Source organism: Myotis myotis, unplaced genomic scaffold (genome assembly GCF_014108235.1).
Source record: "Myotis myotis isolate mMyoMyo1 unplaced genomic scaffold, mMyoMyo1.p scaffold_m19_p_3, whole genome shotgun sequence".
Taxonomy (NCBI): Eukaryota; Metazoa; Chordata; class Mammalia; order Chiroptera; family Vespertilionidae; genus Myotis; species Myotis myotis.
The window spans coordinates 211,651,600-211,719,888 of NW_023416335.1; the positions used below are offsets into that span (position 1 = coordinate 211,651,600).

At 61.8% G+C, this 68,289-nt stretch overlaps 2 protein-coding genes and 1 pseudogene across 9 annotated transcripts in view; 2 read left to right on the forward strand and 1 right to left on the reverse strand.

The window, feature by feature from the left end:
• Positions 1 to 7,648: 7,648 nt before the first annotated feature.
• On the forward strand, positions 7,649 to 54,119 carry PRR5 (proline rich 5). 6 transcript variants are annotated; one of them, XM_036297982.1, is made up of 9 exons: positions 7,649 to 7,695; positions 29,868 to 29,987; positions 37,649 to 37,729; positions 39,641 to 39,689; positions 41,038 to 41,095; positions 45,455 to 45,546; positions 45,877 to 46,017; positions 51,621 to 51,756; positions 53,193 to 54,119. In XM_036297982.1, the coding sequence occupies exons 2-9, from the start codon at positions 29,878 to 29,880 to the stop codon at positions 53,642 to 53,644; spliced, it is 1,119 nt and encodes a 372-aa protein (XP_036153875.1). In that variant the 5' UTR covers positions 7,649 to 7,695; positions 29,868 to 29,877; the 3' UTR covers positions 53,645 to 54,119. The 6 variants fall into 6 exon arrangements, with proteins under 6 accessions (XP_036153875.1, XP_036153879.1, XP_036153873.1 ...); XM_036297986.1 differs by lacking the exon at positions 7,649 to 7,695 and adding an exon at positions 12,200 to 12,317; XM_036297980.1 differs by lacking the exon at positions 7,649 to 7,695 and having other exon boundaries at positions 29,568 to 29,987.
• Positions 54,120 to 59,855: 5,736 nt separating this feature from the next.
• LOC118650767 lies at positions 59,856 to 61,486 on the forward strand (annotated as a pseudogene).
• A 225-nt stretch (positions 61,487 to 61,711) lies between these two features.
• LOC118650109 (1-acylglycerol-3-phosphate O-acyltransferase PNPLA3-like) overlaps positions 61,712 to 68,289 on the reverse strand; it is a 34,111-nt gene continuing 27,533 nt past the window's right edge. For all 3 annotated transcript variants that reach the window (XM_036297977.1, XM_036297979.1, XM_036297978.1), the window contains exons 6-8: positions 67,486 to 67,701; positions 66,560 to 66,692; positions 61,712 to 61,838 (exon numbers count right to left, since the gene is read on the reverse strand). In XM_036297977.1, coding sequence (XP_036153870.1) covers positions 61,724 to 61,838; positions 66,560 to 66,692; positions 67,486 to 67,701 — 464 coding nt within the window. In that variant the 3' untranslated portion in view covers positions 61,712 to 61,723. The remainder of the gene's footprint in view (positions 61,839 to 66,559; positions 66,693 to 67,485; positions 67,702 to 68,289) is intronic.

Here is a 68,289-nt window from a genome sequence, read left to right on the forward strand (position 1 = left end):
AGGGGGAGGCTGCCAGCTTCCCAGTGTGGGCCCGGGGGGGAGGGGCTGGGGGAGCTGCCTGCCTGGGAAAGGCCTCACTCAGACCCCTTCATCCCCAAGTCAAATCCCAGGGGAGGGAGAGGGAGAGAGGGGCCTGGGAGGGGGCGCTCACTCCTGGTTGCAGGCTGGGCCCTGCGAGGTCACCGAGGTCACCGTACCAGGCAGCCCTGCTCTGGCCCCGCACCTGGGGCTGAGCCGTGACCCTCCCTCACGGGCAGGCACCAGGCCCAGAGTCCCTACCCGGAGGCTCTGTGTTCCAGGGCGCAGGCCTGTGGGATGAGCACTGGTCTGGGAGTCCCGAGAGGCCCCTCCTCCCTGGGGAGCTGCTGCTGACGGCCCAGGAGGGGGATCTCCATGTCCAGCTCCCCGGGGCGTTGTCACACCAAGTGGCGGCAATGGTTTCTGTACTCCAACCCCACACCCCCAGAGCTCCCGGGGGCCCCCATCTGCACCCCAGCCCCCACCTCAGAGCCTAGTGCGATGAGGCACGTGGAGAACGCTCCCTGACTTGTCCCAGACTCAGCCCTGCTGTGGCCAGCGGGCCCGGGGCCAGGCCAGCGCTGAAGACAGAGGGCCTGGTTTTCAGCTGGGACCGGACCTGAGCAGATAAAACTAGTGCAGGAGCCAGACCAACGGGTGGGGAGTCCGGAAGCCAGAGCCCCCCTCTCCAGCCCAGCCTGGTGCCCAGGTGTGTGCCCTGGTGTGTGCCCAGGTGTGTGCCCCGGTGTGTGCCCAGGTGTGTGCCCAGGTGTGTGCCCCGGTGTGTGTGCCCGGGTGTGTGCCCAGGGTGTGCCCCGGTGTGTGCCCGGGTGTGTGTCCCGGTGTGTGCCCGGGTGTGGGCCCGGGTGTGCGCCCGGGTGTGTGCCTGGGGGTGCGCCTGGGTGTGTGCCCGGGTGTGTGTGCCCGGGGGTGTGCCCAGGTGTGTGTGCCCGGGGGGGTGCCCGGGTGTGTGTGCCCGGGGGTGTGCCCGGGGGTGTGCCCCGGTGTGTGCCCCGGTGTGTGCCCGGGGGTGTGCCCGGGGGTGTGCCCGGGTGTGTGTGCCCGGGGGTGTGCCCGGGTGAGACATGCATTTGTCAAAACGCCTCTCGGGTGCTGACTTTACACCGCGCTCTGCCAGGCACGTCCGCCGTTTGCTGGACACTCAGCGAGCACCTCCTGTGGGCCACGCCCTGGGCTGCACCCGGGGACCCGGAGCTGAAGGCCAGGCCCCTGCTTTCGAGGGCGTCCCAGTCCAGGGAAGGGAAGGAGGAGGCGAGGGAGGCGCCTAAGCAGCTCCTGCTGTTGGTCACGGTCCAGGCCGGCCAGGCCCTGCTGTGACTACAGCTGCTTGCCCGGGTGCGGAGGGGCCGCCTGACGGAGCATCTGAGACAAGGTCAAGTCTGAGACGCTACAGCACAAAAGAGAAGCCGGTCCCCAGTGCAGATGCCATGTTATTATTACTCATGTTGTGATGTTGTTCCCTTCAAGTCACAAATGCTGCCAGCAGCTGCCTTCGTCCGCGGTCACAGGCCGGCGCTGCGAGTCCAGCCCCTGCGGCAGCTGGCGGGCAGGCGGTCCAGGTGGCGGCGGGGGAGGCGCGCTGGCCTCCAGGGGACAGAGTCGCCGGAGGGCTTCGCCCACGCCCGCCCCCAGGGCACTGTTTGCCTCCTTCAGCTGCAGCTCTGGGGTCCGGCGGGGCCTCCTCTTCCTCATGCGCCCTGAGCTTGCAGGATCGTCATGAATAGACTCCCGTGGAAGGCGCGGGTCCAGGCCAGCAGCCGGCTGGGCAGCAGGAGAGCAGCGTCCAGTCCTGGCCCGCTGTGCACGCTGGTGGCCTGTGGCTGTTCTCGCCCCGGCCACAGCGCTGCGGGCTCCAAACAACGCAGATCTTTCCTCTCCCGTCTGGAGGCCGCAGTCAGCAGCTGCGTTCTTTCTGAGGCTCCGGGAGAACCCTGCTCACACCTTTCCAACTCCCAGAGGCACCTGCCTCCCCCCCCGCCCCCCCGCCCCCCGCCATGGGCAGCGCCTCAGGCTCTCTGTCCCGGCTGTCACGCCGCCCTTTCTCTCTGCACCTCCTTCTTGCAAGGATCCGCGTGGCAATCGGGCCACCTGGGGACCCAGAATGGCTCCATCTGCAGGGCCTGCATCGCACCTGCCAGGCTCCTCTCCCCGTGAAGGTCATCTATTCATGGCTCCGGGAGGAGGGCGTGGGCACCTGGGAGGGTGCATTGCAAGCCTGGCCCACCGTGTGACCCAGGGCGGGTCGCTGCTCATTGCTGGCCGGTGTCCCTGTCTGCGTGGCCAGGTAGGTGTCTCCAAGAGCCCTCCCCGTGCAGAGAGCCCTCGGCGTGTGCAGGCCTCCACCCGGGGCTGCAAGGCCCCAGAGGCCCTCGGGGCCAACTAGGGTGTCTGGAGATCCCAGAAGGGCTCGTCTCCGTGGGGGCCGTGCGGGGAGGTAGAACCGCCCCTCAGAGGATGAAATTTCACACAGGGCTTTAGCTCTGCAGGGCCTTTTCTTATGGGTGAAATCTCACTCAATATCTGTAATGACTCCATTAACCAATGGATAATAAATGAAGGGAGACTTCTGGGGTCCAACCACAGCAGGTCCAGGGGTTCCCAAAGGTGTAGACAGAGTCGGTGAAGAAGGAATGACACGGAGACAGCGTTCAGTTGATCAGCAGCCTAGCCAGGATCTCTAGCCAAGTTCTGGTTAGGATCTCCAGCGAAGTTCTGGTTAGGATCTCCAGCCATGTTCTGTGTCCATGTTCTCTTGCTAGGTTCTCCAGCCAGGTTCTCCAGGTTCTCCAGCCAGGTTCTGTAGCCATGTCCCCTCGCTAGGTTCTCCAGCCAGGTTCTGTAGCCATGTTCTAGTCAGGTTCTCTTGCCATGTTCTATCCAGGTTCTGTAGCCAGGTTCTGTCTCTAGGTTCTTCAGACAGGTTCTCTCGCTAGGTTCTGTCTCTAGGTTCTGTGGCCAGTTTCTGTCTAGGATCTTTTGCCATGTTCTCTCCAGCAAAGTTCTTCTGTCTCTAGGTTCTGTGTCTAGGTTCTGTGTCTAGGTTCTGTGTGTAGGTTCTGTGTCCTGTTGTCTTGTTACATCTGTATTTATACCAGTTGATTCCAATCCTGTCAATCTCTATTCCAAAGGTTAGGGCGTTTCTTATCTCCATTCCACGGAGTAAAGATTATGTAGCTTAAGCATGATTGTTCGTAGTTAAAGTGATTAATTACCCGCCTGGCACTTAGTTAAGGGGTTTTATTCCCTCCCTAACTTCAGGGGAAAATTCCTACGTGGGGAAACAACCTTTCTCAGAGAGGTGACCTTGGTTAAAACACATAGTGCCAAGAAGGTGAGCAAACATATTAAGAACAGTATGCCATATATGCCAGGTCCCTTGAAACAGCAAGGATGGACCGGCTCCTGGCAGCAGACCTGTGAAACTGCAGGTGTGACATCCCACCTAAGCAAGGAGCTGAGGCTCAGAGGGTGCGTCTCAGGACCAGGGACTTGGCCGTGGGCTGCCAGCTGCAGGGCCCTGCCCCACGGGGGGCACTGGGCTCACTGGGAGGGCGAGGGGAGGAAATGGGAATGCAGGCAGCGGTGCCCAGGGGAGGGGCCTCACCTGAGAATGCGTGCGCGCACACAGGTCCCGCCAGGCCAGGGGACACTCAGCTCTCCCTGGGGGGCCGGAGGAGGCAGAGGGCATGCTGGGAGCAAGGCAGGAACGGTCTCCGGGGCTCCAGGGTCACTGCCTTCTGGATCATCCAGGCCCTGTTCATGCTGCCCCAACCCTGGGCCCTCGGAGAAGAGCTCACGGCCCCCCCGTAGAGCAGACATCCGGGCTTCCGATCAGAAGGGCCTGCGTTCAGGCACCGGCCCTGCCTCGCTGGCCACGTGGTCTTGGGCTTTTAAAAATGACTTTAATTTTCAGGGCAGTGTTCGGTGACAGGTACATTGAGCGAAGGTACAGAGATTGCCCACAGACCCTCCTCTCCCCACAGACCCACAGCCTCCCCCATGGCCAGCGCCCCGGCAGAGTCTGTTACCATTGATGAGCCTCCACCGACGCGTCCTGCCACCCGGAGTCCGTGGTTTACACTCGGTTCGCTCTGGGCGTGGTACCTTCTGTGGGTGGGGACAGATGTGAGATGACATGTACCCACCACTACAGTGCGATGAAGAACAGTGTTCCTGCCCTGAGATCCTCTATGTCCCACCTACTCCCCCTCCCTCCCCTAACCCCTGGCAGCCGCTCATCTTTTCACCGTCTCCAGTTTGGCCTTTTCCAGAGTGCGGTGCCGCTGGAAACACACACTGTGCAGCCTCTTCGGATGGGCTTCGCTCACGGAGCCACATGCAGCGACGTCTCCTCTGTGCCTTTTCGCGGTTTGATGACTAAAAACGTGCTGAACAGCTTTCCGTTGTCTGAACACACGGTTCATCCGCTCACCTCCTGACGGACACCTCGGCGGCCTGGGAGGTTTGTCGTGTATGAATGAAGATGCCAGAAGTACCCACGGGCAGGGTTTTGTGCGGAAACAAGTCTCCGCTCCTCTGGGTAAATGCCAGGGAGAGCGATCGCGGGATCGGACGGCAAAGAGGACGTTTCGTTTTGTAAGAAACCGCCAGGCTGGCTGGGCCTTTTGCCTTCCCACCAGCAACCAATGCGGTTCCTGCCGCTCCCCGTCCTCGCCAGCCTTCGGGGTCTCCAGGGTCCCGGGCGGTCACATCCCAATGGGAACACTGGGGCCCCTCACTGTCTTCATGTGCGTTCCCGAAGCCGTCAGAGGCGGAGCGTCTTCTCGCGGGACAACTGGCCACGTGTATGTCTGCTCTGAGGTGTCTATGACGGTCTTCGGCTCGGCACGTGTTATAACCTTTGTGAGCCTCAGCTCCCAATTCCATAAAGTGGCAAAGATAGACCCGTTTCCGTCTGGGTCCCAGCAGAAGGCAGAACCTGCCCCAAGTGGCCCAGATAAGAGGCTGGAGTTTCGAGAAGCTGCCACCCCTGGGGCGGAAGGGACAGGCAGAGAACATGGCGTTTCCAGTGGAAGCTGGTGGGAGCAGCAGCCCCAGGGGACACAGTGGGTGCCCGCTCTGCAGCCCGTGGGCAGGGAGGGAGACCCCACCCTCTGTGCTGTCCCTGATCGCCAGCAGCTGCCTTCCATCGGCCAGCCCCAACCGGGCACCAGGTGGGCACAGAGCCCGGCGGCACATGGATGGGGGGGGGGTGGCAGGGGGTGCTGCGGAGGAAAAGGGACCAGCACCACTCACTATGGGTCACTCACTCGCTCCTTCTTCCAACAAACATCTAGGGGGCGCCTGCCGGGTGCCAAACACTGTCCTACCCGCCAGGCACACTTGGGGTAAAGCAAAGACACAAGTCGCCCTCGCCGGCTTGCTCAGAGGATAGATTCAGCGTCCGCCTGCGGACTGAAGGATCCCGGTTCGATTCTGACCAAGGGCACATGCCCTGGTTGTGGGCTCGATCCCCAGTAAGGGGGGGGGGGGCATGCAAGAGGCAGCCAATCAATATTCTCTCATTATTGATGTTTCTCTCTCTCCCTCTCCCTTCCTCTCTGAAGTCAATAATATCTATCTATATAATAGAGGAATATGCAAATTAGCCAGGACGCCATAACATCACGACCAAACAGCAGGGACCTGAGGCTGCATGGTGCCTGGCTGGGGCAAGGGACCTCAGGCCGCGCCCCTCCACCCCTGGCACCAGGCCGGGGGACCTGAGGATGCGCCCCCAGCCCAGTGGGCTTGACAGAGGTGGGGCCGGCCAGGCCTGGGTCTCACCCGATGCGGGTGGGGCCGGCCAGGTCTGGGTCTCCTGCATTTTCGAAGCGCATACAGGTGGTGGGTGGGGACTTGACTCTGGGTCCTGTGGTGTGCCCCAGACTCTGACAGGAGGGAGATTTTCATATACATTTTACTAATTTTCTTTCATCTCTGACACTTCTATTATAGAGAAAGGGCAAATAGCAATATTAAAATATTTCCTCTAGCCCTAACCAGTTTGGCTCAGTGGATAGAGCGTCAGCCTGTAGACTGAAGGGTCCCAGGTTCGATTCTGGTCAAGGGCATGTACCTTGGTTGCAGGCACATCCCCAGTGGGGGGTGTGCAGGAGGCAGCTGATCAATGTTTCTCTCTCATCGATGTTTCTAACTCTCTATCCCTCTCCCTTTCTCTCTGTAAAAAATCAATAAAATATAAAATATATATATATATATTTCCTCTAATTAATTCCCTTTAAATATGCATGAATTTTGTGCACCGGGCCCCACTAGTGTGTGTGTGTGTGTGTGTGTGTGTGTGTGTGTGTGTGTAACACAAGTCCCCTCTTTCAGGAATTGATATCCTACTGGACAAACTAAAGAATGAAGAAATAAGCAGCTGTGGGATATACTGAAGGCCAAGTCCAAGTATAAAGAGGAAAAGAGAACAGGGCAAAGGGAGAGGGTGAGTCGGGGAGGGGGTTGTGGTGGTCCAGGGGACACACCCGGTGTGTTTTCCCCAGCGGGTCCCTCTGCCCGGATGCCCTCCCATCTCTGGGACACCGTGGCCTGCGGCTCAGGTGGACTTACCCGACCCAGGGCCCTGAAGGACATCGGCCCACCTCCTCTCCTGGACTCTGGTCACGGGAGGCTGCCGCCTGCCGGCCCCACTCTCACAGTTTCCGGGTCGGAGGGCTGACCTTCAAATACGCACAATGATGGGGGGGGGGGGTTAGTGTTGAATGTGGGCAAAAATACTTGCACAATCGCATTTCAAACCGTTCGGTCATTACCTGTGAGCACATGAGGACCAGTCACCATCACCGAGGCCACAGGCCTGGCCCCAGCAGCACCAGCTTCCTGGCTGCCACTGGCACCGACTGTTCCTCAGGAAATTCCTGGTTCAGGAGCCACCCCCACCCAATATGGGGTCACAAGGGAGACAGGGCGAGCCTTTTACAGAGGGTGAAAGCGCCCTGTTAGATGCCCAGGGTGGGGCTGGGGTGCTGGTTGTGGGGTGCTGGGCATTTCACGGGAAGGGGGGGGACTTCTCAAACTTCAGGGGCTTGGGAACCCCGGGCCTGGAGGGCTTGTTACACACAGATTCCTGGGCCCCACCCCCGATTCTGTGAGTCTGGGCAGGGGGAGCCCAGGAACTGGAATTCCTGACCAGTCCAGGCACCACCAGCGGAGCAGTGAGCCTCCGATGCTGGAACCTTGCTGGCCGCCTGGGCCCCCAGCCCCCGCCGGGACTCATGTCCCCTCCTGGCTCCCAGCGCCCCACAGGCCAGGCTTGGGGAGGGGGCGCTCAGAGGACCTTAGAGGACACCCCAGGGGTGCGTTGCTGACCTGAGAGCCGAAGTGGGCACCGCGGGAACCGGGGACGCCCTCCCTGGGCGGACACCACCGCAGCCTGCGCAGCGCACCGGGTAGGGGTGCAGGGGGCACTGGGCCCGCTCCCAGCTGCGGCGGGTCCTGCCCCGCGGGCCCCGGTCGGGGGCGTGTCCGAGGCGCCGCGGCCGCCACGCGGGTTTCCCCGCAGCCGGTCGGTGCCGCGGGCGGGCGGGCGGGCGGGCGGGCGGGGCGGGGCCTCCGCGGTCCCTCCCTCGGGCGGGCCGGGCTCCGCGCGGCGGCAGCGGCGGTGGCGGCGGCGGCGGCGCGGGGACCGAGGTGAGCGGCGGGGACGGGTCCCGAGGCCCCGCCGGGGGAGGGCCCGGGTGGGCGCGGGCGCCACGCGCGGCTGTGGAAGGCGGGGGCTCGGAGTGGCGCGTGTGCGCGCGCGCGTGTCGCGCCGGATGCGGGGACATGGGGCGGGGTGAGGGTCCCCCGGGTGGGGGTCTACCCTCTCCCACCTGGCCCCTCCCGAGCCCGTCCTCTCCCCCGTCTCCCCGCCCCGCCCCCTTTCTGACCTGCGTCTGAGTTTCTCGGGGTCCCCGTGGGTGGGTCTCCGCCTGTCCATCAGCCCTGGTCCAGCGCCTCATTTCCTGACCTTCCTGCCCCGCCCTGCGCGCCCCATCGCAGCCCCCCTGCCTCTCCATGGCCTCAGAGAGCAAACAGAGACGGGGAGGGAGGGAGACACCTCCCGGAGTCGCCCTGGCCGGCGCGGGCCCCACCCCTCCCGCCCCCTCCCGCCCGGCCTGGGCCTCCGCCACCTTCCCGCAGGAGCTGGCCCTGCAGCGCGAGGCGTGGGCTGGGGGCAGCAGGCCCATCTGAGGGCAGAGGCCCAGGGCTGGAGCCTGGGGGTCCGTGCGCTCAGAGCCGGGGACACCCCACATGCATGTGGGGAGATGGGTGGGTGGGGGTGTGGGCCCCTGGGAGGTGAGTCCTGCACCGGGCCCTGCTGGCTCAGATTCCTTCCAGTGGAGCCAGGTGGGGAGAGCCTGCTGGGCTGGGGGGTCGCTGGCCGGCCCAGGCCCAAGGGTGTGGTCAGCTCTGCGCCAGGCCACTTCCTGCCGGCAGCCTCCACGTCCCCGCGTGGCCTGGGCAGCAGGGAGAGCTGCGTGCAGCTGCCCTGGGACCGCGTGGGGCGGCCATGGCTGTCCAGGTGGTTAGTGACGCTCTGGTGAGAGCCTGGCCGTACCCAAAGCCCCGGGGATCCCAGAGGCCACTCCCTGGACTATGTGTGTGCGGAGGGGGGTGGGGGGGTGGGGAGGACAGGGGGCTCCCTCAGACCCGCGTGGGGCCCACCGAGAGCCCTCCCTGCAGGGCTGAGCGAGGGGCCCCGGGAGTGGGGTCGGGACCACGGGGCTGGCCCCTCATGTCAGGGCTTGACTGCGCCTCTTCCTGGCTCCTCTGGCCTCTGAGGGGGCGCCGGAGCCCTCACTTTACCGCCCACCCCCATTGCCCTGCGCAGTCAGGGGTGAGCCCGGGGGTGGCCTTGGACGGTGGGACAAGGTCATGTAGCTCCTTCTGGCTGGCAGGCAGCGGGGGCCCAGGAGGGCCTGATCCTAGGGGCCCCGGCCGGCTGGGTGCCCGGGCAAACAGGTCCCCACGGGCAGAGGACGCTAGGACCCCCCAAGGGTTTCCCTGCCAAGTGGCCTGGGGTTCCGGCCCTTTGTTTGAAGTGTGTGCGTGTTGGGGGCGGACGGGGATTGCGCTGTCGTCAGGCAGACCTGGGCCAGCATCCCAGGCCACCCCTGGCTGGCTGTGCGACCCTGGGCAGGTCACTCTGCTTCTCTGGGCCTCCGTTTCTCGTCCCAAACCTGGGAGTCACACGACCCACCCCTTCTGGGTAGTGGAGGCACCGTGCCCGCCGCCTCACCAGCCCGCCATGAACGTGGGTGCTCCGGCGGCGGGAGTGGTGGGCACTGCTGAGCCTCTGGCGTTTTAACTGCCTGGGATGGGGACAGTCTCGTAGACGGAATTTCCCACCAGCAGGGAGAGCAGTATTTGTTGGCTGATGGATTCTGTTGCTTCTAATGGGTGGCTTAAAAGGCCTGGTGATGGTCAAGCCGAACTGCCTGGTCAGAGCCGGGCGGCGCCGTGTGGGACCCGGCGGGGCTGCTGGGCCAGCTGTCTCGCTCAAGGCAGGCACAGGGCGACAGCGCCCGCATGTCCCAGGTGACCCCCGACAGCCGGGGAGCAGGAACACAGGAGAGGCCGGGCCAGGAGCCGGGGGAGAAAGCCGGCCCTGCCCAGGTGCCCCTGGTCCTGGGTGTTCGCAGACGTGACCGAAGTCCTCCCAGGACATCCGAGCCGGGAGCAGAGCTCTCCAGAGACCCAACAGGGGACAGGGGACGTCACTCGGCCACTCAGTCACAGGCCCTCACGCCTGGCACGTGGCAGGGGCCTCCCCAGTGAGGCCAAGAGCGCCACGCAGAAAGGGGGCACAGCCGCACTCTGGACAGGGAGCTGCCAGGGAGGCGGTGCCACCCGCCATCCTCGGGTCAGCCAGCAGGTCAGGACTCTGCTTTGGGGGCAGGAAGCTGGGGGCCCACAGGGGCTCGGGGCTGAGGAGGACGGCGTCTCCCGGTTAGAGTGGGAGCTCTGTGTTGTAAAGACTTGCTGAGTGAACAATGGGGTGGCTTCCCGGTGACAATATAACTCTCTTTTCTTCAAACCACGTCCCTCTTTTATGTCTCAACATCGAATCCAGGGGAGCCCCTGGTGGGAGGGGCTGTGAGGTCTGTGAGCGAAGTTCCAGGGACTCGGGGACCCCTGATCCCCGGCTGGAGCTCCTGTAGACTTGGCTCTGGCCTCGGACCCTCAGCTCTGGGGGGCCCGGAGGAGGAGCCGGCAGGGCCAGGATGGGGCTGCCAGTGCTGGGGACCCCAGAGTCAGGTCCCCTGTTTTAAATCGCGGCGGCACCCCGTAGCAGCTGTGTGGCCCGGGGCAAGCTGCCCACCCTCTCTGCGCACCAGGTCTCTCATTGGGAATAAAGCGTTTAGGTGGCCGTGCTGGGTTTGAGGTGCTGGGAGGCCCGCCGTGGGAGGTGGGGAGGGAGGCCCCGGTGCTGCTTCCCTGGCAGCCGTGTCCATCTAGTCCCTCCCAGAGACCCAGCCTGAGGCGAGAGAGGAGAGCGCTCAGCCCAGGAGGGCAGACAACAGGTGCCCCAGGAATCCCTGAGCCAGGCCAGTCCTGTTAGTAAGAAAATTTTTCATTTTAAAACCGACAAAGCCATGTTGTATAAAATCTGGGAAGTAGACCCCAATTCTACCTGTCACCTCACCCCCTAAACGTATCATTTTTGTGTCATTTCCAGTCTTCTTTTCAATAACTCTATCTTCACGTAGAACTATTCTTTCAAGATGCCGTAAAGTTCTGGACCCTGGTTTTTTCCACTTAATGTAGTTCTATGAGCATGCGCCCTGCCCCCAAGCCGTCCCCCCACGCTGACCTGTTCAGTGGCTGCGCGTCCTGCTCTGTGGGGTCTCCTTCGACTTGGGCCACGTGGACAGTGATGGGAAAACCCCAAGGTCACGCCCCAGAGGCCCAGGCTGGGTGGCCTCCAGCAGGGCCCCTCCCCTCTCTGAGTCTCAGGTCCCTGCTCTGCTCTGAATTGGGGGTAAGAACCCCACGTCACAGGGCTGCTGGAGGAGCAAGTGAGGGGATGTGACGGCACACATCTAGCATCTGACGGGGGCTCGAAACTTGGTAGCTGTGATCACTGCTGTTATTGCTGTTATTTAGGTCAATCTCCCCACTTACATTGTGGATCCCTGCAAGCGGGAGCCAGGCTCCGTGCATCCTGCGTCCCACCGCAGACGCGCTCAGCACTAGTTACTGATTTGATTCCTGCCGTTCCAGGCCCCCAGACAGAAGGAGTCTCGTGTGGGCCAGGCACTGGGACATTTGCACTACCTCTCCTTGTCCCCCATGAGTGGGGGGTCTCGGTTCCATACGAGAAACAGGCTCAGAGAGGGTGATGGTCTTGCCCAAGGTCACACAGTGGGAAGGGGAGAGACAGGAATACTTCCTGGAGGAGGTGGCAGTGGCACTGGGCCAGAGGAGGGCCTTGACTGGGCCGAGGGGCAGAGAGCTGGTGTTCTAGACAGGCGAAGAGGAAGATGGGAACTGTCCGTGGGGCAGGGCCGAGCGCAGCACCCAGCTCCCAGCTCCCAGCTCCCAGCACCCAGCTCCCAGCACCCAGCTCCCAGCTCCCAGCTCCCAGCACCCAGCTCCCAGCACCCAGCTCCCAGCTCCCAGCTCCCAGCACCCAGCTCCCAGCACCCAGCTCCCAGCTCCCAGCACCCAGCTCCCAGCTCCCAGCTCCCAGCTCCCAGCACCCAGCTCCCAGCTCCCAGCACCCAGCACCCAGCTCCCAGCACCCAGCACAGTGAGGCTGACGGGGCATTTGCTGCCCTGAGCGGAACTGAAGTCACAGCGGCACAGGAATGAGCTGGCTCTCTGGGTCCTGACCTCCCCACACCGCACCAGCCACTTCCTTCTGCCCGGGCAGGAAGGGGTGCTCTGTGGGCTCCCAGGCCCAGGCACCTTCCTGGGGACTGCTCTGTGAGCAGCGATAAAATATTTATCAGAAGCACCGGCAGCCCCCGCCCCAGGCCTGCAGCCCCGCCGTGTCCCGCTGAGTCCCGGGAGCCCAGGGAGCCACCTGCCTGCCCCCCTCGCCCCTCTGCCCTTTGGCCGAGCGGATGCCTCCTAATGTGTAAGCCATTCGGCTGCACGCAGGGCAGGGCATCCAGTGCCGGAGCTGAGGGTTTCAGAGCTCGCCCAGCGGGAGGACGCAGGCTCGGCCAAGGGCGCAGGCAGAGGAGGCCAGAGGGCCGGGACCCCCCTGCACCCACCCCCGCAGGGCCGCACCTCCTCCGTCCTCCCTCGCGGCACCCACCAAGGTAGGTCCCCTTGCACCTCCCTGGCGGCGGGACGCCGCGGCTCAGAGCAGGGTCAGTGCGTTGGGTCTCTCTGCCGCGTGTGGCCGAGCGGAGATCTGTCCCCCGTCTGTCTGACCCCTGCCCTGGCCCTGCCTGACTCCGTTCTTGCCCTGAGTCAGGGCCTGCGTGTGTCTCCTGAAGGCCGAGCTGTGACTTCAGGTTTGTGGTTTTGATTTCCAGAGTAACAGCAACAAGAAAAACAGTAGCAGATGGCGTCTTCCCGGCCGTGTGGCGTGGGAGGTGCGGGCTTTCCGATACTTTGTTCGCTCATTCATAAAACACACCCTGGTGCCCGGCCGGGGCCGCGGGAGACGCCTGCCGTGCGGAGGGAGCCGCAGAACGGAGAGGGCCAGTTGGTGGCATGCTGTGTGGCCTCTGGCAGCTGCTCCGCCTCTCTGAGCCTGGTCTCTGATTTGTGAATTGGGGTGAGCTGCCTTTGAGAGCAAGGGTCGCGCCCGTGTCCTTGCTCTGTCGCATCCTCACATGCGTCTGAGGAGCATCGATCGGCCTTCGGATCGGTCTGGCTTCCGAGGCCCCGGCAGGCTTTGCGAACGGCTCTCCCAGGAAGTGACCTCGAGCTGGCGCCCGGGGGCCTTTGGATCGGGTGGTTGAAGGTGGAAGTTTTCTCTCGGCTGAGTTCCGCAGGGAACTGGTCCCTGGAGCCACGCTGGCTGCCAGCCGCTGTGAGAAGGAGCCAGTTGGCTGGCCACACACAAGCTCTTGATGGGAACCCTGTGGGTGGCCGGGCCACCTCCATTCCGGTTCTGGACGGGGGTCCCTGTCGCTCCCCTCACCGCCCACGCACGCAGGCCACGCTCCTGCTCACCCTCCGCCTTTCCGTCCCTCCTCCGAGCCTCCCCTGCCATCGCTCTGCCTGGAGTTCTTTTCCTCCCTTTTCCACTTGGGGGCTTTTGTTGTTTCTTCAAGCTGCTGCTGGCAGATGCCCTCCTCTTCCAGGAAGCCTTCCTGGCTGCCCCCAGTCTACCCCAGGCAGAGCCCGTCCCATGCCCTCCACGTGGATCTTTGCTCATGTCTCCGATCTGGCACTAGAGCCTCCTGCGGGAGTCATCTCTCTCCAGGTCTCCTTCCCCGCAGCCCGGGGCTCCCCAGGTCAAGCTCAGGGCTCCACCGGGCGTCTGCTAAATGAAGGAGAGAGGGAGTGAGGGAGTGAGTGATGGCGTCCAGGCTGCGGCGGGGTCTGGGGACCTGTGGTAAAGACAGGGCCTCTGCCACGTGACCTGTCTGTGGACAGGGCCCCATTTTCCAGGCCCTCACAGACAGTGGGTTCTAGGCTGCTCATTGGGGAAGCAGGGCTTCTGGGGCTGAGGCGGCTGTGGGGGAGGCATGGTGCAGAGCCGGGGGTCAGGAGGGCTGGCCCCCAGCCTGAGCGCCTCCTCCCGGAGCAGTGTGACCAGGAGCAACACCCCCTGTCAGGCCTCAGGTCAGCTCCGCACACCCAGTATCTGTTCGTTGGAGGGAAGGGCGGGCGGCAGCTTGCTGGGGGCGTTCCCGAGGTGTGTGGGGAGGCAGGTGTGTTAGGGAAGCAGGTGTGCGGGGAGGCAGGTGTGCAGGGAGGCAGGTGTGTTAGGGAGGCAGGTGTGTTAGGGAGGCAGGTGTGCGGGGAGGCAGGTGTGTGGGGAGGCAGGTGTGTTAGGGAGGCAGGTGGGCGGGGAGGCAGGTGTGTTAGGGAGGCAGGTGTGCGGGGAGGCAGGTGTGCGGGGAGGCAGGTGTGTTAGGGAGGCAGGTGTGTTAAGGAGGCAGGTGTGTTAGGGAGGCAGGTGGGTGGGGAGGCAGGTGTGTTAGGGAGGCAGGTGTGCGGGGAGGCAGGTGTGTTAGGGAGGCAGGTGTGCGGGGAGGCAGGTGTGTTAGGGAGGCAGGTGGGCGGGGAGGCATGTGTGCGGGGAGGCAGGTGTGCGGGGAGGCAGGTGTGTTAGGGAGGCAGGTGTGTTAGGGAGGCAGGTGTGTTAGGGAGGCAGGTGTGCAGGGAGGCAGGTGTGTTAGGGAAGCAGGTGTGTGGGGAGGCAGGTGTGCGGGGAGGCAGGTGCGCTGGGCCAGTGAGTGCGGTGTGGCTGCGGACCTGGAGGAGGGTGAGGTAGGGGTGGGGAGAGACCTGCAAGGAGAGGGGCTGGACCGGGTCCTGAGCCATGGCGGGCAGGGGAGGCTCCTTTTAGAACCAAAGTAGCTTCGTCCGCTGAGGGACCCCCACAGCCTGCCGCTGGGTGAGGGGGACTTGCACTCAGGAGCCCTTGAGGTCCCTACGCAGCCCTGTGGGCAGGCCTGGCTGTGTCCCCATTTTACAGAGTGGGGGATTGAGGCCACGCCAAAACAAGTGACGGCGCTGCACTTCAGATCCAGGTCTGTGAGTCCCCAGAGCCCAGCTCGGAGCAGCTGGCCTCCGCCACAGCCTGCGCGTCACGGAGCCTCCGGCCTCCTTGTCATTGGCGGAGTGGCCATTGGAATGTGACGCTACAGACCCATGAGCGCCCTGGAGTCCGCCCTGGGCTCTGCTGCCTGCGGTCGGAGCCCGGCCCAGGCGGCCGGTCAGGGGCACCGGCAGGAGGCGCCCTGGGGACAGGGCTGGGAGAAGGACAACCACAGGCACGGGAAATGCGTTGATTTCACAAGAGCCCCGAGCAGCAGCCAAAAGGAGGTCATCGCAGACGCAACCCCAGGTGCAGCCCTGAGGGAGCATGGGCAGCCTGGGGGGAGGGGGGAGAGGAAGGAAGAGAGGGAGGGGGAGGCAGGGTGGGCGGGTCGGAGAGGAGGCCACTCGGATGCCCGGGCCTGGACGCCGAGGCCTGGAGGAGGCAGGGCCAGTGCAGGTGAGCCGACCTCTGCTTTACCCTAAAGTGGGAAGAACCAGCCCAAAGGAGGGAAAAGGCCTCCAGGCTAACGGTCAAGGTCGGAGGCCGTCACCTTGGTCTGAGCTCTGTGGGCACCGTGGGCAGTGGATGGGCGAGAGGGAAGGAGGAGGAGGAGGCCTGCCCAGGCCCAGCCAGGCCCGGCAGCCTCCTTCCCTGGCCCCACCAGGCGCAGTGGGGGTCCCCTGCCCCCTCTGGGCTTTCAGCTGGGTGGGCAGAGAAGGTGGGCTGGGCTGGGCTGGGCTGGGCACCCTGGATGCAGTCAGATGCTGGGCTCTAGAGCCCACGGTGTGCCCGGTGTGGGCCTCTGTCCTCCGCCGGTAGAATGAGGACACCCCGCCCCACCCGCACAGGCCTGTGGAGGCCGAGGGACGCGGAGGCGGCACAGGGAAGGTTTGCGGAGGTCAGACCCAAACCCGGTGTTCAGCTCAGCATCTGGCACGTGGCAGGCTCTCAAGGACCACTTGTTAAATGGAAGGAGGGCAAGGGCCAGGCCTTTGTCCAAGCACTGCCCTCACCACGTGTCCTCAGGGGACGGGGCCGCAGGCGGCCTGGGCCACCGGGGGTGCCATGGGGACAGGCCCGCGGTGGGAGTGTGCCCACGGCAGCTGTGGCCGGCAGTGCTGTTCTCTAAAGCACATGGAAAAGACTTTGGTGGGTGAGGGCATCCTCAGCAGGGTTTTGCAAGATGAATAGGAGTTGGCCGACCAGACCTGGCTCAGGGGAAGGTTGTCCCAGGCAGAGCGGAGGGCAAGCTCGTGGACAGGGATGGGCCTGGCCTCCAGGGACAGCGCCGCTCACGAGGATGCTGGCCTCCACTTCACCCTGCTCAGGAGGCTCAGGGAGGCCCCTGGCTCCCCTGCTGCTCCCCCAGACACCCCAGGAGCGGGTGGCCCCATGCTCACCCTTTTGTCTCATCCCTGCAGCAAAGCCCTGGGGTCCCCTTCGTGCCATCTGCCCCTGGAGTCTGGGGGAGTCCCTGTGGGCCGAGCCGGGGCGGGAGGAGCCATGTAGGTCACAGCCGCCGTGAGGCCTCCTGGCAGGCAGACGTCCCCCCTCCGCCCCACCTTCTCCACCACCCACGCTGGGAACCACAGAGAAAGGCCCAGCCCTCGGTCACTCACAACCACAAACTGGCGAGGAGCTGTGAGGAGGAGCCCCTCGGGGCCAGGCAGCGTCTGGGCAAGGCCACCCCCCGCCCCCCGCCCAGCTCCAGGGAGGGCTGGGGAACAGCAGGCGCCAGGACCCGGGCTGTGGACCGGCCCAGCCCCGGCCCCGGCCCTCGGGCGGCTGGTGGAGCCGCAGGATTCCTCTCTCTGAGCCTTAGCTCTGTGGGCTGTGCCCGCGTGTGGCTGGCAAGTCACCCAGCCGCGCCCCAGGACCCCCACCCCGCCCGACACACCCCCAGGCCCCACGGATGAAAAGCACTTGAAGCAGACTGGCCCACAGACAAGGGTCCCCCGTGTACGCAGGTGCAGGGCAGGCTGGGAGCGGGGCCGGGGATCCTGAGCTGAACAAGCCTCGTGGGACCCCCCACCCCAGCGCTCATGGCACCTGAGCTAGGAGCCGGCCTCACCTCGGCATCCAGCTGGACGGGGGCTCCCCAAGGCCCCACCGCTGATCTCCCACCCCGTCCTTTCCCCATCGCCACAGCCTCCTGTGATGGGGGCCGAGTGGGAGACTGGGGCCGGGCAGAGCCTGGGGCTGGCGAGGCCTGGGCTGGAGGATGGCGATGTGAGCAGAGTTGCGAGTCGGGAGGTCAGAGCCCAGGTGGTGGTCTCCCTGAAACCCTCCCCTCCAAACCCCCTCGCTCCCTGAGGTCAGCTGCCTGGCCCCGGCCTGTGGGCCCCCTACCCTTCCTGCCCCCGGAGGCCTGGCCCCGCCTCCCCTGGACCAGCCTCACCTGGCTTCATTCCAAGTCCCGCTCCTGGCCGGCCCCGAGGGAGACCTGGCTGTCTGAGCCCCGGCCGTGTACCCCCACCCCCACCCGGGGAGCAGGTTGGGCACAGCAGCTGCATGGGGGCCAAGAGCACTGAGGGGTGGGGAGATGGAGAGGCCGAGGGTCACCTCTTGCCTCTGCCCTGGCAGCCTGTGTGGCCTGCGCTGTCCCCCCGATACCCTCCCCACGGGCGGCGCGTAGCTGCTGACCACAGGCCCCTGTGGTGCCCCTGCTGGGCCCTCGGCCACACGGGGGTCAGGCGTCCACCTGGCTGGGCCCCACCCTGGCCTGCTGGGCAGTCACCTCCAGGCCAGTTTGAAATGTCGCGGCTGCTGCTGGACACCCAGGGCAGCCGGTGTCCTTCTCTGGAGGCCACTGCCTGCGTCCCTGCGCTGGGACGCCCCGCAGGGAGGGGAGGGCCGCCTCTGGGGACAGGCTCTGGCCTGCAGCGCTCGCAGGACTCAGGGCAGAGGCGGGAGTGGCTGTGAGCTGGGGGCTCCGGTCCGAGCTGGGCTCAGCCCTTCCGCTAACCTGGGCCTCAGTTTCCCTGTCAGTGGACACTCTGACTGGTAGGGCCTCCCCAGCGGGCCCTTAGCACTTGCTGCATTCCCCACTCATTGCGACAGCTGTACTGGTGGCGGCCCCGCTTGTCCCGCTCGGCGCGAGGCCTCTGTCTTCCCACCTGTGAAATGGACTCCAAGGGCTGGGGGCCTGGCTTCCTGTGGGTGCCAGAGGGGCGGGGAGGCCTGGAAACGAGGTCACCCGACTTCCCTCCTCGGGAGGCCAGACTGATGTCCTCCTGCTTTGATGGTGTCGGCACGGAAAGGAGGGTCAGGTGGGGCCTCTGAGATGCTTTCAGTTCCCAAACTGAGACCACGTTTCTGGACAGGTAGGTGTAGGGGCCCTGACGCAGGTGTGCAAGGTGGGGAGGAAGCTGGGGTCTCCGGGGCCCCCGCGACTGGGAGAAGAGCCCCCAGTCCCTTTGCTCACCCACCCCTCCCGCCCCAGAAAGCAGTGCGATGGTGGCTGCTCCCCTGCGTGGGGGGTGCCAGCCCAGTGCCCCACCTGCTGCTCTGCCGTCGCCCCGCTCACCGCCCGCGCCTCATCAGCCCGGTCCAGAGCAGGAATGCAACACCTGCCGCCAAGGGCGTAGCAGTAGCCTGATTGTACGTCCTTCAGGCCTGTGCTTGGCCATTAGAAAATGCTCTTAATGTGATACCTGTGCCGTGTTATTGCTATAGTCACTATCATGTACCTGGATTTAAAAAAAAAAAAAAGCATGCCAGGAGGTCCAGTGCACATGTAAGATAGGGACTGACTTTTTGCCTGAGCTTCCTAGCAGCAAGAGCAAAAAGGGAAAGAGGGTCACTAGATTTAGAATGCCCTTCAGATGAACACACAGCTTTTCCTGGTGATGAGACCCAAGGGACACTCCTCCTAGGAGCCCCCATCACGGGTTCCCTGTGTGATGTGCTGAGCAGCATCCTCCGTGCTTCCATGGTCTGGCTGATCCAAGGACTTGGAGTCTGGAGCAGGGTCCGCAGGCTCTCCTGACCGCCAGGGAGAGGGAGTGGGGCATCCTCGGGGGGTCTCTGTGGGACCCAGTGAGGCCCCATAACCTTGAAATTTCGTGTTACCTTCAAAATCCATGAAGGGTTCGCCTCAATCTATAATAGAGCTGAATGTGCTTAACTGCAAAAACAATGTCTTACCTTCCTCGTCCACTGCAAATCTTTGGGAACCACAGATGCTCCGTGCAGATGGGCCATGCTCATTCCTCAGCCCTTCGGGGAAGGCGTGAAAGCCACGCCCCTCTCCCAGCAGGAGGCACCCTCACATCCAGGGGTCATACAGACAATTCCGGGGTCCCCAGATCCGGAAAACTGCAGGGACTCCAGGTGCCCCGCTTGGCAGGCTCTGATCTGGGGTGACGGGGAACGGGCATCTTCTGGGCCATGTTCACGAACGAGATTCCTCCGGCTGGGCGTCTGCTGGGCACAGAGTAGCGGGAGCCCCAGTTGACCTTGCCGTGCGTCTGTGCAGGCGTGATGGAGGTGACCCAGGCAGGCGTGCTGCTTTGCAGAGTGCTGAGGGCCCAGAGCACCCCAGCCTATGGTGTGTGGAGGCCAAAGACCTAACCCGGCCGAGTGGCTGTGAAAGACAAAGGTCTATTAGGACTCACGTGCGCAGCGGTGGCGGCCGACCAGTGACGTGTACCGCCGCCCCGGCTGCCACCTTAGCAGGAAGTTGTCCCGCTAAGTCCCATCCAGCCTGCAGACAGGCCACACCAGGGCCGGCCGGCTGGTGCTCTTGTTTCGCCACCGCCTAGAGCAGCGGTTCTCAACCTGTGGGTCGCAACCCCTTTGGCGGTCGAACGACCCTTTCACAGGGGTCGCCTAAGACCATCCTGCATATCAGATATTTACATGACGATTCATCACAGTAGCAACATGACAGTTATGAAGTAGCAACGAAAATAATTTTATGGAGTCTAGACTCTAGCCTTTTAAATACAGTTCCTCATGTTGTGACCCCTTTGAAAGGGTCGTTCAACCGCCAAAGGGTTCGCAACCCACAGGTTGAGAACCGCTAGCCTAGACTTTGCCGACAGCGGGTTTTATGGGGCACAGGAAACAGAAGGAAACAGGGCGTGCCAGGAGGGGGCGCCGTGCGCAAGCTGTGAGATCAAAACAGGAGACGCGAGCTGCTAACAATCCGGCCCATGTAGACGCCACTTCTCTGCGGCCTTTCTTAGCCGGAGCCGCTGGCCAGGTTGCTAGGGTCTCACTGTCCGCTGACAGGTGGCCTTCGCGCTATCCCGCCCCCCCAAGGCAGGAGGGGAGCTGGAGCCGGGGAAGGGACCCGTGTTCCCACTTACCACACAGGTGCCCCGCACCCCCCAGACGTGCCCAGGCCCTTGGGGCCTCAGGACTTCTCCACAGACCGCGGACACCAAGGAAGGCAGGGCTGTGCCCACAGAGACCCCAGGCCCTCCCTTCTCCCGGTCCTGTCCCCGCACACCTGGCTGGGTGCCCCACACCCGGTGCCACCGCACTCACGCCCCGCACACTGGCTCCCTACCCGGCACCTGGCCTCATGCCTCTGTCCGTGTAAGAATGTCCCAACCTCTAGAGAATGTTTATGAAAGTTTATGAGCCAAACAGAGGGTACGTCCGGAAGCAAGATCTCAATCGATGGAGAAAAATGCTCCCAAGCACGGCAGGCCACAGCCTCTTCCCTGCGCCTGGAAGGGAGGAGGGACGGGAGGAATATTTCAGGAGAGTTCACAGGATTACGTGCTCGCTGGAGGGTTTTTCTGCGGAAAAGAGGCATTTGAAAGAGGCACAGACACCACGGGCAGGGCTGGCCTAAGGCAAGGATAACCCTGGACGAGGGAAGTCACGGGCCTGAGGTGTGACCCACCGGCACCTGCCCACGTAGGAATCCGTCCGTGCTCACGTGAGGTTCTGTTGCGTAGACTTCCGACCGCGCCCCTTTTTCATCACAGCTGCGCGGGCTGGCGGGCGTGGCCCACTAAGGCACTGCGGGCACCACTCTGTCTGCGGTATTGCATAGCTCAAACACCGTGCTGGCCTTCAGTGCGATCAATACTACACACCCGTCACTATCGTGGGCACAGCGTCTTAGTGGCGGCATTGATGCCATCAGTGACTTCCCTGACTTTCTCACAAGCTCAGTTGTGCATTTTTTAAAAATATATTTCTTTATTGATTTCAGAGAGGATGGGAGAAGGAGAGAGAGATAGACACATCAATGATGAGAGAGAATCATTGATGGGCTGCCTCCTGCACACCCCTTACTGAGGATCAAGCCTGCTTCCCGGGCATGTGCCCTGGGCCAGAATCGAACCTGGGACCCTTCAGTCCGCAGGCCGGCGCTCTATCCACTGAGCCACACCGGCCAGGGCCTCAGGTGTGCATTTAGAAGATGTTTGTATGTTTGTTCCTGGCCTTTCCGGGAGATGTCGGAAGGAGCTCTCGGTTGCATAGTTCTCAGATCGCCCAGCCTCTGGGCCTTCAAGCGGTCGATGCAGAGGAATCCCAGCACGCCCTGCGGATGCCGACCTCTCACCCAGCACGCACAGAGCCCGCCCGCTCCTGTCCCTGACGCTCCTGCTAAATTCAGGCCATCTCAGGAGTCCAGGGAACCCGGCCCCGCCCCGGCCCCCGCCAGCTCTGTGACTCGCCCTCCCATCCCTGCAGACCCTGCCTCCCGGATCTGACACCCCAGGGCCCGGTGGGACCTGGGAATTCCTGTCAGATTTTTGTAATAATCGAGTCTGTTGTGGCTACAGGTGGGGACAGTTTCTGCACCATCTACACAGAGTGTGTGTGGCGGGGGGGGGGGGGGGGGGCAAGGCCCTAAACAGCCTCACTTCGGGGCAGGGCAGGTTTTTCGGCCCTTGCAGCTCCCAGCAGTGGAGGAGGTCTTGTGGGGGGCAGTGTGGGGGTGGGAGGGCTGGTCTCAGCTCCAACGAGGACACATGGAGGCTCACTGCCCAGGGGCTGGGCGGGGCCCACGGAAAGGAGAGGACTAAGAGGGACCGTGTGGGGTCAGGGGCTCTGGTGAGGTCAACCCCACAGAACCCTGAGCTGAAGGCAGGCCTGGTGATAAGACACCAGGGTGGGGGGTTGCTAAGCGCACCCAGCAGGCCTCTTGCCCAAAGCGGATTCGACGAGGGAGCGGGAAGCCCCAGTGGGGCCTGGCCCAGCAGAGGAGCCGGACAAGAGTTGGGGCCAGAAGACCGTCTCGGTCAGTGTCCGGGGGCCTCTGCCTGCAGGAGCCCAGCCACAGGGCAGCCCAGGCTGAGGGCGGGGCAGGCCCTGTCCGGAGGCCCTGGCACAGGGCAGAGGGGCGGCCTGGGCATTGATGGTTGTGTCATGAGAAAGGACTGCCCACTGCGATGGGGGCAGCGTGGGGCCGAGCGAGGCAGCTGGTGATAATGGCGCGTGGGCCAGGCGTCGTCTCAGCGGCCGCAGCTGTGGATACATTGACAGCCTTGGGATCACCCGGGAGGAAGGCGTCACAATGCAACGGGGGTTCCCCACGAGGCACCCCAAGAGGCACCTCTGTGGTATGCGAATAGTTTCGAGCTAAAGGCAACTTTAGCTGCAGGTTCCAGAGAAAGGTGCGAGCTGCCCCTTAACTACCAAGAAGAACTGGAGGGGGCCTTGCTCAGGATGAGATCTCCAGGGGCACCTTCTCTGACCCGCCTGCCTGGCAAGGCCGAGCGCCGGCTCCCAAGCCCGGCTCTTCCCTGGTCCGCAGGGCCTTCCGCAGCCCCACGCGCCGCCCTGCATCCTGCACGCAGGGCGCCCTGTACGCCAGGTCCCTCCTGCCTCAGCCTCTCCTGCGTGCGAGGCCTCTGCCCCCGGTGCGTGCGGGGTTCCCATACGTACATACATGTACATACGTATGTACATGTGTATTAAATTTGGTTACTGTCTCTTGCTAACATGGCCCGTTGACAATCAGACCAGCTAAACAAACTTGAGGGCCAAGTCTCTTCCTCCCCAACATTCTCATTTTACAAAAGAGGAAACTCAGGCACCGTGAGCCATTAAACGGCCAAGTGGTCCGCTCTGACCGGTCGAAGCCGCAGACCCACCCAGGCAGCGTGCCCCACGGCCCACCCCCGGCCCCGCACTGTGCGGCCTCGTGCTGTTGTCACAGTCACTGAAGGAGCGGCCGCGGGAGGGACGGAGGCAGGCCCGAGGGGGACGCAGGCGGCGAGTCCAGAGCACAAGCTGTCGCTTGGTCTCGGGGTGGAGGTGGGCCTTCCCCAGGCTCTGCCCCGCCTGAGAAAGGGGCTGGAGGGGCCGAGTGGGAGGCTGTGCCCAGGCTGCGGGGGGCCTTGGACGCCAGGCTTGGAGAGTTGGAGTCCCTCCTGCAGGCAGAGGCCCTGTCTGAAGCCTCCGGCCACGGTGCAGGTCACGTGGGGCCAGGATGCTGGCAGCAGGGCGCATTCCAGAGCCGCCAGGCCTCCAGTGAGGCTGTCTGGGAGGGGCACTGCTGGGGGAATCCTGAGCCCTCGGGGGCTTGGGGCCCAGAAAGGAAGGCCAGCTGCTGGGCAGGGCAGGGCCGGGCCTGTGCGTGCTGGCCCCGGGGCTGGGAGGAGGCAGCGGAGGAGGACCTGCCCAGGCTCAGGTGGGACAGTCCCAGCCCCTCTGGGTAGAGGCCTGGGTTCAGTCCACAGGCCACAGGGGTGGGGGTGGGGTGGGGGGCCAGCCAGGGACTGGAATAGGACCCCAGCATCCGTCCTGGCCCTGCCCTCACCAGCCTGGGACCCGGCAGGCGACAGCAGGGTCTGGAACCTCCACGCCTCACCTGGAAGGCGGATGCGGGTCCAGCTGGCACGGTTGCGGCGGGGGCACGTGGGCTGGGCCGGCTGGCAGGAAGGGGTCCCTCTCGCCCCGTGGGGAGATGGGACCCCACCCACACGCGGAGACGCTCAGGAGCGGTTTCTCCCTCAGTGAGTCCGTCCCTTCACGGCTGGACCGGTTCCCGCGGGAGCAGGGATGGCGAGGGGACACCTGCTCCGTGAGCCAAGCCCTGGACTCGGCAGAGGCCCGCAGCCACCGGGGCTGTGCTTACAGTCAACAGGCAGGCCAGGCTGTGGTCCCACCTCGCTCTGCTTACCAGCTGGGGCTGGTCCGGCTGGGACCGGGAATTCCTCCTGGAGAGGGGTGAGGGAGGGGTGAGGGAGGGTGAGGGAGCGTGAGGGAAGGGTGAGGGGGGTGAGGAGGGGTGAAGGAGGGGTGAGGGAGGGTAAGGGAGGGGTGAGGGAGGGTGAGGGAAGGGGCGAGTGGCTGAACAAGCCCTCCCCGGGCCCCGGCCCCACCCAGTCCTCCCGCGACCTGGGGCTCCCTCCCCTGGTGCCGGGGGAGTTCTGGGACCCGCAGCAGCTCCCTCTTTCCAAGGATCCTTCTAAGAAAGGGCTGCTGGCCAAGAAGGTGCCCCGGGGAGGCTAGAAAGCTGCCAGCCGAGCCCAGTTCGACCATCTGCCCCGTGTGACCTCAGTCGGCACGTCTGCGCAGTGGGATGGTCACGGCCGCCTCGCAGGGCTGCGGCCTGGCACGGTGTGGCAGTGCGGGCGCGGCGGGCACAGCGCAGGGGCGGGCTGCTCCCCTCCGACTCCCCGATTCCCGTAGCCTGCGTGTCCCGCTGGACAGAGAGCAGCTGGAAGGAGGGTGTCTGTCGCCTGAGCTCGGGGCTGGGCCTTTCCACACTGAGGTTTCCCGGACGCGAGGTTCGCGGCGTCGCAGTGGCTCATGTCGGAGCCTCCTTCCTCATGGTCCGGGGCTGAGGCCGGAGGCCCAGGGTGGCAGGGCCGCGCCTCCCTGTCTCCCCCAGCCTCTGGCGGCGGCTGGCAACCCCGGGCTTCCATCCGCATCGCTCCTGCCTCCGCCTCCCTCTGCGCGTGGCGTCCTCCCTCCGTGTCTGTGTCTGTGTCCCCATGGGCCTTCCCCTACGGGCTCCAGCCATCGGATGTAGGGCCCGCCCCACCCCAGGGTGATCTCATCTCAGCTGGGTCCCACCTAAGTCCAAGTAGGGTCACATGGCCCGGCCGGCGTGGCTCAGTGGCTGAGCGTCGACCTAGGAACCAGGAGGTCACGGTTCGATTTACAGTCGGGCACAGGCCTGGGCTGCGGGCTCCATCCCCAGTGTGGGGTGTGCAGGAGGCAGCCGATCGATGATTCTCTCTCATTGATGTTTCTATCTCTCCCTCACCCTTCCTCTCTGAAATCAATAAAAATATATTTTAAAAAAAACAAAAAACAAACAGGGTCACATTCCAGGTTTGGGGGGCAGGACTTCCGCGTGTCTTTTTGGGGGACACAACTCTACCCACAACAGGGGCAGAAGCCCGGGACTCAGCCCAGCAGGCAGATTGCCTTACCCCTTTATTGAGGGGGGGGGGGGTGTTGCTCCACGTGCTTTTTATGCATGCTAGTATATTGATCGATTCTTACATGTGCTCTGACCGGGGATCGAACCCACAACCTTGGTGTATTGGGCGGGAGGATGCTCTAACCAACTGAGTGACTCGGCCAGAGCAAGGTTGCCTTTTCTGCATCCAGCTCAAGTGTTCGGGCAGCCCAGGCAGGCGGGTGGCCATTCTCTGGACAGGAGGCTGGAGGGGCCCCTGGTGGAGGAGGACCCCCCCCCCCCCCCCCCCCCGCATCCTGCCAGCGCTGCCTCTGTTCATGATGTTGATTAAAGTAAAGAAGCCGGGGCTGCTGTTTGCTCAGGGCCCGCTGTGGGCGGGGCCCCTGGCAGACGCGAGCTGTCCCCAGTGCGGGAGCTGGCGGGCACTCCAGGAGCACATGACTTGTCTCGCCCCACCTCACCCCTGGGGGGCAGGTCCACACCTGCCTGTCCTTCCCCGAGGAGGGAGGAGAGGGCTCCCGCGTGCCTGGCACACTGCTGAGCCCCTCCCTGGGTGTCGCCTGACCAGGGCTCCCCAGCCAGCGGGAGGCCTTCCCATCAGCTTGGGGAGCCCCAGGCCTCACCACCAGGGGGCAGAAGTGCCCCTCAGAGCGGGCAGTGCCAGGGGTGGGCAGGGCTAAAGTCGCTGTTGGCAGGAGTGAGGGAGCCGGGGACAGTCCTGCTGGCTCTAGCTTCTGCACTGGCTCAGTTTCTCTGTAACCCCTGCCTGGCTGCGTTTTCGAGGACTAGAGGCCGGATGACTCGAGTGGCCTCCCTCCGCCCTGCCTCCCCACCCCCACACAGGTGGGAGGTGCGGAGCTGGGGAAGGCGGCGGGGGTACCTGCAGGCCCTGGCCCCGGGCTCCAGGCTGCCCACCTGTGGGAAACAGCGGAAGGTGGTACCGTGCTCAGGGTCTGCAGAGCCCAGGGCACAGGCCTCCTGAGGACCCTGATTCCCCGGTTCCCGCGGGAGCCAGGCCGTCCTGCAGGTCCCGGCGCTGCACCTGTGAGGGTGATGTCTCCGGGCCAGGCCTCGGTGCCGTCACAGCCATCAGACAGCAGGGCCGCCGCCTCAGCCACGCCCGTCCACGGGGCGCACGTGGCCTTTAAAGGGCTTTCGGGTTCCCCCTGTCCCCCACACTCCCCCATGGCAGCGATGGGGAAGAAGGCAGGAGTCTAGCCCCGGGCCTCACCCATCTTACAGGTGGGCAAACTGAGGCCCTAGCAGTCACCTGACCTGACGGCAGGGCCGGTGGACCCCAAGTCTGGCCGCCAAACTGAGGGCTCCCTCTCCCTGCAGAAGGACAAGCCCTGGGGACAGTGGGTGCTCCTTGCGGACCGGGCCCTGTGCCTGCTCCTGGCACCGTGTGGCGGGGACGTAGGTCCTCACTCAGGCAGCTTTGGGGGCTCATGAATGGGTCCCTCTGGCCTCCCTTTCCTTTAAGAGAGTGTCTCCTCCCAGAGCCTTGGGCACAGAGGGGCCTGCCCTGGGCCCCCCCTCATACAGTTGTTCAGCCCCCCGCCCCTTTCCAGGCCTGGAAGGCCCCGTCGGTGAGTGGCGGGCCTGGGGCACCGGGAGCCGCGTGCCTGCCTGCGGGGGTAGCAGCGCAGGGAGGGCGTCACGTGGGGCCTGGGGCCTGGGCCCGAGGCCCGGTCATCTGACGCTTCTTGGGAAGCCAGGAGTCAGGGCTTCCTTTCAGCCTCTGCTGTGAAGCCCGCGGCTGCGGCTCCGGGTCTGGCCCCCTCCCCCATGCTGCAGGCGCTGCAGAACCATGCAGGGCTGGACTTGGCCCTCGGCGCCCAGGGCCCGCTCCGGGGTTTGTGATGGCGTTGTCCCCTCCTGGCCTCGGCCTCAGACTCTGTGGCCCTGGGGGCCGGCTGCTCCCCACCACCGCAGTGTCCCTCTGGCTGTCACAGCCGCACAGAGTCCCCGCTGCTCCAGCCCTGGGCTGCGGGGTGTCGACTGCTGGGCCTGGCGCTCACAGCTAATTCCTTAACTCTGACTGTAGCTGCTTTTAAACCCCGGGCCATGCCTGCCTCTGGAATTCCTTGCGGCCACCTCCCCCAGCCCCTGCTGCCACCCCACCCCCTTTCCACCAAGACCCCCGCCCAGCTCCCCCCCACCCCCCACCCCTCCTCTTGCTCCTACATTCCCTGAGTTTCTTATCTGAGCAGTCCAGCCAGCAGCTCAGTGGCTGATGGAAGCCAGAGCCTGCCTGCCTCTCCTGAGCCCGCCTCCAGCTCAGAAAAGCCTCTCACCCGTCCCACCCAGCTGGCTCCCTGCGCCTCACCAGGGGCAGTGCCCTGTTCTGTCTCAGTCTGTCCAGGGTGGCACCTTTCTTCAGGCGTTTGCGCCAATCTGGTCTAATCCCTCCCTCCTGTGAGACAGGTGTTTATCCAGCCATTCATCCTGCAGGCCTACTGCGTGCCCACTGCGTGCCCACTGCGTGGGGGCACGGGAGTGTAGACGTCACCACAGTGTGGCTTATGGCATAGGACAAAAAGCCACCGGATGACTAGGGGCAACCTTGAGTCTCCTCCAGGGTAAAGGCAGCCAGGGGAGGGGAGGCAGCCTTCACTGAAAGACACCCTGGGGCGGGGGAGCGAGGGCACAGGCGGGAAGGCCCTTTCTAGGATTGCGGCTTCGGACTTGATCGCCAGGCGATGGGGACCCACAGGGGTGCCCAGCAAGGCTCTCTCTGACCACCCGAGGAGGAAAGGTTGGTCTACTGCCCGGTGTGGCCCCGGGGGCGGGGGAAGGAGGTGACTGTCATCCTGGCCAGAGATGCCATCAGCTCCGCCTGGAGCGGTGACAGTGGAGGCGGAAGGAGCAGCACCCACAGATGTTTCTAAAGGGGTGAGAAACCACCAGGGAGGCGGCTGGGTGCAGGTGAGGAGGTCACACGGTCTCAGCCTGGGGTGGCAGCTCTGGGAACAGCGTCCACGCCCGCGATTGTGGCTCAGAGCCCCGGAGTTTGTCAGCTGGGACTCTGCCTCCCTAGGACGAGGGTATGGCTGGCACGTAGTAGGTGGTCAGGAAATGCTGTTGGATTTGAACTGGACAGTGTCTTCTCACCAGGCTCTTCTTCACCTCGATGGGTCTCCCCTGGCTCCCGGAGCCACAAGAGGAGCCCCTTGGCTTCTCGGCTGGGCCTTGCCGAACTCCACCCACTGCCTGCTTCACGCTGAGGTGCAGGCTCCTGTCTGAGTGGGAGCACTGATGTCGCCCTACACTGCGCAGTGACACCCTGAGGTGGCTCGCCTCCTTCCGTGGTACGGAACCTCTCTCCCAGGGACCGGGTGTTTTGGTTCCACCATCGAGGGTGGAGTGCCACCCTCCATGGGGACCCAGTGGCCTCAGGGCCTCAGTTTCCCTCTTCTGTACAACAGGGGCGGGGCTTTTCCCATCCTTCTCACGCTGAGCGTCTGGGATCAGCCCCGCCTCTCCCCACTGCTTCACACGGGAAGGGTTCGGGGGAAGACGTGGGGCCGGGGCTCTGCTGGCACCAGGACCTGCTCCGCTCGGGCACAGCTTCAGGAGGGCCAGGAGGGCGACCAGGCCGCACTGCCGTCCTGCCACCTGAAGACAGGGGCAAGGGCAGGGGTGGGTGAACCTGTGGGAATCCCAGAAGCTGGGGGGGGGGGGGTGGTCTCTGCCATGTGCACTGAGGCCTGGTTAGGCCCAGCTGGTCATTGACTGTATGACATGGGTCAAGTTATTTCATGCGGAGCCTCAGTTTCCTCGGCTGGGAAATGGGAAATTCCTACTCCGAGAGGGAGCCTGGCCCGGATCAAGCATCTAAAAGCGCTGTGCACGCCTGGCCGGCAGCTCCCTTTGATGGGGTCTCAAGGGACCTGGGAGGGGGGGCAGGGGCTGTAGCAACAGCTTTACTTGTCTGTCCCCTGAGAAAGCCACTCCTGATTCCCCCAGCCCCCCAATCTAGCAGCTCCTCCAGGCCAGGGGAGGCCCATTGGAGTAGCAGGGTGGGTGGGGTCCTGCGGAGGGGCTGTAGGCTTTGTCTGCTTTCATGAGAACCACAGAGGCGTCTTCGTGAACACAGCCTTTGTGGGAGGGGCAGGGAAAAGGGGGTGCCTCTGGTTGAGGCCCTGCCGAGTGGGGGAGTTCTGGGAGCATCGTGTGGCCGTGTCCGCGGGGGCGGGGCGGGGCGGGGCTGGCGCTTGGGACTGGTTTGTTCCTACCGCGCGTGTGGGTTTCCTGTGGGCGTGGGTGGCCTTCGGAGGAGCGGAGCGGGTCCGGCACGGCCGGGATGGGACAGACCTGGGGCTTAGAGGCGGGGGCGCGGGCTTTGCCCGCAGCTCGTGGCCCCGCCCCGTCTCGCCCGCACAGCCCCGCCCTCCTCCCCGCTCCGCCCCGGCCTCACCTGCTCCGCCCCGGCCTCTAGCCCCGCCCCCGGCCTGGCCCCGCCCCCGGCCTGGCCCCGCCCCCGGCCTGGCCCCGCCCCCGGCCTGTGTTTGCGCCGGGTCCGCGCTGCCCGCGGTGCTCGGGGCGCTCCACGCTGCCGCCGCTCGGAGCAATGATTAACCCGGAGGGCCGGCCGGCGCCGGGCCCGGGGCGGAGGCGTGGGGCCGGGGCGGGACCCCGGAGGGCCGCTCGGCTTCCTGCTCTCTCCCAAGTTTCCTCGTAGAGAGCGCAGCGCCGGCCGGGGCCCGCGGCGCGGGGTGGCGCGTGGCGCAGGGCGCGGCGCCGGACGCGCGTGGGCGCGGAGCGGGCCGCCGGGGTCACGATGAGGACTCTCCGCAGGTTGAAGTTCATGAGTTCGCCCAGCCTCAGTGACCTGGGCAAGAGAGAGCCGGCCGCCGCCTCCGCGGACGAGCGGGGCACCCAGCAGCGCCGGGCCTGTGCCAACGCCACCTGGAACAGGTAAGGCCGCGCCCTCCCGGCCCGCCCGTGGGCCCGGGGCCCCAGAGCCGGAGCGGGGAGCCCTGGCCGCCGTGGGCGGGAGCGGGCGAGCCCCCCGCGAGGACGGGCGCGGCGGGCACCGCGCGGTTCAGTCCGCGAGAACTCGCGGCGCCGGAGTTCGGGGCGGACGGGGAAGTTCAGCGCGACGTGTTCCTAGAGCGGAGGGAGCGGACCGCGCGCCGGCTGGCCCCGAGCGCCCGGCTCGCGGGTGGCGGGGGGCGGGGCCGCGTGCCGCCTCCCCCCGGGGTCTCCCCCTTCCCCGCGCCGGGCTCGTGGCCACCTGGGCGGCGAGGGCAGGAAGCCTTTCCCATTTCGCCGATGAGCAGGAGCGGGCGGCGCGGCGGGCGGTGCTGCCGCTTCCTGTCTGCGCGCAGATCGCGGTGGGCGGGCGGTTTTCCCTCGCGCGGCCCCGTCCTCCCGGCTGTCGGCGGGGCGGCCGGGGTGCGGCAGCTGCCGGCATTCCTGCGACCCTCCCCCAGGGCCGTCCCCGGAGGCAGGGCCGTGGGGAGCCCCTCCTCCCCAGCCTTGCTGGGGGAGCCGGGCTGGGGTCCCGGAGGGGGATGGTCAGTGGGATTCCTCAGCAGCGTGTCTGCTCGCGGGCGTTTCACACACAGACGTTCCCACCGAAAGGAAAGGGGGGAGCGTGAGGCTGTGGGTGCTGACCCCCCACACGCCTGGCGGCGAAGTCTTGCCAGATGCTCCTCCGGCTGCGGCCTGGGGCGGGCTCCTGAGCGTCCTGGTGGGACCTTCCTCCCCCGCCAGGCAGGGCGCTCCACACAGACGGCCTTGTCTTCTGCCCCCTGCTTGAGCGCTGGGAAGTTTCTGCCTCAGTTTCCCCATCTGTCCTGCATGCCCATCCCTCCATACAGGACCCACGTGGAGACAGTGAAAGAGGGAGTCTCGCTGGGGACTCTCATTGACCCAGTGGCTGCGCACCGTCCTCACAGGCGTTGTCCCCTCTCCCAGAATTGGGGACACAGACACAGCACCCCTCCCCCCTCTGCTGTGGTGTCACGGGAGGAGCCAAGCAGCCTTAATTAAAACCCCAGCTCTGCCCCTTCCCTGCGGTGTGGCCTGGAGAAAGTCACTTCACCTCCCTGGTCCTCAGTTTCCTTACCCATGAAATGGGCTGCTGTAGGGATTAAACGTGAAGGTGGGTATTAACACCCTCAGCACAGTGCCCGGCATGTAACGGGTCCCCTGTCACTCATAACTCAGGCCCCAGCTCCTGCCAGGGTGGGCCTGCAGGGTTGGGGTGGGCCTGCAGGGTTGGGGTGGGCCTGCAGGGTTGGGGTTGGGGAGGTTCCTCGGGAATCTGCTGGTTCCTGAGCTTCGTGAGCTGCACCAGTTGCGGTCGGCCCTGCCTGGTGTCCCCCAGACAGAGGTGGGGGCACCCTGCGGTCAGCTCTGCGTCTCCCCTGAGAGGTCACCTGGTCCCTCTGCCACTTTTTACTTAAGGGACTTGGGAACCTCCGCTCCGTTCTGTTGCTGGGCCTGGCGGGCTGCTGAGGAACGTCCCTCCCCATAGCAGCGCCCACAGGCCCAGGCCGCTACCCCGCCATCTGCACTCCTAGCGTGTGCCCGCCCCCTCATGGCCCTGGGCTCACTTTGCCACCATCACAGCCCAGGGAGGGGGACAATTACCCCCCCCCCCCAGTTTAGAGGCACAGAGGGGGACACAGTGCCCTGGGAGACGGGCCCACATAGGACATGGCAGAGCGAGTCCTCCCTCCTCCCCAGGCAGAGGGGGACTGAGCCAAGAAGGGAGCAGGGTGCCCCCCGCCAGGTCCCTGAGTGACGCCGATGGGGGCAGGGACCTCTGGGCTTCGCATGGCCCCCCGCCGGGCCCACAGGACAGCAGCCGCGGGCAGGACGCCTGCAGTGGGTCCTGCCTTGCTGAGTTGACTCCTCATTTCAAGTCCAAGATGCACCCCCTTTTGTCTGTGTGACCGCATTGGTGTCCCGGGGCCACCGTCACACATCGCCACAAACTGGGTGACCGAAAACAACAAGTTTCTTCTCGGGATTCTGGGGCCAGAGGTCCAAACCCAGGAGGGCGGGTCCTCCCTGCCTCCGGGGGATCCGTGACTGGCGGCACAGCATCCAGGCTCCGCCTCCACTTGTAGGGCGTGGGGGGGGGGGGGCCTCCAGCTCTGAGAAGGTCGTGTTCTGAGATGAGGATGGAGGGAGCTCCCCAGACCCCAACACTGGTCCCCCACACCTGCGTTTGGGGCAGAGGGTGCTAACCATTGTGATACCCTGCTCCTTGCCAGGCCTGATCTGCCCCAGTGCTAAGGTTTGGAGAGCCCAGCACCTGCCCCACCTAGACGTTAGAGTGGAGGCACCGAGCCAGGCAGGAGCAGGGGAGAGTGTGGGCCACGGGGTGCCGGTGACACTTGTCACTCTCCCCACAGACCCGCCTCCAAGGCCTGGGGTCTGAGCCCAGGTGTGACTTGAAGCCACTGCCCAAGGACATGTGTGAGATCACGTCCCACTGGGGCTGGCGACGTGTGTTTTGGCGGTGAGGGCCCGGAGGCTGGAGCAGTCCCCCTGGCCTGCACCCTCCTGGTCCTGGAGGGGGCCCTGGCCCAACCCCCACAGTGCTCCCCACCCCGATCTCAGCAATGCTGAGCCGTCACAACATCCAGACTCGGGTGGGAGGAGCTCCTTGCATCCCCGAAATAACTCCAGGTGGGACGCAGGACCCCCATCTTGCAGCTGAGGCTCAGGGAGCCCAGGGGACGCCTGCGCTTCTGCCCCAGGGGGGGTCTCCGGGCGGCCAGGGGAGGTGGTTGGAAGCCTCCAGGTGAGCAGTCTGGTTGAGGGGGGTGGAGGCCTTGAGGGCCTGTCGACCCCACCTCCTCGCTCTGGGCCAGGCCCTAGATCCCGAGCCCCCTGCCCCTCCAAGGTGGTCCGCATGGGGTCAGCAGAGTGGTGACCCCCTGAGATTCCCCGGGACCTGGGAACACGTTATATTGCGAGGCAGAGGGGACTTTTCAGGTGTGGCTAAGTTAAGGCGCTTCGGGCAGGGAGGTTATCCAGGTGGGCCCAGTGTCATCGTGAAGGCCTCTGAGACAGGGGATCAGAGTGAGAGCGGCCGTGAGGATGTGAGCAGGAGGCTGTAGAGCAGCGGTTCTCAACCTGTGGGTCGCGACCCCTTTGGCGGTCGAACGACCCTTTCACGGGGGTCGCCTAAGACCATCCTGCATATCAGATATTTACATTACAATTCATAACAGTAGCAACATTACAGTTATGAATGTAACTAATGTAACGAAAATAATTTTATGGTTGGTCACAACATGAGGAACTGTATTTAAAGGGCCAGAAGGTTGAGAACCACTGCATGGAGGGAAGATGGAAGGAGAGGCTGTGGATGGAGGGAGGATGGAAGGGGAGGCTGTGGATGGAGGGAGGAGGTGAGCGGAGGCTGTGGATGGAGGGAGGAGGTGAGTAGGAGGCTGTGGATGGAGGGAGGAGGTGAGCAGGAGGCTGTGGAGGGAGGGAGGAGGTGAGCAGGAGGCTGTGGAGGGAGGGAGGAGGTGAGCAGGAGGCTGTGGATGGAGGGAGGAGGTGAGCAGGAGGCTGTGGAGGGAGGGAGGAGGTGAGCAGGAGGCTGGAGGGAGGGAGGAGGTGAGCAGGAGGCTGTGGAGGGAGGGAGGAGGTGAGCAGGAGGCTGTGGAGGGAGGGAGGAGGTGAGCAGGAGGCTGTGGAGGGAGGGAGGAGGTCAGCAGGAGGCTGGAGGGAGGGAGGAGGTGAGCGGAGGCTGTGGATGGAGGGAGGAGGGGAGCGGAGGCTGTGGATGGAGGGAGGAGGGGAGTGGAGGCTGTGGATGGAGGAGTGTCGGCATGAGGACTTGAGGCGCCTCTCCAGCTGGGAAAGGTCGAAACCGAAGACCCTGGTGGAGACTTCCCTGCCTTCCCTCTGCAGGGAAACAGCTCTGCCTTGTTTTCAGCCACTCGGCTTGTCCTCCGTCACCACAGGCGGGACAGCCACACACTGCCCCCCCCGCCCCCCCCCCCGCCGTGCCTGGGCCTCCCCCTCCCCCTCCTGTGGCATCAGAACCTGGCTGCACAGCTCACAGCCCGGTAGATGGGGAGGTGCGCCCAGGCAGCTGGGAGGAATGGGCTCTCACCTCCCCTCTGACCCTGCCGGAAGGGGCAGAGCCCAGGCTGGGGCTCACTGGGTCGGTGCCGCTGGAGAAGAGCTCCAAGCCTTTGCCTGCGTTGGGTACGCCGCCCCCCCCCCCCGTTAGCCAGGAGCCCTGGGGGCGGGGTTAAGCCAGGGGGACTGAAACCAGGGTATAAGTGACACCTGTGTGCTGAGGAGCAGGTCAGCCTGCCCACAGGCCACACACCCCCCTTCCCAGGTGGTCAGATTGGGGCAGGATGGGGGGCAGGATTGGGTTCCCACACCTGCCTCCCTGAGCCTTTCACCTGGGCGGGGAGAGGGGGCCGGCAGCCCCCCACTTCACTCCTCAGGGCTGGGTGTGACCCCCTGGGGTACCGATGAGGACACTGGGCTCTGTCACCCTTGGATGGAGAGGTGGGGAGGCCCTCTGGGGGCAGCAGCGTGAGGACACCAGCAGGGCCCCACTCCCCCCACCGCATCCTCAGAGGCCTTGGAGGCGGGTCCAGAGCAGGGGAGGGGCCCATGGAAGGACAGGGGTCCCGGATGTACGTTGCCCTGACCCACAAGAGGCCATGCTTTGGGTGGCTCCCACCCCTCACTCTCTGCCAGGCAGGTGGGCAACAGAGAGGCAATGCCCAGCTGGGTCCCAGCCACTCGCAGTCCCACACTAGCCTCCACCCAGGCCAGGGTGCCGCCAGTGCCCCCAGAACCCCACAACTAGCCCCTCCTCCCCCAGTCCTGGGCAGGCCTGTCCCACCAGCCCTGTGCCCATCCGGTGCCCGGGAAGAGGCTGGGACGCGGCCTCGTCTCGTGTCCTACGTGGGGAGGGCCAGGCCCTCTGAGGGATGGCCCAGTGAGGGCGGCCGCTGGAGGGCGGGGCCCCTGGAGGGGAGGCCGCCTGCCGGGACCAGGGCCTGCCCTCCTCTGGCTAAGGCGGCCACAGCTGGGGCCTCTGGGGTTTCACTTCTGTTTTGGGGGCAGGACCAGTCACATGGGCCCTCTCACCCTCCCCACCCTTCCTCTGGGGGCTCAGCAGGGTTTGTTTACCCAACGTGGACTTGGGAGAAGCTGGAACCTCAGCCCGAGAGAAAGGGAAGGAGCGGGTCGTGCCTGTCCCCCCGCCCTGACCCCCACCCCCACGTTTGGGCCGGGCTCCAGGCTGGGTGTGACGCTGGGAGGGGCCGCCTGGGTGTGACAGTCCCCACCTCACGTGCTGGTCGGAGGGAGAGACTGAGGAACCACAGAGCAGATGGCCCCAGAGCCTCCGAGGCCCTCCTCACCTGTCACAGCTGCAGGGCGCCGGCCCCCTTCGCCTCCCTCAGGGGCTGTGCTGAGTCCCATTGTGTGGATGGGGACACTGAGGCACGGTGGGCGGACGTTTGGCCCAGGCGTGCGGCCAGGAAACCCGGAGCTGGGATTTAACCCACCCGCTCTGAGCCAGCCTGGGTGGGGGCTGGAGGTGGGCAGTGGGGTGAGAGCTCAGGTGACCCGATGGGCGGGGCTGCTCAGACAGGAGGTGACAGAGTGCAAGGCCAGGGCAAGTTCCGCCGGTGGCGACAGGGCTGGGTGGGGCCGCCTGCACCACGCCCCCCCCCCCCCCAAGCTCCCCAGCAGCCCCAGCAGGCTGAGAGTGAGGTCCCAGCTGTCGGATTCCAGGGGCGGCTGCGCCAGGACAGCTGGCTTCCTCGTGGCCATTAGACTCCCCCCGGGTTTTCCCTTTTTTTAGTCTGTGTCTGGGGAGCTGGGTGCGTAGATCCTGGCTGTGGCCGAACCTGAGGCTGACTCCTGGCCAGGCCGGCGTTTCATCCTCACAGCAGCGGGGCGGGCACACGCAAGACCCGCATCTCACAGACAGGACACAGGGCAGAGGTCGCACGTCCCTGGACATGGGAATAGCAGCCTTCCCACGCCAGACCCCGGAGCATCGGGTGACGAGCATCCGGGCGGGCGCCGGGCTCAGCTGGGATCAGCTGTAGAACCGGGCACGTCCCCACATCGTGCGCACAGCGCTCAGACCCTCCACCCACCAGAACGCGGGGCCCTGTCCTGCCCGCCCTGCAGGGCCTCAGCCAGAACCCGCCCGGGCCTGCTGCCTGCGGGAGGTGCAAGGGGAGAGCCGCAGCTGTCGGGTGAGCTCTGTGGCTGCCCAGAGGGGCCTTGGCCTCTCTGAGCCTCAGTCTCCTCGTCTGAAAAGTGGGCAGCCAGCCTGGTGGCTGGGAAGGGTGGGGCTGGCGAAGGCAGTCGGGGCAGCAGGAGCTTGGTGGCCTCTGCCCGCCCTGTGACGTGACCAGCACGTGTCCCGCTGACCCCTGCTCACCAAGTCACACAGCCAGTCGGGTGGTGAACCTCAGCGGGTGGCCAGTGGGAGGGACTAACAGGAAGGGAATTGGCGGCAAAGTGCTGGGACATGAGTCTACACAGAGGGGTGAGAGAGCCGGGAGGGCTTCATGGAGGCCGTGGCCCTGAGCCGAGGCTCCGATCTGAATAGCTGCTTGTCTAGTGGACGGGAGGAGAAGGCTGCCTGCGGGCAGGAGAGGCAGTGGATGCAAAGACCCAGAGGGCGCCCCCCCCCACAGGCCCCGTAATCGGGATGAGAGTGTAGGGTGCCCGGGAGTTCGGGAGCGGTCACTCCCGAGGAGCCTCGAATGCCGCGCCCAGGCCTGCTGTGTCTGCGCGTGGGTGGGTGCCTGGCAGGGAAATGATGGGCGCAGCGGAGGAGGGGGAGGCCGTGGGTCCAGGTCCAGGTGAGCGAGGAAGGCCCAGGGGCAGAAGGGAGTGGGGGGCGGGGGCGGGGGCGGGGGCAGCAGAGACCTAGCGGGCAGGATCAGTTGGATTCGGAGGGTGGGGGAGTCGGGGTGAATTTCACCAGATACTTACCAGGCTGCCTCTCTGAGCCAGGCACTGGGCACAGACGTGAGCAACACTCTGTAAGGGTGGAAACAAGTTACCCGAACGAATCACACATTCCGCACAGAAAGTGCGCAAAAGCTGACGGCCCCCTGTGATCTGAGGGCAGGAACCGGGGGATGGGAGGGGGCCCAGGCAGCCAACAGGCCCTGTGGGCAGCGCCGGGCAGGGCTGGTGCAGATCCCGGGCCTGCCGCTCGGGGCTGGGGCAGTAGCTCGGGCTCGGGCACCTTGATGCCCGGGGTGAGGGGCAGGGGGAGGGGGGGTGCAGCTTGGATACGTTGGGGAGTGCGACCCGGGCTTGGAGGGCTCAGGAGCACGGGCAGGGAAGGGGAGTGTGGGGGTACACAGGAGTCCTGGAGGGGGGATGGGCGGGGCCCAGCGCACAGGGGAGGCTGGGACACAGGATCTTGGGATTGAGGTTGGGGTGTGGACGGGATCCCACCAGGACGGTCCACCCCTGCTTCTGGCTGGACCATCTGTTCCCCGAGCCCAGCAGGAAGGCTGCCATGGAAACGGGGCGGGGGGCGGTCCTGGGGGCTGGGAGGGTCCCGGGTCTGGGCACAGCGCTCCTCTCCCCCGCAGCATCCACAGCGGGGTGATCGCCGTCTTCCAGCGCAAGGGGCTGCCCGACCAGGAGCTGTTCACCCTCAACGAAGGCGTCAGGTGAGTGGCTGTGCCAGCAGGCCCAGGCCCCGGTTTGTGAGGGGCAGGGAGGGCTGTGCCAGGGTGGGAGGCCCCTGCCAGCCCCCCCCCACCTCCCGCCCACCCGGCCCCAACCCGGTCCACCAGCCTCACCCAGATCCACCCTGAGAGCTGCCCCTGGCGCTGCCTCTGGCCTCCGCCCCGCCCTCCCCAGGACATCTGCTCAGGCTCAAGATAACGCCCACATCCATTCTGTGACCCAGGAGGGACCCACCTGCCCAGCGAGGGGAGTGGCATCCCTGGTCGCCCTCCTTTCCTGTGAGCACCAAGGAAGGAGCCCCAGGGGCCGCTTCCCGGAATCTGCCAGGCGGCTGCCATAGTGCTGGGTTGTAGTGGAGGTGGCCAAGGCTCAGAGAGGTCGAGAGACTTGCCCAGGGTCACACAGCTGCTACAGGAGGCATGTGCCGCCTCTGTGCTGTCCCCTTCCGCCCCGTTGATCTCAAGGCGGGAATAGAAGGGTAATTGGGACAGGGGTCCCCCCTCTCCCCCAAGCAGGACAGACAGGGCCAGGGAGGGAGGGAGGGCCAAGGAAGCGGAAGCGTGAGAGCAGGTGCTTGTGGCCTCCCAGGCCCACGTGTGGCCACCCAGGCGGGGGGCGGGGGAAGGGCCAGAAGCCACCGGGGGTGTTTGTTGGGCTCACGCAGCCCTGTGTTCCTAACAGGCCTCTGCTTAGGGAGAGGACTTGTCGCAAGCCTGAAGAACTTGCCGTGTTTAAGCAACAGAACATAGGAAATATTTCCAAATTCCTGAGCAGAGCACCGGCACAGGCCTCCAGCAGTGTCTACCCCCTTCCCCTCCGCGGCATAAACAGCATGGGGAGGGGGGGGGGGGCGGGAGGGGGAGGGGCAACTGTAACACCAGAACACGTACCCTCCTCACCAGCCCTTGGGGACTGAGTAGAACAGGGGCTCCCTCCGGAGTGTGTGTCCGGGGTGGGGGGGGCAGCGATGTACCCCTGGGCCCCAGGACCCCCTGGACAGCCCCGTGATCCTTATCCAAGAAGCAAGTAGAGGTCAGGTGACTGGGCCAGTTAGGCTGTTTGGGGCAACTTCTTCTCTTTTTTAGACAAACACAATCTTTTTATTTACCACAGTACTGCCAGACTTAGTACAGTACGTCTTTTTAAAAATATGTATTTTTCTATTGATTTAAGAGCAGAAGGGAGAGGGGGAGAGAGAGAGAAACATTCAGTGATGAGAGAGAATCATCAATCAGCTGCCTCCTGCACGCCCCACACTGGGGATCCAGCCCGCAACCCGGGCCTGTGCCCTTGACTGTCAGAACCGTGACCTCCTGGCTCACAGGTAGAGGCTCAGTCTCTGAGCCACACCCTCCGGGCTGGGCAGCTTCTGTTTAGCAGATTCAAAACCAAGTGCCGGGAACTGTCAGGTGACAGCAGCGCCTTTCTTTTGAGAGTTCGCTCTGTGCCAGCCGCGTGCCCTGCGCTTCCCATGCCTCACACTCCACAGCGCCTGAGGAATGGCCGCCTTATCATCCCATTTTACAGATGAGGAAACTGAGGCACAGAGAGGTCGTAGTTCGCTCGAGGTCAGAGGACTGGTCACTGGAGCCGGGATTAGGCCCCTGACCCCAGGGCCTGTGGGTCCTTGAGGGCTGTCCCCACCCCAGCTCTTCCCCATCGTGTGGCCACATTAAATTATGTGAATTGAATTTGCGTTGATCCCACAAGAGCCTGTGACCAGCCATCCATGGCCCCATTACCCGAGGTTTCCCCTCAGTTCTCGAAGCTCGTTTGTGCGATGAGGCTGCGCCCTGCCTGGAACATTCCTGCTCCTGAGCCAGGAAGGGAGGGGTCCAGGGCGCCCTCTGACCCCCACTCTCCCTCACTCTCCTCTCCCCTCTTGCCCACAGGCAGCTGCTGAAGACAGAGCTGGGGTCCTTCTTCACGGAGTACCTGCAGGTGGGTGGTCCCGCTCCCTGGTGGGTGGTCCCGCTCGCCAGGTGGGTGGTCCCGCTCCCTGGTGGGTGGTCCCGCTCGCCAGGTGGGTGGTCCCGCTCCCTGGTGGGTGGTTCCGCTCTCCAGGCGGGTGGTCCCGCTCGCCAGGCGGGTGGTCCCGCTCTCCAGGCGGGGGGTCCCGCTCTCCAGGCGGGGGGTCCCGCTCGCCAGGTAGGGGGTCCTGCTCCCTGGTGGGTGGTCCTGCTCTCCTGCCCAGCTGGGATTGCTTCCTGAGCTGGCCAGGAAAGACCAGGGCTCACACACCCTCAAGGGCACCTGGAGCATGACTCAGTTTCCCCATGTAGCCACCGCTGAGGGCTGTGAAGGTTAAATAATAAATTCAGGTGAGGGCTTAGCACGGTGCCTGGCACGCGGCAGGACCCCGGGGCTTTGCTGTCACTGGCCCACCTGCTCCTGGGCGTCCCTGCGGGCCCCTGACGTCGTGTTTGGGTCGCCTCACAGCCCCTGTGCCCTGAGCCACGGAGGGTCAGCGTCGCCAAAGCCCCTCTGGCCCAGGCCCTGCCGCACTCCTGGCCCCCCATCCGGGCAGCGGGCCTGCAGAGCCGCGGACACACGGGACCTGCCGGGGTCACACGGCTGTCGAGGCGTGATTCACACGCCAGGCGTGCGCCCGTTCAGCTGCCCCGCTCCGGGGTTTTAGTGAAGTCACAGCCCTGTGACCTCACCACTGTCTAGTTCCAGATCTTTCCCTCACCGCCCCCCCAAAGAAACCTCGACTTTATCATCAGCCCCAGGCCCCTCCCCCCGTAGCCCCATGTCACGGGGATGGAATCTCACACGTGCCTCTGTGTCCGCTTCCTTCGCTGAGCACACGTGTCCTGTGGCAGGTGTGGGCGCCTCGTTCCCTTTTACAGCCGAATAACATCCCATTGTGTGCACCCCGTTTGTCCACTTGCCCTGGGGGACACGGGGGCATGTGCACCTCTTGGCTGTTGTGAATGGGGCTGAGACCCCTCAGCCGGTGCCCAGGGCGCCGCCAGGACCCTGCAGTCCCTCGTGGCCGCCCTGCGTGCTCCAGCGCCCTCCCGTGGCCGTGGGGGTGAAGGCAGCCTGCCTGCCGGCTCAGTGGAGGCTCCAGGCGCCACCTGTCTTTGGGGTTGTCCCTGCGGCCACCTCCTGTCTCGTGACAACCCCTGGTGGGTCCGTGGTCCGTGTCCTCCCAGGCGAGCTGAGGGTCAGGCTGGGCGGTGGGAGGTGGCATGTCGGTGAGCCCCTTCCCGCTGGGCCTCGGCTGCCCCCCAGGAGCCCCGGACTCCCTCAGGCGGTGACGGCGTCTCCGTGTGCCTTTCAGAACCAGCTGCTGACAAAGGGCATGGTGATCCTGCGGGACAAGATCCGCTTCTACGAGGGTGAGTGGCAACCCGGCCGGACCGTGCGCTGGGCCAGGCTGCTGGCTGGGTGGCTGCTGGGCATCGTGGCTGCCACCAGGGAGGGTGGCACAGCAGGTGGGCCCGTGGGAGCCGTGGACTGCCAGCCTCGCCTGGGCTCCAGGGCTCTGGGTGGGCCACGGGGCCCTCCTGGTCGGGAGGGCTCAGAGGGACAGAAATGATGCGTCAGGGGCGGCAGGGCTGAGGCCTGACCCCGGAGGGGACCTCACTGGGGAGAGCATCTGCCCCCCAACTTGCAGGGGCCCAGGAGGCCCGAGAGGTGTCGAGGAGAAGGCCCTGCCTCACCCCCGGCCCCCAGCAGCCTGGAAACCGCAGGCCTGAGGGGAAGAGGCTGGAGCAGGTCGCTGACGCCTGTGGGGAGCAGCTGGAGGGGGCTCCCTGCCGGGCGGGCTGGGAGGATTCTCTTTAATGCCACACCCACCCCATGCGGCCTCTGGGTCATTGTTCCCATCGCCAGCTGGGGAGCAGTGCACTGATGATGGGCGGCTTGTCCCTGGCCACACAAGGAGGGGAGGCGGGATTCGAACCCCGGCCAGCCTGCTCCAGGGCACACACCTTTGCCCTCTGGAGCCCGTGAGTCCCAGCTGGCCTCTGCCCGGCTCAGGCCTCAGCAAGTAGGGAGGGTCCTGCCCGACCACCCTCCTCCAGGCCCTGAGTCTCAGCGGGGCGTGACCAGTCCACACCCTCGGACTCCCAATGTCCCTGGGGCCACGGCCGAAGGGTGTGCCCCCTTAGGGAGAGGTCAGGCAATGGGAGAGCCCAGCTCACCCGAGGAGCCTTCGCAGGTAGCGTCTTCTGTGCCCAGGCCGGGGCTGGGTTCAGGGTCCATGCACATTCGTTGAGCACCTACTGTGCACGGGCACAGAGTACATGCTTGTTCTGTAGACACTTCCTGACTCTGCTAACTCACTGGGTCCCCCAGCAACCTGTGCAGGAGGTACCATTGTTGTAGCCCTGAACATATGGGGAAACTGAGCCACAGTGGGGTTCAGGAACGCCCAGGCCACGCGGCTGCTCCACGGCTCCTGAGCCCACTCCTCTCTCCGCTGCTCCAGATGCCTCCTCGAGTCCTCACTCTGACCTGGAGAGAAGGGGTGTTGTTCCATTTTGCAGAGGAGGAGACAGGCCTGGCGGGCTGGCGGCTCTGGGTGAACTCCGAGCTGTGTGCCCCGTTCCTTCCACAACCCCCTGCCCCCCTCTCCGGGGCCCAGCGGGTGGAGCTGCTGAGGCAGGAGCCTGAGAAGGGCCACAGGACCTCAGCTGTGCGGCTGGAAGGTTCCGGGCCAGCTTCCTGGAGGAGGCAGCACGAAGCCTGCAGGCCGGGCAGTGAGGGTTTGGCACCTGGCGGAGACGCCCGCCCACGCCCCTCTCCTGACTCGGCACATTCCCGTGGAGTCTGCGCCTCCCACCAGCGCCAGCCCAGGGGAGAGGGGATCCTCGGAGAAGGGGAGCTTTGTGTGGCTGGGTGGAGTCCTGCCCACAGCGGCCGTGTCCACCAGGCCGCCCAGCAAGGATTGCCAGCCCTGTCCAAACCCCCTGGCCTCAGGGACAGGCCCGGAGCCCGTTCTCATCCAGCCAGAGACGCAGCCTTTCCTTCTGGCTCAGTGTCCCCGTCTGAGACTGAGGGGTTGGCCGGGCTCCATCCACATGCTCAGCACGTGCCAGCGCCCAGGCGGCCCTGGGGACATGAAACGGAGGAGACCCAGGCCCTGCCCAGCAGGGCCTCACAGCCATGCGGGGACACCAGATGGCAAAGTCCAGTGTGCTGCGTGTCAGGGTGAAGGGATTGGTTTCATTGGCAATCCGGGAGGGCTGCATGGAGGTGGCGGCCTTTGAGTAGAGCCTCGGAATATAGTCTGTTCCGGAAGACATCTGACCCCCTTCAGCCCTGCAGTGGGAACAGTAACCGACCTGTCACCCTGAGAACAGCCTCGAGAGCCTCCCACCCCAGTTTGGGTCCCAGGGCGAGTTCTTCCTGGAGACTGCTGCCTGCGCCCAGCCATGACCTTGCCCGTGGCTCTGATGAACAAGGTGGCGGCCCCTGGGATGGCCCCAGACCCTCACCACTGCTCCTGTCGCCGCCCCCATGGAGGCCTTGAATGTGGGCTCCCAAGCAGTGATCCCTGCAAATGAGAAGCCTGGAGGCCAGCCAGGAGGTGGAGGCTCCTCCCCGGGACGCGTCCCAGGCTGTCGTTTGGTGGTCTCAGCGCGGTGGCTACTAGGAGTGGACTCCAGCCGCAGCCAGGATGACCCCCTCAGCAGCCAGGCCCGTGGTCATCACTGTCCCTGGTAACTCCCCAAGCCAGGCTGAGACCCGAGCCGACATCCAGGCCTCAGAGTCGGCCCTCAGCGCGTGGCAAAGGAAGACTGACCTGCCCCCGGGACAGAACGGCTTGGGCCACAGCCGCTGCCTGGGCCCTGCTGAATGTCAGCAGGGACATGGCCCACCCGGTCATCGTGGCCACAGCCACACTCCCTGAGCTCCTGATCGTAGCCCTGTGCAAGTGGGACAGCTATTGCACCCATTTTACAGAGAGCCACACTGAGGCTCGGGGTGCGGGGCTCCCCTGGGGCCCCACAGCAAAGCTTCAGCTCCGTGCTGCCTGCCTGTCACCCCCAGACCTCAGTCCCCAGCAGGGATCCTGGCCAGTGGGCGAGGCCAGCGTGCGGCTCCGGCCGGGCCTGGGCTCCTGTGTTACGTCTGCTTTCCATGGCCTTTCTGCTCCGGGGCCTGGAGGGTGTCCTGAGCCCGGCGGACGCTGGCCTGGCCCACGCCCTGGGCACCCCACGCCGGCCTAGCGACAGCTGCCTTCTTGCTGGCGATGGCGGAGACCTGAAGGGACCTCTGTGTTCAGGCAGAGCCTCTGGGGCCGCAAGCACCCGCCTGTCCTGCCGCAGACCCAGGTGGGCCCCGGAGGACGGGGACTGGCTGCTTGGCAAGGAGCCCAGTGCCAGCAGACGGCCGAGCACAGAGGCCGGACCCCCGTCACTGCCAGCCAGGCTGGACTGGGCCTCCCTGGGCGGCCCCAGCCAGGCCCCCCTCCTGGAGCTGGGCTCCGACACAGACCTGGGGCTTTACAGGCGGAGGGAGGGGGGCCCAGAGCGCAAGGAAGTGAGAAGAAAGACCAAGGCTCTTGTCTGACTCTAGTTCCCATGGAAACCTCCGGCGGTCAGACAGGAGCAGTGCAGTCTGGGAGACCTGCCTGCTGGGGCACCTGCCCCTCCTCACCCAGAGATGCCCACCGCGCCCCTGCTGGTGCCTCGTTGGCTTCTAGGTGGGGGCCGGCTCCTCCCGCCCGGCAGCCCCTCATCCGAACTCTGCTCTTCCCAGTGGGAAGGCGAAGGGTCCACACTTTGCATTTCCTGGGGGTCCCCGGCCAGCCCGGGGCCCTCAGCTGCCCCACCTCCCGGGGTGGGTCCCCTGAGCATGGCACCACTCCTCCTCAGGGCACAAATGCCGCAAAGCTGGTCCAACCGCCTGCTTCCCGCACGTCTACTTCTGTGGTCACACCCAGGATGTTGGTCAGTGCAGCAAACATCCTATATCATCTTGGATCACACCTCCTCTCCTCTCCTGCCTGGGGCGTGTTGCTGTGGTTGGAAATGGTCTCCCTGCTCCCCAGACCACCACCGCCCCTCCCCCCACCCCCCACCCCCCACCCCCGGCCAGGCAGCCTGGGTTTCAGGAACCCAGGCCCTTGAGAAGGACCTTGAACCTCTTGGAGACCCCGTGCCATCGTCCTCACAACTGCTGTTCAGTGCCCTGCTTCCCTGCATGCAAAGGGGCTGGGACTCTTTGGGTCCCCAGGGGAGGGCCTGGCACCGTGTAGATGTTCTATAGATGGACAGACTGGTGGGAGAGTGGAGGGAGGGAAGGAGAGGCGCATGGGTGGGGGGGTTCCTCAGCTGCCTGGCGGGTGGTTACCGGAATGAGACGAGAGGAGACAAGGATGTGAGCAGAAGCTCCGGGGGGGGGAGGGGGGGGCAGCACTGGTACAGGTCTGGCCCCTGTGTGGGCCTGGTGTGGGCAGGACCGGGGACCGGCAGCGAGTGCACACCAGCACTTCCTCTGCACCAGGCCCTGTTTAGCTCGTTTCATTCATCTTAATGAAGAAACAGGCCCAGAACGGTTAGAGTGGACCCCGGGCCACCGAACTGCCAAGGGCTCTGGGCCCTGCCTCAGAGGCGCCTCCGGGCCCGGGACCCAGCCTGACCCAGGAGGCTGGAGACGGGAGACCATGTCCAGTCCGACCCGACCGGGGAGGGTGTGAGTTTCTGCCGCGCCTTTCGGACGGGCAGTGATGGCTCCTGTGCCCACAGGACAGAAGCTGCTGGACTCGCTGGCGGAGACGTGGGACTTCTTCTTCAGCGACGTGCTGCCCACCCTGCAGGCCATCTTCTACCCAGTGCAGGTGAGCAGCCCGACGCCCCGGGCCCCCCGGCCACGGTGACAGCCCGGCCTGGCCTGGGGAGGGACACCCTTCTGCCCCTCGCTGCCTTTGCGGGCTGTCTGCACCCACAGCGGGGCCAGGCACGCTGCCCCTGGCCCTCTCAACCTGCTTCCCACCCACAAGATGGAAATAAGGCAGCTCCTTCCTAAGAGCCCTACAAAGCCTGAGCAGCACGTAGTAGGCCGTGCTCAGCGCACAGTAGGGGCTCTGTGTGTGACAGGTCAGTGGGTCCCTGCCCCTGTGTCTGGGGTCGCTCGTGACCGGCGGGCGTTGCGCATCCTGTGTCCGCAGGGCAAGGAGCCGTCGGTGCGCCAGCTGGCCCTGCTGCACTTCCGCAACACCATCACCCTCAGCGTGAAGCTGGAGGACGCGCTGGCCCGCTCCCACGCCCGCGTGCCCCCCGCCATCGTGCAGATGCTGCTGGTGCTACAGGTGGGCACACGGCCGGGCTCGGGCAGATGGTGTCTCAGGCCAGACCCCTAGAAGCAGCGCCGAGAGGAGGACCTAGGTCCACATGAGTCAGGGACGGGATGCTGTCAGGAGGAACCTGGGGCGGGGAGTGAGCAGGAGCAGGAACGCAGCTGGCACACTAGGGGGCAGGGCGCTGGGCGCTGGGCAGAGCCCGGGGTTCCGGGGAAGGTCCCAGGAGTGTGACCAGGACCAGCATTATCCCTCCTGGGCAGGGCGGGGCCTTCCACCTCCTCAGTCAGCTCCTGGGGCTGTGGGCCGCCTCCCCCACGCCCCACGGCAGTCCCGACAGCTGGTGGGGAGGCTCTCATCTGAGGGGGCAGCTCTGGGGAGGGGGCAGCTGCGAGCGGCTGGCAGCCACACGCCTGGCAGCTGGGGGGTGAGTGGCCTGCCCAAAATGGGATATGGCGGGCCACCAGCAGCCTCCACTGCAACTCGGCCTTTCTGCCTCCCCCGGGCCCCGTGCAGGCCCGGCAGCCGGCACTGTGCTGGCTCAGCTCAGTGTCACAGGACCGGGGCGGGCGCCGGCAGGGAAACAAGGCCAGCAGCCCGGCCACCCAAGTCCGGCGGCGCTGAAGCCCCGCTCACTGTCTGGATCCCCTGCGTGGGAGTCCGGCTCACGCAGGGTCAGCGGGCTGGGCCTGCGGCCAGGCAGCCGGGAAGATCCCAGAGCACGGGGGCTGGTGACGGGGGGCCGCCGTCCCAGGCGGCACTGCTGGCCGCTGAGGTGGCCGGGCAGCTCTGGGGGCAGCAGGCCGGCCAAGCCGGGATTTCGAGGGTGTCGGGTCAGACCTGGCCGGGTTGAAGCTGGGGGCCTCGGCGTGTGATGGAGTGAGGCCGCCTGTTGGCAGGCAGGTTCAGGGATAATGGGGAGACATTGGATGGAAAGCCCCCAGTATGCCCCTGGGAGCAGGGGATTTAGAGCCAAGGAATAAGGTCCCACCTGGATCCCAGGAGCCCCATCCTGTGGGTGGCCAGCTGGGTGGTGCTGCCCCCTGGTGGCCACCGTGCCTCATGCAGCTTTCTGGGCTTGGCCCCCTGGCCCCCCAGGCTGTCCTTCCTGCTCCTTGTGGGTGCCTCCCCAAACCACAAGGTTCTGCCGCTGCCCCGCCCCCCACTTGGCCCACACTTTGAATGACCTTGTCCCAGTGAACTTGTCCCCACTGCTTTCAAGTTCCAGATGGATCTGAAGTCACAGCTGCTGGTCAGCCTGTGTTGAGGACCTACTGTGCGCCGTGCTTCACCCGCAGAGTCACGGTTCCTTCTCAGGGGATCCCATGAGCCAGGGAGCAGCCCTGCCTCTGCGTGCACACAAAGCATGCAGCCCCTGGGCCCCCATTTCCTCTCGGCAATGGGAGCAGAGCGCAGACTCCAGAAACAAGCTCTGGAAATGAAATGACAAAGTTCATGAGAAGCCCAGCACAGCTCGGCGGTGTCATGCTCGTCCCGGCACTGCTGCTGGGGATGGAGACAGGACCAGGGAAGTCCGGGGTCCTTTACGTTCATCCGGATGACAGACGGACGGGCCACCCAATGAATCCCACCCCCTCCTCGTCCAAGCACAGCTGGGTCTGTGGGGTCTGTAGTGATGTCCTTTTTCATTTCTGATCTAGTGGTTTATGTCTTTCTTTGTTAGCATGGCTAGAGGATTATTAAATTTATTGAGCTTTTCAAAGGACTAGCTTTTTTTTTTTTTTTTTTTAAATATATTTTATTGATTTTTTACAGAGAGGAAGGGAGAGAGATAGAGAGTTAGAAACACCGATGAGAGAGAATCATCGATCAGCTGCCTCCTGCACATCTCCTACTAGGGATGTGCCCGCAACCCAGGTACATGCCCTTGACCGGAATCGAACCCGGGACCTCTCAGTCCGCAGGCCGACGCTCTATCCACTGAGCCACACCGGTTTCGGCAGGACTAGCTTTTGATTTTGTTGATTTTTCTCTGTTGATTCCCGTTTTCAGTTTCATTGATTTCTGCTCTGATTGTTGCGTTTTTTTCTTCTGCTCACTTCAGACTTCATTTGCTCTTCTTTGTGGAAGCTGGTTATTGATTTTGGATCTTTCGCTTTTCTGATATACCCACTCAGTGCTATAAATTTCCCTCTAAACACTGTTTTTGATGCATTTCACCAGTTTGGGCGTTATAGCTACGTTTAGTTCAAAATCTTTTAAAATATTTCCTGGAGAACCAAGATGGCGGCATAGGTTAACGCCGGAGTTTGCTGCTTTGAACAACTACTTCAAAAGTGAAACCAAAAAACGGAAGGGACATCACCCAGAACCACAGGAACGCTGGCTGAGTGGAAGTCCTACAACTAGGAGGAAAGAGAAACGCATACGGACACTCAGAGGAGGCGCAGTGCTGAAGTCAAATTCTGAGGTGCGGAGTGCGCGGAGCGGGCTGGCGGCGGAGGGCGCGGTTGGCGTTTTCAATCGGGAGGGAGTCGCAGACTCTGAGCTCCAGATCCGGGCGAGTCTTTAGGGTCCCAGACTCAAACGGGAGAAGCGGGACTGTCTGGCTTCGGTCAGAGCGAGTGCAGCTTTCTCTCTGAGCTTTGCAGCCGGTGCTGGGACTCAGAGAGGCAGAGCCCCTGGGGACAGGACTGAGAGCCGCCATAACTGCTCTCTCCGGCCCACCCTGTTGATCCTGTGCGACCCACCCCGCCCAAGCCCTGCACACAGGCATTTGCCGGATAGCCTCAGGCAAAGGCTAGATTAGCACCTCCCTAGAGGACAGAAGTTCTCTCACTGCTGACACAGCTGATTCTCATAGCCACTTGGTCTGGAGGTCAAACCCTCCCTGGTATTAGCTACAACAATCAAGATTTAACTATAAGACTGCGAACAAAGACCACTAGGGGGTGCACCAAGGAAGCATAACAAAATGCGGAGACAAAGAAACAGGACAAAATTGTCAATGGAAGATATAGAGTTCAGAACCACACTTTTAAGGTCTCTCAAGAACTGTTTAGAAGCCGCCGATAAACTTAATGAGATCTACAAGAAAACTAATGAGACCCTCGATCTTATATTGGGGAACCAACTAGAAATTAAGCATACACGGACTGAAATAACGAATATTATACAGACTCCCGACAGCAGACCAGAGGAGCGCAAGAATCAAGTCAATGATATGAAATGCGAGGAAGCAAAAAACACCCAACCGGAAAAGCAAAATGAAAAAAGAATCCGAAAATACGAGGATAGTGTAAGGAGCCTCTGGGACAGCTTCAAGCGTACCAGCATCAGAATTATAGGGGTGCCAGAAGATGAGAGAGAGCAAGATATTGAAAACCTATTTGAAGAAATAATGACAGAAAACTTCCCCCACCTGGTGAAAGAAATGGACTTACAGGTCCAAGAAGCGCGGAGAACCCCAAACAAAAGGAATCCAAAGAGGACCACACCAAGACACATCATAATTAAAATGCCAAGAGCAAAAGATAAAGAGAGAATCTTAAAAACAGCAAGAGAAAGAAACTCAGTTACCTACAAGGGAATACCCATACGACTGTCAGCTGATTTCTCAACAGAAACTTTGCAGGCCAGAAGGGAGTGGCAAGAAATATTCAAAGTGATGAATACCAAGAACCTACAACCAAGATTACTTTATCCAGCAAAGCTATCATTCAGAATTGAAGGTCAGATAAAGAGCTTCACAGATAAGGAAAAGCTAAAGGAGTTAATCACCACCAAACCAGGATTATATGAAATGCTGAAAGGTATCCTTTAAGAAGAGGAAGAGGAAGAGGAAGAAAAAGGTAAAGATACAAATTATGAACAACAAATATGCATCTATCAACAAGTGAATCTAAGAATCAAGTGAATAAATAATCTGATGAGCAGAATGAACTGGTGATTATAATAGAATCAGGGACATAGAAAGGGAATGGACTGACTATTCCTGGGGGGGAAAGGGGTGTGGGAGATGCTGGAAGAGACTGGACAAAAATCGTGCACCTATGGATGAGGACAGTGGGTGGGGAGTGAGGGCAGAGGGTGGGGCGGGAACTGGGAGGAGGGGAGTTATGGGGGGGAAAAAAAAGAGGAACAAATGTAATAATCTGAACAATAAAGATTTAATTAAAAATATATATATATATACACACACACACACAAAAAAATATATATATATTTCCTGAGGTTTCGTCTTTGACTCGGGTATGATTTACAAGTGAGTTGTTTGATCTCCATGTATTTGGGGATTTTCCCAGTTATCTTTCTGGTACTGATTCCTGGTTACATTCACAGGGACCTGAGAGCAGACGTTGTGTGCTTTGTACTTTTTAAAATGTAAGATGTGTTTTCTGGTCCCGAGTGGGGTCTGTTTGGCGAATGCTCCAGGGGCTGGAGAAGGATGTGTCTTCTTCTATTCCTGGAGGAGCTGGGGTACGGGCGTCAGTTACGCCCGGCGGATTGCTGGCGGCGTCGGGTCAGCTGCGTCCGTGATTCCTGCGGCAGGACCATGTGTCTGAGAGGGGTGCAGCGTCTCCAGCTGTGAGGGCAGATTCGCGATTCTCCCTGCACTTCCGTTAGCTTTTCCCTCCGTCGTTTGCTGCTCTGCTGTCAGGCGCGTGTGCGTGAAGGGTTGTATGGCGTCTGAGAGAACTGGCCCCTTGCCGTGTGTACGGACCTTCTTCTCCCTGTCACGTGCCTTGGTCTGGAGTCTCCCTGTCTGAAACTGACACAGCTGCTCCTGCTTTCTTCCCGTCGGTGGTCGCCGGCACAGCGTCCTCCCTTCCTGTTCATCCACGCGTGTCTTTGTGGTGTGAGTGTGTTTCCTGAGGGCAGCAGAGTGGGGTTCTCTTGCTGTCTCGGACTGTCATTGATCGTCACCCTGAGTGTATCCTGTTCCTTACTGACAGCCCTGAGGAGTGATGTCATTCATTCATTCGGCCATTCACCCATCCGTCCATCCCTCCATCCACTCATTCATTCACTCATATATCATTCGCTCAGAAAGCACGACACGCCCGCTGAGTGCCGGCCCCTGCGGGGGTCCTGGGGACGCTGGGCTTGCCCCTGGTCAGCACGCCCCAGGCCGTCCTGTGCGCAGCCTCATTCCTCAGGCTTTGGCTCGGATGAAACCGGAGGAGGAGATCCCAGGAGGGGCCAGGAAGGTGCCGGCTGAGACCCCTCACGGGGAGCACCGAGGGGGCGGGCAGCTGTCCGGTGGACGGGCCTTGGATGTGGACCAGGCCTGGCCCACGGGGCAGCCTTTCCCGCCTGCAGCGCTCCACGGCGGCGAGTGAGGACGGGCCGGGGCCACGAGCTTGCCCCTGCAGGACGTCCAGAGCCTCCAGGGAGCTGCGATGGGGACCCTCCAAGGGGCGGACTGCAGGATGCCCAACTGCACGCGACCACAGGGTCCTTTTCCCCCGGGCACCACGGCCGCCCAGACCCACAGCTGCTGGGGACAGAGCAGAGGGGCTCAGAGCAGGACAGAGCCTGAGGCCGCAGCTCGAGGGGCTGGGAGGAGGGCAGGGTGTTGGAGGGCTGTGAGCCGGGCCCGGGGTGAGCAGCGGAGCCTGCTGTGGGTGACCCTCCGCCCCTCCCTCTCGCAGGGCGTGCACGAGTCCCGCGGCGTGACCAAGGACTACCTGCGCCTGGAGACGCTGGTCCAGAAGGTGGTGTCGCCCTACCTGGGCACCTACGGCCTCTACTCCGGCGAGGGCTCCTTCACACACTCCTGCATCCTGGGTAGGGGTCGTCGGGGCCTTGGGCGGGCGCAGGCGACCGCTGGGCCCACCCACCTCTGCCCAGGCCCAGGCCGTGTGCCTGGCCCTGGTCACTCTGAGAGGGGTCCCCTGGGGTCCCTCCTTCAAGGGCTGAGGGGGGCCAGTGGGCAGACACCGTAGTGGTGTGTGACAGCTCCCCTGACAGCCCAGCGGCGTCCTCTGTCCCCGAGGAGTCAGATCCCTGCTCAGTCCTGGGAGTCAGGGGTTGCCCGGGCAGAGCGTACAGCACGTACCCGAGCCCCAGAAATCCAGGCTCACCTGGGGAGTCCCAGGGGAGGAGTGGGGTTAGGGGTGAGGGCGCTGGCATCCTGGGCTGCCTGGCATGACCACAGAAACCAGCTCATTGCTCCTTTAAGGGACGGACAGCCCACGGGTTTACTCATCAATGGAAACTGAGCACCTACTGTGCGCCTGTGCCTGGTCCTGGTCCTGGGGGTTCAGTCGAGACCAAGCCCCACCCTCAGGCTCTCGTCCGCCAGGAAAGGCAGACCAATGAGTGCACAGTCCCCGGATAAGTCCCCAGGGGGTCGTGTGCCCGGGTGACCTGAAGGCTGTGGGCAGGGAGCTCAGGGGAGGAGGAGCCTGACCTGGGAGGTGGAGGAGGACATCCCGGCCCCAGCGAGGGGACAGCAGTGTAAGGAACGTCCTCATCCTGCGCCCCCCACCTGCCGGGCACGTCTCAGCTCCGGGAACCCTAGCGGCTGGAGGGGAACCCTGAGATGCCCAGGTTCTCTGAGGCCCTGGATGGCCCTTAGGGTGAGGGCAGGGTGAGGGTGGAGCCTGCCTCTGGTCCAGGAAGGCCTCTGAGCAGCTCCGCACACTCAGCCCTGCCTCCTGGTGGCTCTCTGTGGAACTGCGGGTCCTGAGTGGGAGTGGAGACCTCCCCGGCCCCCCAGGGCTCCTGGGACGCGAAATAAACCCCAGCCCTGACCTCATGCCGAAGGGCCCCTGGCTACTTGCCCCGGTGTGGCACCGCCCCCTGGACGTGCGGACCCCCTCGCGGGCTTGTCCTCCCGCGCCCTCCCCCGCGCACATTAGGACTCCAGCTCTGAGGACGGCTCTGATCTGCCCAGGAGAGCGCTGGTGGGGAGCTGTGTTGACTTTGCACAGGGGGACACGTGACAATTGTCTTAGCCCCCAACCCCCACCTGCTGAGCAGGTCTCCACTCCCACGCAGGACCCGCAGCTCCACAGCGCCCCGCGGAGGAGACGGGAGGCGGGAGCCCGTTGCCCTTCCCGCCCTCGGCCTCTCGCGGGGGGCCTTTCCGTGCCCGGCCCGTGCGCTCAGGAGGAGGAAGGGCCTGGGACACCCGGGTGCCGCGGTTTGCCCCGTGGCCACCCCGTCCGCCTCCCCCGGCCTCCAGCCTGACGCCTGTCCATCCGTCTGTACGTCCGCAGAAAAGCACCTGCTGCGCCGCTCCCGCTCCGGGGACGTCCTGGCCAAGAACCCGGTGGTGCGCTCCAAGAGCTACAACACGCCGCTGCTGAACCCCGTGGCCGAGCACGAGGCCGAGGGCACGGCGGCCGGGGGCGCGGGCATCCGCCGACACTCCGTCTCCGAGATGACGTCCTGCCCCGACGCGCCCGGCCAGGGCCCCGCGGGGGACTGCACACCCTCCCCGGGCGCCCAGTCGGGGCCCTGCCCCAGCAGACTGTACCCCCCGTCGCAGCCCCCGGAGCCCGGGCCCGCCTGCGGCTCCCCGCCCTCCTCCAGCCCCGAGCACCTGGTGGACCAGATCCTGGAGTCCGTGGACTCGGACTCCGAAGGCATCTTCATTGACTTTGGCCGGCGCAGCGGGTCGGGCGCCTCGGAGTTCGAGGGGGCCCGGGGGCGGCAGAGCATCGTGTGAAGGCCGCGTGTTTTTTACAGAGCCCCAGTGTGTGCCTGCCTGTGTGTGTGTGTGTGTGTGTGTGTGGTTTTTACTCTGTCCCCGCCGGTCCCCGGTCAGCCTCGGCCACTGCAGCATCTCCCTCTTCGTTGGAAAAACCATCGCTGCTCCCCTCCCCCGGCCCCAGTGCCACTCTGTTCTGGGGCGTCTGCACCCGGGGCTTCGCCTGCCTCCTGCAGGTCACCCGGTGCACGGGCCACCCTCACGTGCGTAGGACGGGCATCACCACTCACTCCACCCAGCACGCCACGCCCACACCCGCGGAGACTGCGACTGGCCATTGGCCAGGCCCCAGAAGGACCCTCAGACCCACCTGCCACCTCCCCACTCCCCACAGCACACCCTGTGGGTGACTGTCCCAGACCCTGGGCGCCGCCTGCCCGCACTTGCCATGGGCAGGACGAGGGAGGAATAAAACTTGTCAGCCCTGCTCGTGGTGGAGTGAGCTCCCTCTCACGGACACTAATCCTGGGCATCAGGCCCCACCCTCGTGACCTCATTTAACCTTAGAGACCCCACCTCCAAATACAACTCCACGGGGGTGAGGGCTTCAGGAGGAATTCAGGGGACATAGTTCACTCCATGGTGCCCTGGTGGGTGATGGGCCCATTCCTCCAACAGCGAGACCCCCAGGCCCGTTCTGGAAGCCGAGGGGCACCGCGGAGGGAGCCCAGCTGGGTCACTGGAGCCTCCTACCCCCGCCCCCCCATGAAGAGGTGGCATCTAGGAAAACAGGAGTCTTCCCAGCATCCTGACTGCACCTGCTGAGTTTATATTTGGGGGTACATATGTGCATCCCAAAACGCCCTTAAACCGGGGTGCCCTCTGGAGTTTATTGATTTCTAGAGAGCAAGGGAGAGAAGAAACATGGATGTGAGAGAAACATTGAGCATTTGCCTCATGCACGCCCCCTAGTGGAGCATGTGTCCTGAACTGGCATGGAACGGGCAACCTTTCAGGCACTGGGTGATGCCCAACCCACTGAGCCACCCCTTCCAGGGCTAACGTGCACGTACACACGGCTAAGTGCACTGGTTTTGAATGAACAACCGGGCGAGTGTTTTAGAAGTGAACCTACTGATGTAATCATATCAAACTGGCGGTTTCCAGCCCCAGGAAGCCCCATTCATCTCCCAGTCGCCTCCTCCTAGATGGACAAAGAGACTGAATGGGGCGGCAGGAGGGACCCAGAGGTGGAGTGGAGTGTCCTCAGGGCCTTGGACAAGCTTGGCCGTCACCTGTTGTGCAGTGGCCTTTTCTCCGCCCCCTCACAGAGTCTGAGGGCCCTCCAGTGCCCTGTGGGGGTGAACTCACGTTCCATAGGATGTTTCTCTGCAAGACTGGCCTCGGGGTAACCGTCTCCGTAGATCTCAGACAGCCATCCCCAAACTTGCAAATCCCAATTCCTGATGCACAAAATACACAGGAACCCGACAGTCCCAGGCCTTCACCCTCCCCCAAGCCTGCCCCAGAGGACTCTCCCCCTTCCTCCCCCTCTCTGCCTCGGGGCCTTTGCTCCGACTCTTCCCTCTGCTCCCCCTCCTCTTCCCACCTGGCAAGTTCTCACTTAACCTCCAAGGCCCAGCTACAAGGTGGGGCTGTCTCCGAAGGCCCTCGGTCTTGTCCCCACTGAACACCTGCGTCCCTCCGTCTCCCCCCCCAGGAACTCTCACAGCATCACAGCCTGCTCCAGCCTGTGTGTCTCCCTCGCTGGACGACGGGCTCCCTGGAGGCAGCCTCCTGCTCTCTGGACTCAGAGACACCGGGGCCTGGGAGGCAGGAGGTGCCGGAGGCGCCAGTTTCTCCTCCTCTAGTTCTAGCCACACCTGGTCCAGCAGGCTCGCCACGGAGCACTTCACGTGTGGCTGATGCACCCAAGCGACTGGATTTATTTTCCGCTTTTAAAACCTAAATTTACGAACCGAAACCACGTGCCATGCTTTCCCAGTAAACACGGTGTATTGTTTTGGTAGGATTACATTTCACTTCAGCCGTTGAGAATTTATTATCTGGATTGAGATGCGTTTTCAGAGCAAAAGGTTTCGAAGACAGAGGGAAAAAAGAATACATTCTCTTATAATACTTTTCTATATTTATGACAAGTCATAATGGTAATATTTTGGATTTACTGAGTTAGATAAAATCCATTATTGAAGAGAGTCTCATTTTCTGGCTAGAAATTTAAAAGTAACAGAGAGGCTTGCTTTATATTTCTATTGGACCGTGCGGTTCTCCATTTGAAGGGGGAGGTGCCTGGTAGACGTGGAGCAGACGGGGCGCTAGGCAGCCTTCGTGAAGGGGGCGGGCATTTCAGGGGCTGGAAGCAGCCTGCCAGCTCTCAGCCCGACCAGGCGTCCGCAAGGCCCACACCCGAGGCCACATGACCAGGAGCAGGGTCCACAGGGCAGGAGGGGACGGTCAGCTGCCGCCACCCGGGAGGGCGTTTTCTGTGCTGGGTCTTGCATCTAGAGTGCCACCGACCCCGGAACCAGGGTCGGAGGACCTGGGACCCGGGCTGACACACCGTGGCAGGAGGTCCTGTTTGGGGTCCCGGGTACCCGTCTCTGCAAGGCTGCCCCAGGCAGAGGGCGCGAGTCAGCTCCGGGCTCTCAGAAGGCTGGGCTGGAACCAGCGGTGGAGGGGACAGGGAGGCACATTCTAGCGGTCAGCCCCGCCCGTGGGAAGGAGGGCTCCTCACCAGCAAGGCTGGCCGAGGACGGGGGGATGGGAAGGGGCCTTGAGGATGAACTGGGTCCTTAGCGGCCCCAGGGCCCCGCGGGGTCTCAGTCAGAGCCCCCCGAGGCGGCCCAGCCGGTGAGGGCCTGGGCTTCCTCCGCTGCGGTCGGGTCCCTCCCAGGGTTCAGAGCATCACAGCCTCTGACTGCGCCAGGCTGGGCCCCTGCACGCGGCCCCAGGGACCTGCCTGCAGGTGAGTCAGTGCAGGAGGGACAGAGACAGGGCCTCGGTCGCCTGGGCTTTCCCGGGGTCCATGCTACCCACCCACCGGCTCTGCCCTCCCTGCCCCCTGCTGCTCCCACCCAGCTCACAAAGGTGGCCCTGCTCAGCCACGCGGAGTCCGTACGGGCTGGTGAGTGCACAGCGCTCTGTCCTGGCCCGACCTCCTCCTGCACCCCAACCCTCCTCAGCCGGGCTCCTCACAGCACGGTGCACCCCTACGCAGGGAGAGGGGCGCCGTGAGGGTAACCCCATCCCTCTCACACACGCACACATGCGCAGTGCTCCTCATTGGAGGCAGGGACTGGGCTCACAGAGCGGCCATGGATGCTGGCCGCCGAGCCCAGCCGTCCAGACGCTGGGGCAGCTGAGGGCCAGGAGGCTGCCCTCCCCTGAAACCGGACACAAATGGGTCCAGGCCGCCTGTCACTCCAGGAGCCACTTAAGCAGAGACGGGGCTGAGTCGCACAGGGGTGTCTATTCCAATCCTGCCGGCAGCACGGGAGCATCGGCTCAAGACACTCGGCAGCTCTGGGCTCCAGTCCCTTCAGCTGGGAGATGGGCATAAGGCCCGGCTTCACGGGACTGGGAGGGCGGCTGGGAAGCCCTGTGCTCGGCGCCCGGCCTGGAAAGGCCCCTGACACGCACTTGCCACCCTCGCCTCCTCCCTGGGACCATGAGGAGTTGGGAGCTGAGGGAGCCCCGGGGGCATCCCCTCCCCCCTCCTGGGCTCTCTGTCTGGGTCTGGCCTCTCTCTGCCCTGAACACACCAGCAGCTCTGCTGGCCGCGCGTCCGTGTGTCCAGAGCAGCTCCGGGTCCAGGTGTCTCGTGGCAAAGCCTCTGAGCCGGTGGCCTGAGGGCTTCGATCAGTGTCTGTGGGCGGCTTCTCCTCGGCTCCTCAGAGTGGGTCCTGGTCTGCGGTCTGCCCCCTGCCCCCTGCCCGCCTCCCCTGGAGCTGGGCCCACAGGCGGCCTCCCCGCCCCAGGCTGCCTGTTTCTGTCCACCTCCTGGGACAGTGTGTTCCTGGCACAAGCACCTCCTGTGCACCGGGCTCCATGCTGGGCCTGGGCCGTGGGGAGGGGCCGCCCGGCCACGCCAGCCTGCGCTGCAGGTGGACAGGACGCTGCGCACCCACAGGACACGCGCTTCCTAGTGCCTGCTGTGCCCCACACACTGCTCCCCCTTTTCCACAGTGACCGGAGCCCCAGAAGCTCATGGCCACTCCGCCTTCCTCCATTGACGGATGGACAGCCATCCACAGGACGCCCAGGGCCTGCGTGTGTGCTAAGTCAGACCTCATTCTTACAAAGGCTGCAGGTCAATTTCCCGACTTGCATTGGGGGACTGAGGCCCAGGGGGGCAGTGACTTCTCTCAAGCAGAGGCCTCTGTGGGCCCCAGGGAGCCGCGAGTCTGGCTCTCCAGTCTGGGTCTCGGGTTCTGGGGGAACACTCTGGGGAGATGCTGACCCAACAGGAGCCCGTGAGGCAGCCCGGATGGAGCCGGAGCTGGGGGCAGGGAGGGGCAGGTCTGTCTGCTGCCGGGTCTGGGGCCGCCAGCCGCTCCTCCTCCTGTTTCCCAGGCGCCTGGGCCTGTGGCTCACTGACCACATGCGCAAACCCCAGGCCCATGTCCCCTTCGCTCAGATTCTCCAACCAGCGACCTTTGCCACAGAAACCTTTGCCCGATAGTCACGCAGGTAGAGGGAAGGACAGATTGCACTAGAGATTGATTTTCTGGAGCAATAATTAGGTTGGGACACCATGTCTCTTTACTCCTAAATATCTCGGTGTTTTTCCTAAGAACAAGGACTTTGCAAACTTGGAAAGTGTATCACCAGCACAGCGCTATTTAATTCTCAGCTCACACGGAAATTCTGTCACTTGTTCCTTCAGGCCAGGTTCAGGTCAAGGGCCAGGGACTGCACTCAGTTCCATGTCCCTTTGGTCTCCTTTAAACTGCCCTTGTCTTTCTTTCTTTTTTTAAAAAACTATATTTTATTGATTTTTTACAGAGAGGAAGGGAGAGGGATAGAGAGTTAGAAACATCGATGAGAGAAACATTGATCAGCTGCCTCCTGCACACTCCCCACTGGGGCTGGGCCCGCAACCAAGGTACATGCCCTTGACCGGAATTGAACCTGGGACCCTTGAGTCCGCATGCCGATGCTCTATCCACTGAGCCAAACTGGTTAGGGCTCTTTTTTTTTAATATATACTTTTATTGATTTCAGAGAGGAAGGGAGAGAGAGATAGAAATATCAATGATGAGAGAGAATCACTGATTGGCTGCCTCCTGCACGCCCCCTTCTGGGGATCGAGCCTGCAACCTGGGCATGTGCCCTTGACCGGAATTGAACCTGGGACCCTTCAGTCTGCAGGACAACACTCTATCCACTGAGCCAAACCGACTAGGGCTAAACTGCCTTTGTCTTTCATGATCTTAACTTTTTTCAAGTGCCCTGGCCCAGGTGGCAAGTGGTTAGAGCGCAGGCCCTAACACTGAAGGGTCGTGGGTTAGATTCCCAGTCAAGGGCAGGTAGGTAGATTGCGGGTTCGATCCCTGGCCCCAGTCAGGGCACTTGCAGGAGGCAACCATCCATGTATCTCTCTCACATTGATGTTTCTCTCCTGTTCTTGCTCTCTCTCTTCCTCCTTCCCCTCTCCCTTCACCTCTTTCTTAAAATTAATGGAAAAAATATCCTCGGGTGAGGATTAACCAAAAAAAAAAAAGAAGAGAAAAGAAAGAAGAAAAGAAAAGAAAAGAAAAGAAAAGAAAAGAAAAGAAAAGAAAAGAAAGAAAAGGGTACAGGCAAGTTATTAATAGAATGTCCCTTAACCGTATTTAATCCCTTAAATTATGTTTCCTCATAATTTCACTCAAGTTATGCATCTTCGCCCAGAATTCTACAGAAGTGATGTGCATTGGTTTCCTGTTGCCATTGGAACAAATGACCACACACTAAGTGGCTAAGGAAACCACAGGTTTCCTGGGTTGCAGTGTGGGCGGTCGCAGTCTGCAGTGGGTTCACTGGGTCACAGTCACAGTGTCCACGGGGCCGCCTCCTTCTGGAGCCCTTAGGGAGAACCCCCTCCCTGCCTTTTAGAGGCGCCCACAGTCCTTGGCTCGTGGCCCCTTCCTCATCTTCAAAGTCAGCTCTGCGGGATCTTTAGACGGCTTTGCCTCTCTCTCTACGTGTGAGGTAGAAGTACAATTACATGCCCCCACAAGGTAACCGAGAATAACCTCCCTATTTTTAAGATCCTTAATTTAATCACATCTTTGTCAAAAAGATCTTTGACACGTAAGATAACATGTTCCCGGATTCTGAGTGTTAGGATGGGACATCTTGGAGGGTCATTCAGTCTTTCACATGTGTGTCCTCCTTAGGGGATCATACCTGGAGGCAGGTGATGTCAGTCTGTCCCATTATTGTGACTATATAAATGTGATACTTGGTTATGGTTGTATTTGCAAGGTTAACTCCCTGTAATCTATGTTTTACTTTTGTAATTAATAGTCAATGTGAGGGCGATACTCTGAAACCAGGTCAATATCCTGTTCCTGGCCTCTATTGATGATTATTGGCTAACGCCTTTATTATCGAGAATCTTGCAAAGGGATTGTCCATTCTCTACGGTGATCACTTAGCACTTAACATAGGGGAGAGCTTTGCCTTGTCCTCCATGTATTTATTCCTTCATCTCACTTACTGACTCACAGGCTCCTCTGGTGCATGGGGGACGCTCAATCCACTGAGCCTCGCCGGCCGGGCTAGACTCTGATTCCGCAAACAATCTGTTATTCAAATGATGTGTTTTGGTGTCCACTCTGTCCCAGAGTTAGCCAAGCTGGCTCCTGAATCCTTTGGACGAGTCTCCATCTTTCCTTCAACACTTGCTTTCTGCCATCCGAGGTTCCAGGCTCACCTTGTGCTTGTCCTGCTCTGCCCTGCAATCAGTCATTCCCCCAGAGTTTTCCCCTGTTTGCGTGGAATGGTGTTTAGAAACCAAGGTCTTGGTGCTGGGTGTGCTCATTCCTTTTGGGCTTCTAGGCCCTGTCAGAGGACAGAGCTTCGGGATATCAATAAAACTCAATAGGCTGCTTTTGTTGATCCTAGTGGATAAGGAAGAGGTTCCTCAAAACCTTCCCTGCTATCTGAAGCTGGGACAGAGATGGATATCACACAACACGTTCAGCCAAGACTCTGGAATCACAAGAGGCACCAGATTCTACGACTGCGCTTCATGTGTCAGCATCAAAAAGGTAGTGAGGGTCATGAGCTCTTGTGGCAGGCACTTCACCTCTGGACACTGCCTTCCTGTTACTCTATTTCAATGACACTCATAAAAGTGTTCAGAAGGCCAAACTTCTACCCGGAGGCCTGGAGGAATTCATGGGAAGGGACTCTTCTCTTCTCTTGCGGAGGCCACGGCAAGCAGGCAGTATTGCATCTAAGATTCCTGGCCCCTCCCAGAAACATGATGGGCCTGAAGGTAACCAGTGTTCCCTCCACCATTTCCAAGTCAGTTTCCATCAGCTGGGCTGTGATCACGGGATCATTGCTCCCAATCTCTATACCCCAAACTACTGTAAGGGTGCCTGCCCTTAGGTACTACACTATGGTCTCAGTTCTCCCAATCACGCCATCATCCAGAACCTTGTCAATGAGCTGGTGAACCAGAGTGTCCCTCGGCCCTCATGTGTCCCTTATAAGTATGCTCCCATCAGCATCCTTATGGCTGAGGCTAATGGGACTATCTTGTACAAGGAGTATGAGGATGTGAGTGCCCAGGCCTGCACATGTAGGTGATAGCACAGATACAGGTAGCTCAAGTTTCCCAAGAAATTGGAGTAGGGTTTAAAATAAAGAGACAAATGTCAATGTTAAAGCTGCAGTGATGCTCTAGCTAAAAAATAAAAATAAAAAAATAAAAGAATAAAAATAAAAAATAAAAATAAAAAAATAAAAGAATTAAAAAAAATAAAAATAAAAAAATAAAAGAATAAAAATAAAAAAATAAAAATAAAAAAACTCAATAAGAGTAACTGACACACAGCAACAGCTGTTTCCCTCTTTGTCCATCTACACCCGCGAGGACGTGGGGAGCAGGTGCGTCATCCCTCGAGAACAAACCTGGGAGGTGATGGATAACAGCCACCGGACGTCGGCAGGGATGTCGGGAAGCCACAGCACCAGCCTGCAGGATAAAAGCAGACAGACAGACAGACACACACACACACACTGTCAGCAGGAAGATGAGCCAAACGAAGAGAACCAAACAAAAGCTGAACGAAAGACAGCCAGCTTAACAACAGGCCCCTTGTGCCACTAAACTGCGGGGCTCACGTCTAATCCCAATCGGATAAATCCTCAGAAGGTGGGTTCGGACAAGCCAACCTAAAAGCCCCAAACTTCGGCCGCTCTTTAGTCAGGAAAGCTCGAGGGGTTTCCATGGGAATCGCAGGAGAAGGCTGGATTTCCCGGATTCTGCTTGTCCGAGGCAAGATGCCTGAAGCTTGGAGTGGAGACACCACCCCCTCCACCAGCCCGACTGCACGTGTCCACATGCAAGTCCAGCAGGGGAAGCCTGACCACGGCCTCCACAGACTCCCTGCCCCTGGACCCCAAAGAACCCCACGCCTGGCCTTTTTTTTTTTTTAAGCTGAGTGAAGGCACAGAACTCTTTTTAATTTTTAAAATAGATCTCAGAGAGGAAGGGAGACAGAGAGAGATAGAAACATCAATGATGAGAGAGAATCATTGATTGGCTGCCTCCTGTGTGCTCCCTACTAGGGATTGAGCCCACAACCCAGGCATGTGCCTTGACCGGAATCAAACCCAGGACCCTTCAGTCCGCAGGCCGATGCTCTATCCACTGAGCAAAACGGGCTAGGGCCCATGCCTGGGCTTTGATAAGTGCCTGAACTTCCGCACAGGGAAAGATGGTGTGGGAACAGGATGCTAATTTGTTGGGGCGGGAAGGGACCTGGGAAGGTCCATGGGTGGACGAACGGAGCTGGATTTTGAAGGATGGGTTGGACTTTAAAAGATGGACTGAAGCACTCAAGTTCAGGAAACACAGACAGTCCCAATCAAGATGAACCCAAAAAGACTCACACCTGGGCACATCAAAATTAAAATGGCAAACGTTAAAGACGAAGAATCTTACAGGAACCAAGAGAGACACAGAAAGTTACCTACAAGGGAGCTCCCATTAGACCGTCAGCTGATTTCTCAATAGAAACACTTCAGGCCAGAAGGGACTGGCATGACGTATACAAAGTAATGAAAAGCAAGGGACCGAATCCAAGACTACTCTAACCAGCAAGGCTATCATTCCAAATTGAAAGTGAAATAAATAGCTTCGCCGACAAAAAATGGCTAAGATAGTTTATCGCCGCCAAACCAAAACCGCAAGAAATGCTACAGGGACTGTTGTAAAAAGAAATGGGGGGGCGGGGGGGGGGGGCGGGGAATACCAGCATAAAGAATAAGAATGGGAACAGATGAGCACCCATCTGTAATAACCTCAAATGTAAACGCTCAGATGCTCCAATCAAACCCATAGGGTGGCTGAATGGGTGGAAAATGTAACCCATATGTAGGCTGTCTACAAAGTCCCACCTCAGAACAAAAGACTCCAAAGGATGAAAGTGAAGGGATGGAAGAATTTTCCCTGCCAATGGAAATGAAAGAAAAAAACCTGGGGTAGCAATACTCATATCTGACGAAAAAGACTTCAAAATGCATCACCTAGGGCAAGAGAAACAAAGGAAAAACTAAACAAGAGGGAATATACCAAAATAAAAAGCATCTGCACAGCCAAAGACACCAGCATCAAAATGAAAAGGGAGCCCACTGCATGGGAGAACATATTTGCCACTGATACATCTGCTAAGGGGTTTTCCAAAAATGTATAAAATACTCATCTAACTCAACAAGTGGTAGACAAACAGTCCAATTAAAAAATGGGTAGAAGACCTGAATAGACACTTCTCCAAAGAGTACATACAAATGGCCAAGAGACACGTGAAAAAATGCCCAGCGTCACTAATAATCAGAAAAATGAAAATCCAAATGATAATGAGGTACCACCTCACACCTGCCAGGATGGCTACCATCAACAAATCAACAAACGACAAGTGCTGGCGAGGATTTGGAGAAGAGGGAGCCCTCATGTACTGCTGGTGGGAATGCAGACTGGTGCAGCCACTATGGAAAACAGAGCGGAGTTTCCTCAAAAAATTAAAAATGGAACTCCCATTTGACCCAGTGATCCCACGTCTATGACTATACCCTAAGAAGCCAGAAACAGCAATCAGAAAGAATGTATGCTCCCTTACATTCATAGCGGTGTTATTCACACTAGCTAAGACTTGGAAACAGCCCAAGTGCCCATCAGCAGATAAGTCATAAAAAAGCTGTGGAATATTTATACCATGGAATACTACACAGCAGTAAAAAGTACGATCTCATACCCTTTGAACAGCCTAGAGGTGTTACACTAAGTGAAATAAGCTGGTCAGAGAAAGACAAGTTCCCATGATCTCACTCCTATGTGGAAGCTAATGAATGAAATAAACTGAACTGATGAACAAAAAATATCTAGACATCGAAGCAGGCAACAGACTGACATATTTAGAGGGAAGGGGGAGAGGCTAATCCATTTATGTGCATGTATGCACAGCTCACGGACAGACAAAAGTGGGGGGAGGAGGTGGGAGCAGGGTGGAGGGGGCCACTGGGGGGGAAAAGGGGACATCTGTAATACTTTCAACAATAGAGATAAATTTAAATAATAAAATCTATAATAATAAAAGGGTAATATGCTAATTAGACCAGACATCATTCCAGATGTCATTCCGGAGGAAGCCGGTGCTGGCAGCTGGGGCAAGGACGACCTACTCTTGCACAAATATTCGTGCATCGGGCCTCTAGTCAAATATATCAGTAAGATGGACACCCTAGGTTAACCCACTAAAAAGGAAGTAAACACCCAAGCCTGCTGGAAGAAAGCTGAGTAAAATGAATGCCCAGGACTCCGGGTGCATACCTGTTTGCCTCAAGTCCCTCCTTCCCCGGGATACAGTCCCCAAATAAAAGGGCAGAGCTGCAAGAAGTGACAAGCCTACAACAGCAACGGCAAAGGAGGTGACAGCCCTGACCCGGTAGATCAGTTGGCTGAGAGCATCATCTGGGTGGGACAAGGTTGTGGGTTCAATCACTGGCCAGGGCACACACAGGAATCAACCAATGAATGCATGAATGGGGTGGAACAACAAAATGATCTCTCTCTCTCCCTCTCTCCCTCTCTCTCTCTTCCCCTTCCACTCTCTAAAATCAAACAATAAAAAATGAATAAAACAGCGGACTCTCATAGCCAGTTAGCCTGGAGGTCAAATCACCCCCGGTATTGCTGACAACAATCAAGGCTTAACTACAACAAGACTGCGCACAAAGACCACTAGGGGGTGCACCAGGAAAGCATAAAAAATGCAGAGACAAAGAAACAGGACAAAACTGTCAGTGGAGGATATTGAGTTCAGAACCACACTTTTAAGGTCTCTTAAGAACTGTCTAGAAGCCATCAATAAATGTAGTGAGATCCTCAAGAAAACTAATGAGACCCTCGATGTTATGATGGGGAACCAACTAGAAATTAAGCATACACGGACTGAAATAACGAATACTATACAGACTCCCAACAGCAGACCAGAGGAGCGCAAGAATCAAGGCAAAGATTTGAAATGCGAAGAAGCAAAAAACACCCAACCAGAAAAGCAAAATGAAAAAAGAATCCGAAAATATGAAGATAGTGTAAGGAGCCTCTGAGACAGCTTCAAGCGTACCAACATCAGAATTATAGGGGTGCCAGAAGATGAGAGAGAGCAAGATATTGAAAACCTATTTGAAGAAATAATGACAGAAAACTTCCCCCACCTGGTGAAAGAAATAGACTTACAGGTCCAGGAAGCGCAGAGAACCCCAAACAAAAGGAACCCAAAGAGGACCACACCAAGACACATCATAATTAAAATGCCAAGAGCAAAAGACAAAGAGAGAATCTTAAAAGCAGCAAGAGAAAAAAAGTCAGTTACCTACAAGGGAGTACCCATACAACTGTCAGCTGATTTCTCAACAGAAACTTTGCAGGCCAGAAGGGAATGGCAAGAAATATTCAAAGTGATGAATACCAAGAACCTACAACCAAGATTACTTTATCCAGCAAAGCTATCATTCAGAACTGAAGGTCAGATAAAGAGCTTCACAGATAAGGAAAAGCTAAAGGAGTTCATCACCACCAAACCAGGATTATATGAAATGCTGAAAGGTATCCTTTAAGAAGAGGAAGAGGAAGAAAAAGGTAAAGATACAAATTATGAACAACAAACATGCATCTATCAACAAGTGAATCTAAGAATCAAGTGAATAAGTAACCTGGTGATCATAATAGAATCAGGGACATAGAAAGGGAATGGACTGACTATTCTTGGGGGGGAAAGGGGTGTGGGAGATGCGGGAAGAGACTGGACAAATATCGTGCACCTATGGATGAGGACAGTGGGGGGGGGGGGGTGTGAGGGCAGAGGGTGGGGCGGGAACTGGGAGGAGAGGAGTTATGGGGGGAAAAAAGAGGAACAAATGTAATAATCTGAACAATAAAGATTTAATTAAAAAAAAAAAAAAGTTTGCCCACCCCTGGATTAGCCCCATCTCTAAAAAAAAAAAAAAAATGAATAAAAAGAAAGGAGGTGGGTTGGGCCAGGCCTCAGCACGAGGCACCTCTCAGGAACAGACCCTATAGACTGTGACCCCTACTGCCCTGCACAGGAGCCAGGCCCAGGCGTGGGGCCTTAGGTGAACTCTCCCTTAACCCTCACTCAACCGCCGAGACACAAAGCCGCCCACACTGCTCACCTCTGGGCCACCGCGAGTGCGGTCTCCACGGGCAGCGTACAGGGCAGCATCACGTAAGACATGACCTTCACCGGTAGGAAGCTGCAGATCTTGCTCCAGCGGCCACCTCGGGGTCTCAGTGCCTCACTCAGGCCTGAAAGATACCATTGGGGGAGGGGCGTCCCCCCAGTGTAACCTCACCCAGGTGCTGCCTGCAATTCCAGTGAAACACACAAATCCTGCTGCCAGAGAATCAGAAGCCGGGCCCATGCCATGGATCAGGGAGTGCGGCCTGAACAGCCCTGGGACACCCACGCCCCGGATCAACTGTCCCACTGGCAGCTCTCCCTGGAGGAGGCACCGACCCCCAACCCCACCCGCCTTACGGGCTTTCCCAACACGCCCTCTTCTGCCTGGAGCCCTGGCTTCTGTTTCCCCTTCGTCGTGGCCTCAGGACCCTCAAATCGTAGCAACCTGGGCACCAGCGTCTTGCTTATCTTTGAATTTCTCCCAGTACCCGATTTGCACTCCTGGCCCATCTGGTGTCTGACGACATGATCAAATGCACTACCGTCGTTCAAGGACAAGTTCAAAGCTGAGGGTTCGGGGAAGGGGAGGCAGACAGGCTCCTCCAGAAAGAAGGCGTGGAGACGGGGCCCAGGCAGAGAATGGTGTTCTGGAAGAATGGTGGTCTAGGTGCGCCCGGACCCAGGAACTGGGCGCATGCCCGCTTAACTCCCAACGGGCTCACCGGGAGTGTGGCTTTTTCTGGCCGTGCACACGGGGAAGGGAGGCTGAGCAAGGCGCCCGGGTGGGGAGATGGTGCCAGGAGGTGGGGCCTCCTCTCCTCCCCGTGGCAGCGTCACCTCCTCCCCAATCTGGAGAGAAGCCCTCTGAGCCTCAGCAACAGAGAGCAGCACCCTGCCGTCCCGCCAGAGGCGTCTCACCCGCAATGAGCTTGGGCGACAGGGTCTCCAGGATGCTCTCGTCCCAGGACCGGAGGCTGACACGCAGGTGGGCCAGCAGCTCGGCCACCTCGGGCCTCCCCTGCCAGGCAGCCGCCCCCGGGGAAGCCTCGGGGCTCGCGGTTTCCCAGGAGAACGGAAGGAACTCGGGCGCTGCCGAGGGCACACTCGGGCTCGGACGGGGCCTGTCACAGATGCCTACGCGGGGCACGGAGACAGGGGGCATGACTCACACACCCACCCACTCATGACAGGAGGCCAGCGGCCACCAGACATCCAGAGGGGCCTTCCCACGCTCCCCTCTGGCCTCCCTCCCTCCTGCTTCAGCAGCCCTCCCTGGCTCCCTACTGCTGCAGTGCAGGCTTCACCATGCGCACGGGGCCCAGCTTGCGCCTCTCCTCTGTCCATCTCTCAGCCACTGCAGTTACACAGGCCTTTTCCCCTCCTATCCATCTCCAAAGTGGAGTCACCTCCTCCTGGAAGCCCCCCTTTCCCCCAGGCCTTGCAGCTCCCTCCTGTGTGGCCCTGTAGCAGCCCACATCCTGTCCCGCCCTCTGCATGTCATCCCTCCACACGTCATCCATCCCCAGAGTGAGCTCCGGGTGGCAGGGCCCCCCCGCACTCAGCCACGTGCGTGGCACCTGGAAGGGACACAATGGACACTTCCTGAGTGGGTAACACGTGCAGGTCCTAGTGACCAGACGGACTCCTTGGTCTCGGCCTCAGGCTAATGGACGCGGTCAATACAGGAGCCAACGTGCAGCATCGAAGAAAAGCAGCTCCGAA

Coding starts and splice junctions, on each gene's coding strand:
- PRR5 (XM_036297980.1), top strand. CDS start 29,851: ATGAGGACTCTCCGCAGGTTGAAGTTCATGAGTTCGCCCAGCCTCAGT. Junction 45,547..45,876: donor CCATCTTCTACCCAGTGCAG/GTGAGCAGCCCG, acceptor CTGTGTCCGCAG/GGCAAGGAGCCGTCGGTGCG. Junction 51,757..53,192: donor CACACACTCCTGCATCCTGG/GTAGGGGTCGTC, acceptor GTACGTCCGCAG/AAAAGCACCTGCTGCGCCGC.